At 36.7% G+C, this 72,089-nt stretch overlaps 3 protein-coding genes and 1 non-coding gene across 15 annotated transcripts; all 4 read right to left on the bottom strand.

Moving 5' to 3' along the window:
* Nucleotides 1-816: 816 nt before the first annotated feature.
* On the bottom strand, nt 817-923 carry LOC111895094 (small nucleolar RNA R71). The gene has a single exon (XR_002851419.1). It is a non-coding gene; the product is annotated as a small nucleolar RNA R71 (small nucleolar RNA).
* Nucleotides 924-14,654: 13,731 nt separating this feature from the next.
* LOC111895040 (disease resistance protein RUN1) lies at nt 14,655-21,089 on the bottom strand. Of its 7 annotated transcripts, none has more exons than XM_042902717.2 (8): nt 20,890-21,089; nt 19,394-20,156; nt 17,565-18,693; nt 17,153-17,476; nt 16,174-17,076; nt 15,472-16,090; nt 15,299-15,355; nt 14,655-14,936 (listed from the first exon to the last, which is right to left on the bottom strand). In XM_042902717.2, exons 2-8 carry the CDS (start codon nt 19,966-19,968, stop codon nt 14,911-14,913), a joined length of 3,633 nt encoding a protein of 1,210 aa, XP_042758651.1. In that variant the 5' UTR covers nt 19,969-20,156; nt 20,890-21,089; the 3' UTR covers nt 14,655-14,910. The 7 variants fall into 7 exon arrangements, with proteins under 7 accessions (XP_042758651.1, XP_023746909.1, XP_042758652.1 ...); XM_023891141.3 differs by having other exon boundaries at nt 14,655-15,072; nt 20,890-21,088; XM_042902718.2 differs by having other exon boundaries at nt 14,655-15,355; nt 19,394-19,742; nt 20,104-20,156; nt 20,890-21,088.
* A 15,457-nt stretch (nt 21,090-36,546) lies between these two features.
* Nucleotides 36,547-43,576, bottom strand: LOC111895039 (disease resistance protein RPV1). 4 transcript variants are annotated; one of them, XM_042902705.1, is made up of 9 exons: nt 43,278-43,576; nt 42,583-42,654; nt 41,611-42,320; nt 39,724-40,852; nt 39,319-39,636; nt 38,338-39,237; nt 37,629-38,256; nt 37,186-37,247; nt 36,547-36,963 (listed from the first exon to the last, which is right to left on the bottom strand). In XM_042902705.1, the coding sequence occupies exons 3-9, from the start codon at nt 42,165-42,167 to the stop codon at nt 36,748-36,750; spliced, it is 3,810 nt and encodes a 1,269-aa protein (XP_042758639.1). In that variant the 5' UTR covers nt 42,168-42,320; nt 42,583-42,654; nt 43,278-43,576; the 3' UTR covers nt 36,547-36,747. The 4 variants fall into 4 exon arrangements, with proteins under 4 accessions (XP_042758639.1, XP_042758644.1, XP_052620075.1 ...); XM_042902710.1 differs by having other exon boundaries at nt 41,611-42,306; XM_052764115.1 differs by lacking the exon at nt 42,583-42,654.
* Nucleotides 43,577-55,219: 11,643 nt separating this feature from the next.
* Nucleotides 55,220-63,068, bottom strand: LOC111895057 (disease resistance protein RUN1). 3 transcript variants are annotated; one of them, XM_023891177.3, is made up of 8 exons: nt 62,793-63,068; nt 60,975-61,626; nt 59,143-60,271; nt 58,730-59,053; nt 57,750-58,652; nt 57,063-57,663; nt 56,090-56,160; nt 55,220-55,551 (listed from the first exon to the last, which is right to left on the bottom strand). In XM_023891177.3, exons 2-8 carry the CDS (start codon nt 61,550-61,552, stop codon nt 55,510-55,512), a joined length of 3,648 nt encoding a protein of 1,215 aa, XP_023746945.2. In that variant the 5' UTR covers nt 61,553-61,626; nt 62,793-63,068; the 3' UTR covers nt 55,220-55,509. The 3 variants fall into 3 exon arrangements, with proteins under 3 accessions (XP_023746945.2, XP_023746944.2, XP_042758633.2); XM_023891176.3 differs by having other exon boundaries at nt 62,879-63,068; XM_042902699.2 differs by having other exon boundaries at nt 62,976-63,065.
* Between the last annotated feature and the right edge of the window lie 9,021 nt (nt 63,069-72,089).

Raw genomic sequence — 72,089 nt, 5'->3', positions numbered from 1 at the left:
TCATATTGTAATTGATTTTGAAACATGTAAACATATACTTTGATGTAACTTTTTCAATTATATTTATGATGGTTGTATTTACTTTGAGCACTATTATACACGTTGTTGTGATACTGTACATGAAGTCCTCCACCCCTGGACGTTTCCGCCATCCTCGGTTTGGGGGTGTGACATGATACACCTCTGGTCCTTCCTCTTGAAGACCCAGAATCCGCACTAAGGAGGAGCAAAGGCAAAACCGTTGGAGAAACCGCTTCTTCAAAGAACTCACCACTCAAAAACCTAAAGTTCGTTTTCAGCAAGAAGAGGAGCAGCAAATCCGGAGCATCCAGTGCCTCTTTGACAATCGAAGACCCAATTCAAGAAGATATCGAGTACGAGACCAAGGAAGAAGAAGAGCCCACATACGAGCATGACTCCGAGTTTGAAGACGACTTAGCTATCACTATGGCTAATATCGATGAAGTCCCCATAGGGGAATGGAAGAAGAGGATGCGCGATGACACCGGCTGCGCAATTCCCGCGACCGCTACTTTCAAACTAAAAGGCCATATTCTCTCCCAACTCAAGGAGATCCCTTTTTATGGGAAGGATCACGAAGATGCCTACAAGCACTTGGACGAAGTGAATGATGTGGCTGACTACTTCAATGTACCTAATGTCCCCCGCAAGACCCAGCTTCTTCACATGCTTCCAGTTACGTTCAAAGAAGCTGCAAAGGATTGGCTAAAGTCACTTCCTCCCGGATCGGTCACCACATGGGCCAAGATGAAAGAAGAGTTCATAGACCACTTTTGCCCGCCCTCCAAAATAGCCAAGCTAAAGAAAGCTATTGCCAACTTCGAGCAACAACCTGGAGAATCTCTTTATGAAGCTTGGGAAATGTACAAGAGCTTGCTTAGAAATTGCCCACACCATGACCTTAATAGCCAACAAGAGTTCTCCATTTTCTATGATGGGGTTAATGTTACCACAAGGCAATTGCTCGATTCTCAAGGCCCGCTCACGAAGAAGGCGCCCCCGGTAATCAAAGAGTTAATTGAAGAATTCTATAAGCACTCTAGAGAATACCACAATCCAAGAAATGAAGTAAGTCGGGGCGTAGTGAACTCGGCAAGTGATAGCATGGCGACGGTGATAGCTAAGCTTGATAATCTAGATAGGAGGATGACAAAAGTGGATCAAACAATCCATGCTATTCGGGTTGGATGTGAGAATTGTAGAGGGCCCCATCTCACAAAGGATTGTGATTTGGATGAGAATGGAAACAAAAAGGCTCAAGTATTCTATTCAAGTGGTGATCGATACGACGAAAATTGGCAGAAACCAAAGAAAGAATGGCTCCCATACGAAGAATATAAGAAGGCTAAGGAAAAGAAGTACAAGCAGAAAGAGAGGGGGTATTATCGAAAGGAAGAACCGGTGATAGAAAAGAAAGCCGATTTGGAAGAATTGTTCACTAGATTCGTAGCCGCGTTCCAAAAAAGAGACAATGATCACGATGCTGCAATACACGAGACCAGAAACATTCTAAGGAATTAGCAGGCATCCATTCTCAACACTGAGAAGCAGCTGGGATAGCTTGCACACCAAGTGAACGAAAGAAGACCGGGTCAACTTCCAAGTAATACCGAAACCAATCCGAGAATGGAGAATGTGAGTGCAGTGACCTCCAGCAATGAAGAAATTGTCACAAATGCACAGAGGATCTCCAAGAGGAAGACAGAAAAGGCAGAAGAGTCGGCTCCAGCTAAACCCGACCTGACTCGCTGAGTCTCTCTAATGGACTCGAAGAGTCCATGCGTAAATGACAAAACTGTCATTCCCTTAAAGTCATATAATCCTCCTTTTCCATTCCCAATCAAAGCCATGCCTGTGGAAAATGTTGAAGCCTATAGAGCCTTTATGAAGCATGTTAAAGCCCTCCAAGTCAATGTGTCATTTGTAGAGACGATGCTCACAACACCCAAGTACTTCAACTTACTAAAAAGTCTCTTTGCTGCTAAGAAAGACTTGGCTGAAGAAGCGGAAATATTATTGAGTGAGCTACCCGAAAAGAAGGGCGATTCAGGGAGTATTATAATTCTGTGCCAGGTTGGAAATACATTTTTCACTCAAGCGTTGACCGACTCAGCTGCAAGCATCAATCGGATGCCTTTCTCTTTCTTTAAGAAGTTGAATTTACCGGAGCCAATACCGGTAAACATGAAGATCCATTTGGCGGACAAGACAATAATTCATCCACGAGGCGTTTGTGAGGATCTTCTCATTAAAGTCGACAAGTTCATTTTTCCAGTAGACTTTGTGGTGGTTGACATGGAAGAAGACCCCAAAATTCCAATTATTTTGGGGAGATCATTTTTAAACACTACATGTGCTTTAATTGATGTATGTGAGTCTACAGTAACATTGAGGGTAGGTGACGAGTCCGCAATGTTTAGAGCCGTACCAGAAGCCAAGCAAGAAGTGGAAAGAAAAAAAGTGATCTCATTTATCCATTTGGATGATGAGATACTACAAAAAGAACTTGAACTCTTGCAAGAAGAAGATCCAAGCAAGTTTTTCCTACATTCTGGAGAGGATGGAGATGTTAACAAGGACTTGGAGGAGATAGAAAAGCTACTGGGAGGAGCTTACTCGGAAAACACTAAGGAAATAGTGGAAAACGATCCGACTCGCCGAGTCACTCTCCTGGACTCGACGAGTCCGGTCGAAATCACCAACAACTTGGACGACTTTGATCTGCTTGTTACTAGTTCTATGCATATTCTGGACTTAGATATTTTTCATGATTTTTCAGAAGAGCATACAGCAGAAGGAGAAATGGACACGGAAGTTCAATACGCCCATATAGCATGTCTTGATGCAATTCCGCTTGAAGATGGGGTAAGCACAGAGAAAGAGGAGAAGGAAAAAGATAGGAGAGTGGAGGCTGATCAACCATTCATTACCAAACCTAGAGCACAAACCTTCACAAAATATGAAGTAATTAAGTTTGAGAAAAAGGAGGTGCAAGAGAAGGTGAAAAAGAATGGGGTGAAGAAGAAAAAGAGGAGAAGGGAAGCCCAAGCAGTTGAGGATGATGTTGTGAAAAAGAAGAGAGAGGAATCAAAACGGGCTTACAAAAAGAAGATTCACGCTTACAAAACAAAGCACAAACCACAAAAGACTAGGCGTGCATTCCCGATGCTGGAAGATGACGAGACGTAGACGGGAAGGAGTCCAGCTAATGACTCCTTAAAAAGAAGCGTTTGGCGGGAGGCAACCCGTTATTTAGAGTTTGTTTTCTTTTACTTTTTAGTTTTGTTTGAATTTTTTTTCGTTTCTTAGAATTTTAATTCTCCAAATCATCGGACATGTGTGCTTGAGAGTGCGTATGGATTAAGTATGGTGTGGAATAAATTTTCTTTTCAAAATAAATGACAAAAACTTTATAATATTTGAATTGTTTGCAAGAGACTCGCCGAGTCGGACCATGACTCGACGAGTCCATTTAGATTTCAAAAAAAAAAATAAGATCGCGACCAGACTCGCCGAGTCTGACCCTAACTCGCCGAGTCGGTATTATTTATAGAAAAAAAATAATAATGAAATTACTTTTACAACTGGTAACTAGGGTTTTAACCCTAAAGAAATCAGTTTCTTTTTCACAACACACTCGCCGTCGCCTCCCTCCAACATTTTCTCTCAAGCATTCATCTTCTTCAATTCTTCTTCCATTCTTCTTCCATTGTTCTTCAAGTTTTTCAAGTTCTATCACTAAAGGTAACTAATTTCTTCCTATTTTCTGTTAGAAGCATGATTTTAGGATGATCTAGGGTAGTAATTTCATAGAAAACCCGCTTTTGAAGATTAGTGAATTTCTAGGGTTTCGATTTTTCATGAATTATGTTGTTTTGCATGACTATTCTTGCTCTAATACCTTATAGACATGCCCCTGGACAAAACCCTTGAAGTAATTTTGAGATTTCATGGTTCAATTCAGACCGACTCGCCGACTGACTCGCGCAGTTCTTGCAACTCGCCGAGTCGAGTCGGGGACACAGGAGTGACTTATTTTAATGATTTTCTATGTTTGCTTGGTTTTATGTTCTGTGTTGTGCAGGGAAAATGTTTCACAGGGGGCAAGGTTCAAGTGGACGCCAAGGAGATTTTCCTTGGTTAAATTTCCCTCAAATTGAATCCGCTTCTAGTATGACGAGGTGGAGGAAGAAATTGGCTGAAGTAAAGAAGAAAGAAATTTATGTGCCCAACAGAATTGATTGGGGTTGGTTGCAAAGCATGCACCATGAAGAGGAGTTGGCTCCTTATCTTTTAAAGGAGTTTGTTTATAAGGGAGAGACGATGGTATGCGATGGGTGGAGTCGGGTCTTCCGTATTCAAGAGCCGGTGTACCGGGAGCTTTTCCTGGAATTCTTCTCCACGGTATCTTTTCGTGGGGGGATGACTACTATCACCCGACAAATGTCAGTTTTTGTCTTGGGGGCGAGTTTCATCAGTGCTCCGTTGTTGACTTGGATTGTCAGATGGGTATTTATGATCGGTCATTGGTGTCGACCGCTATTTTCCGTGCATTTATGGAACACTCTCACAAAGTGTTCCCCGATGGAGTGACGAGCACGGGTTGGTGGAATACGATTGCCAACAAAGTGTACATTCCGAAATCAGCCCAGGAAGGAAGCATTCGGTCGCCTACACACCGCCTTATTTCCACCACCATTAACCAAAGAAAGGATGATGACAAGGTTTCTAACCTTGATGTCTTCTACTTATGGAGCATTATCACACCCGAAACTTTCTGCAATATTCCTTGGTGTTTAGCTTCATACTTGGTTGAGGGTGCGGTCAAAGACCGCAAGACATTAAAGATTAATGGTGGAATGTTTGTCACACGGCTCGCTAATTCATTTGGGTTGATGACACGTGGCGCGTGGAACTTGATGACTATGATTCCTACCCCTCCATTCAATCCTATTCTTTTTAGGAGGGCTAGGATCATTGAAGACTATGGTGGAGGTCATTATGCTATCCCGCATGATGATCCTGTTGTTGGTCCCGAGGCGCTAGGAAGGAGGGTCCGGTCGAGGCGAGAGCGTGATGTAGAGGACGAACCGCCGGTGATTCCGGTAGACAATGATGAGGTACCAATGGATTGGTACAATGTTGAGATGAGCCGGTTACAAGATCAAATGGCGCGGGGTATCAACTTTAGCAATCAATCACATATTCGAATTTTTAACCACTTCAACATTCCGCATATTGATGGTGGTAATTTCCCGTATATTCCGTCGTGGGAAGAGGTGATCAATGCGAGAAGGAGCGGTGCGAGTGGAAGTGGAGCGGTGCCGGATCATGACGATGATGAGGAGGATTAGTTTCTTTGTGTTTTTATTGAACAAATTTTATCTTTGTTTTTTTTTCTTATTTGGTGTGTTTGGAATTTGTTTAAAACTTTTTACTGTTTGGTTTGATGTTTGATTGCCTTGATTATTTTTCAGAATTGAATTAGGAGTGCTTGCATAGAAGGGTTAGAGTTATAGAGTCAAGAGGGTTATAAAGAGTGAAAGAGAGTCAAGAAAAGGAAGCGTTAGAGTCAAAGTGTCGAGTCCGGTCCTTAGGGACATGAACGAGTGAGTCCAGAAGTGAGGAGAAACTTTGACGATTAATTAGAGGCTGGAACAAATACAGAATATCATTTTTTTCGTCCAGCGGTCTACTCGTCGAGTGCACTAAACAGACACGACGAGTCGCCTTGTAATCTCACATATTCGAAGATGTCCGCGCTTATACTCGACGAGTCGCCTATATGACTCGACGAGTCATTCATTTTTATACCGTGAGGACTACTGATTTGATGCTGATGAGTGTACCACTTGACTACTTATTCTTCCATACCGATTCTTGAAGATCTTACACTGTTTCCCCTGCATATTTGGAGCCTGCCACATGAGATTTTGATACCCAAGGCATGGATGAGTTGTTCCCATGGCTAAAGTCAATTGAAGAAGGAGCTGAAGAGAAGAGTATCAACCTATCGACTGCTACCCCAGGGGAGTTTGTTCCAATTCCCTCTATATATTTGCATTTTTATTTTTTGCATAATATGCAATGAGAGCATTGCATAAATTAAGTGTGGGGTAGGGGGTTGGTTACATTAGTTAAAATTTTAGTTAAATTCTGAAATTTTTGAAAATTTTGCATTAAAATTGTAGGGCTAATTTAGAAAATTTTGGTAAAAGCAAATTAGGATTCCATGTTAGAATTGTGTTGATGATTGCATGAAAACCCAAATGTTTAGTTGAGCCTATATACGTTCTAGTGCATTTGTGGCTTCCTGATTCCAGTGAAATCATGGGACAAAAAGACGACCCCGCTCAGCCTGAGGGATGCAATATGTTTACCAGCCTAAACCTGAAATGTATCCAGGAAAATTATTATCGTTAGCCAATAAAGGTTGAGGTTGAACGCCCCTGCTTAAGCATGTAGGTTTTTGAGTGAAAAAAGAGAGGTACATGTAAAAAAAAAGAGAAAAAAAAAAGAATTACAAGAAAAGTTGAAGAATTTTTGGAGCAAATAAAGTGAAGATCAAAAGATCAAAATTCCAAGAAATTCAAAGAGTTGAAGATACCAAAAATCAAACTATAAAGGTGGTGAATTCAAAGAGATCAAAGATCAAATTATCAAGGAAGTGAAGAATTCAAAAGAGCTCCATAGTGGTATCGAAAAGTTGTAATTCTAGATTATGTATGCTTGGGTTGCTCAATTAAAAATGCCTTGAGGGTAAGAGGTTTTCTGCGGATGGATTCAGAGGGTTGCATAAAATGAGCATAGTTCGGGGTGAGTGGGCGAATGTTTATGAGGATTCTGAGTATTTGGAGTATGGGGGGTACTTAGGACAAATTTAGACACAAATGCATACGTTGCGGTCTTGGCATAATGGCTGGGTTAGATTGGAATTGTCATATGTGATTTTAATGTTTAAAATTCAGTTTTGCTTGGGGGCAAGCAAAAGTCAGGTGTGGGGTATTTTGATATGTGCATATTTAGTTCATATTAAGTATAGATTTTTATTCATTTATTAGCTAAATTATTGCATTTTATGGACAAAAGGTACTTAAAAGTGTTTGAATTATATTTTCAGTCCAAAAATGAAGCTCGAAAGCATAAGGAAGCAGGAGAAGCGGTTAAGAGAGCGAGAATGGAACAAAGAAGAAAAACACCAAAAATAGCACCTACTCGACGAGTCCAAGCGAAGATTCGAGAAGATAAAGACTCGGGATCCCAGAGACTTATCACAATACGGGGACTAATAGATAGACTCGACGAGTCGATTCGTATATATAAAGATACCTCCTCAGAACGATGGGGGAGAATTTTGGAACGATTCAAAAGAGTTTAGCTACGATAAAGAGGTCAGAAAAACCCTAGAAGACGACGAGAGAAGCTATAATTCAATCCCGAAGGATAATTGAGGCAAAATTTCATCATCTGACTTAATCTTTTGTTTTGACATTATGGTTAAACAATTAGACTTTGCTTGTTTGCTGTTATTTACTTCAATTATGAGCTAAAACCTTTAGACTTCTGTTTGGGGATACAAAATTGATACTATGGTTTGATTGATTGGTAGGATTAATTCTAAGTTGGTGATTTTTGTTATTTTAGCTTGCTAAAGAACCTTCTGTTAATAGAAAGATAATTGATTAGCATGAACATCTATTGATTATCAATCTCATATGTTATGTGATCACTTTGCCATATGTCTAGGATTAATGAACATGAAACTAGAGTTAATAAGAAAATTGAGTAAATTCATGTGCAAGCTTGTGTGATGACCATCAACAAGAAGTTAATTAAAAGATTAAATTAGTTAACTATTGCAAGTCTAAATTAACCCGAATAATTAATCTAGTAAATCTAATTAAATTAGACAACTGACCACTGTTTAAGTTAGTTTGTTTGCTAAGGATTAGTGTAGTGAATGAGAATCTAATCACTTGAATCGGTAACCAACAAAAGAATTAATCCATTGCACCATTACCTTGAAATCAACCATAGGATCAATTGAGTTGAACTAAACAAAAGTTTCTTCCCAATTATTGAATCTAGTTAATTCTTAGTTTTCTAGTTTTTAAATTAGTAATAGTTAGCAAGTTTCTAGTCTTGTAAAACTAGAGAAAACCCCCTACTTATTAATTAATTTAGATAGAATTAGTTTTTAGTTTTAATTTGCCGTTCCATGTGTTCGATACCCTACTTATTCAACTATACCACAATTGATAGGTTCACTGCCTTTGTGTGTTATTTTATAATTAAAAGTAGGTTTTAAACTAAGTGAGTTTGCACACATCATAGACCTATTCGATATGTGCTTGTTGTCTTTGTAACTCTTGTTGATACGCTTGTATGATATATGTATATAGGGTGAAATATACCCATTCGGTTGAAAAACCCCGATTAAGTTGAAATAGACTCAGAGATGAAATAGACCCTAAGGTGAAATAAACATTTTAGGTTGAAAAATACTGATTGAGTTGAAATAGATTCGGGGTGAAATAGACCCGTTACAACTTTGAGCTGATATGTATGTATGAGCTCGGGTATTTTGGGCACCTCACTATGCTTTATGCTTACGGTTTATGTTTAAATTATTTCAGGTACTTCTGGTTTCAAAAGGAAGGTCCCTACTTGATCGCACTAGATCCCCTGTAGATTTATTCCATACTAAATGATTATGAATTACTCTGATGTTTTGAGAATACTTTGACTCTGATCGTCTTTTGGAACAATGAATGCATAGTTTTGACTTATTTAAAAAATGAAATTTTTACTTAGTATTTTTGGGATGTTACATTTTCCCCCAACCCTGCTCACTTATTGGAAATTATATCTCACTCATCCCCTCTCACCTCTTTTTTTTGTACCTTTTTCTTTTAATTAAATATATTAAAACGTAATTTAAAATTCTATAAAATTAATGCAAAGAAAAATATTTCATCAATTAAAAAAATCAAGGTTGTAAAAATCGTTTGACGGTAGCTCAACGGTCGACTGGTGTTAAGGGATTAATCGGTCTAGGCGGGGATTAATCGGGGACCATAGATTATTAATAAAATATTAAAATTATATAAATAATAATATATCTTAAGAAAAAACAAGTACTTCAAAATTAGAAGATAAGAAAAATTGTAATTTGCAAATTTGGAAATATGAAAATATGAGCATTTTGATATAATATTTGAAATTTTGAAAATTTGAAATTTTTGGTGTAAAAAAAGAAAGTTGGTTTTTAGAAATTTTTAAAAATTTTTGACCTTTTTTTGACTTTTTTTTTGACTTTTTTGACTTTTTTGACTTTAGTTGACTTTTCTTTACCGATTAATCTCATCAAGCCTGATTAATCCCGCCAAACGCGATTAATCCTAAATTTCCGATTAATACCCTAATCCTCGACGGTTGGAGAACGCCAAACGATTAATCCTGATTTCTGCAACCATGAAAAAAATACATAATCAAAATAAAAATTATATAATCTAAATAAAAAATACATTATTTAATTTCAAACGAAAATAAAACATAGTATGCCATGCTTCATCGTCAGTCATATTATAATCTAAACTCTCGCCATGATCACCTTTAAACATGTTCGAATCTTCATCTTTATCGTCGAATAAATCGCCGTACTAATTATCAGGAGATTTAGATGAGTATTGAAGATATTTTCCATAAAATCAATGTAAAGCTTGTGGTGTCCAACATAGTGTATTGAAGATATGTTCCACCAAATCAATTTAATATATAAAGTATATAGATTTTTTTGTAACGTCCCAAAAATTAAGACCAAAAAAGTTTAAAATTTTAAAATAATATAACCATCATTCAGAACATGTTCATAAAACCATGATAAAATCAGATTACGATCGAAACATCCAAATACATCATAGACATATAAAAAGCGGAGCAATATGTTGTGTGCGATGCGATCACCCCAAGCTCTTCCCTTTGGATCAAGAAGTACTTGAAACATAAACTGAAAACCGTAAACATGAAGCCTAGTGAGTTCCCCCAAAACACCACATACCATACATATCAAACATATAATGGGCTCTGCCTTGCATCGGGCTCCGCTCGAAAAAAATCTGTCAGTAATATGATATTGGCTCATCCTCAACACATTCATCAGGCATCACCTGCCATCGGGCCCTGCCTGGTATACATACAAAAACATAAACACATGAAAGAATCACTAAGATAAATAACATACAATATAGTCATCAGGCCCCGCTCGGTATACATATTAGATATCATACATGCAAGAGTCACACAAACAACTAGCATCCTAATAATAATAAACCATGTGCCAGTATTGGTGCCTTCAACCCACTAAACACAGTGAGGAAAATCACCTCAAGTTGTTGAATCTCTCTGATAAAATCTCGGGTTGCTGATCCGTAAAAATCCATGCGCTAACACCATCAAATAATATCCAATTAATAGTTGGTCCACAATCAATAACTAGAATCCTAGTCCGATGTCAAACCCTCAGGGTAAAAGTCCATTTTACCCTTTCCTTATTTGGCCCAAAATCTGAGGCCTAATCCAATTGCACTAGAAGCCCAATATGGCCCAACTTCATAATTAGATCCAAAAGCCATTATAGGCCTAATTCCAAGAAGGCCCAAGGCCTAACAATGGCCCAAAAATCAGAAGGCTAATGGCCTAATAGGGCCTAAAAATCTTTTAGCCCAAAAGTGGCCCAAACCGAGAAAGTCAAACGAAGTCAAGGCTACTGAGTACATTTGGTGTAATAAGGCTTACGCCCCGCATTCTACCCCTGTGGCCAGTACGCACAACGTACGAGCTGGGTATGCCCCGCGTAAAACGTAGTTGACCACCTTCACCATTAAGTGCTTAAATGATTAACTCATCACGTCCAAGTCTTAGATCTAGTCCCTAATGATGTCCTAACACGTAAAGTTGGCCACTTTACTCCCATGCATGACTTAATGAGACCCAAAACTCAAAGAGAACCATAATAAGGATCCTAAAACATGCATGGACCAATACAACTCATAAAGATTTCATTTTTATGGATAAGGGACCTCAAAGGTGCTAAGATCTACCATCCATGGCTTTTGGAGTAGACCATACTCTCAAATATGGCTTAAAGGACCCAAAAATTCTAAAATAAAACCAAAAATTAGATCTAGCATAAGGAACCATCAAGTTGAGAGCTTTATACCTCAAATATCTTACAAAGTTGATGATGATTCTAGATCTACAAGCTCAAGCCACACCAAACCAACCTCCAAGTGTTCTTCTTCCTTCAAGTCACCAAAAACACCACCAAAACTCACTTCCAAGTTCAAATCCCACAAATGGCAACTAGGCTTTTGTTCTTAGGGTTTAGAGAGGTGGAGGTTGGTCATAAGGAAGTCCAAAGGTGTCATAAGTTATTTAAATAGGGCACAAACCCTAAAAATTAGGGTTTTCCCATGGATAGTGTACGTCCGGCGTACTCCTATGTACGCAGCGTACGTAGGTGCTTCTGCATCCCACCCTCGAGCCAGTATGCTCAACGTACTCCTATAGTGCGCCCAGCGTACTCGGCTGGGGACTAAAATGAAAGGAATTCTCAATAAGGGTTAAAAAGGACATACCACTAAATCTTGAATGCTACATTGTGTGTTTGTGTTGTCGTTTAAAATAGAAAACTTGTTTATTTATGATATAGAAAAAAGGTTCAAAATTCAAATGTTCCAATGGTCAAAAAGAAGGATGCAAGTGCAGGAAATGACATGTTGTGGGGGCATCACCGCACACTAGGCGGTGTGGTGTTCACCGCACCACCATAGTTACATATCACCATCTCTAGGTGTGCGGGATATTTATATCTTCTCTTCTAAGTTGTTTCAAAAAGTCACATCATTATACCTTTTTAAAAGTTTTTTTTATTTTGTCAAAAAAAAAAATTTAAGTTATTGGTTTATTAAAAATTCAATAAATCAATAAATATTTTTGGAAACAAAACCAAACACGCCAGAGTACATAAGGAATATTTATGTAATATTGTATTGTTTATGTAATTTTGTCGGGAATCATTTCTATAAATTATTAAATTTACCTATTCTGTCATTTTTATCTATTTAAAGAAAACAGGGGGGGGGGGGGACCAAATATGAAATTCACTCTTTTCCAGTAAATTAAAAGTAAGATATTATTTGGGCAGACTTTAAAATCTATAATTTCATATCGCCTGAGCCCTGAGGCGACTTAAAACGAAAAATTGAAGCAAATTAATAAGCCGAGGAAAATTTTGAGATTAGAATGATATCGTTGATAGCCTCTAATTACGTCTTACAAGATGGATGACATATGCTGATATGCATACTCTTCACTCTGTAATTCCAATCAATTTTAATGAATCGACCATAGTCGTACTCTATAGCGAATTTAGAAATTTCAACAGTTTCTTGTTACCTTCGTTTACATCTGATATTTTGCAATTTTGCAATATGTCAAGAGAAATTATAGTGCCAAAAGAAAAAAGATTGTGCCAATCTTGTTGTAGTTCAGTCTTATTGGGTATCTGTTTTGGTTTTGTCAGGAAAGCTGGTGATGTTCGTCCTGTTGGAGTAACGAATTTCAGGCCTCTGTATTTTTCTTTCGTGGTTTTTTTTCCTATTCTATGGGCGATTCTACAAAACCATAACGAAATCAGTAGACACTCTACATCTTATATGGAATTGGCAAATGGATGACCTGTTAACTTGGCTGATATGTCTTTCTTGGTAAATTCTCGCAACTGCTTACATAATTGTGCATTTCTTCTTCTAAATTGAATAAAAAAAGAAACCCAGTTAGTTTTATTACAACATAGTGTCTTTGAGGACTTGTTAATTGATAAGGTATAAACAGTTAAACACATATGACATTGTTCTTTAATGCGCGTTATGTCCATTATAGAATGTAGTAAGTTTATTGTGTATCTTGTTGATCTTGTTTATATCATAACCGGTTCATGTTGTTAACTTTATTATTTAGGGTTAATTGCATGAAATAACGACATACTTTTGTTGATTTTTTTATCATAGCATTTTATTTCTCCTATTATAGTAATGTACTTTCAAATTCCATCAATTATAGCAATTTCATCCCAATACACAAAAAATTTCATGCTATTACAGGATAGATTTTTCGAGGTACCGTTTCCCAATAACAAAAAAAAAAATTGAAAGTACAACGGTATTATTGGGTAGATTTTTCAATGTATAATGCCGTAATAAGGAAAAAAAATGGAAGTGCAATTTTTCATTAGAAAGAAATTGAAGTATAATGATAAATACACAAATAATGAAGTACATTGCTATTTTCTGGAAGTGGGTGTCTTGTAGAATGGGCTTGAGAGGGCAAACGTCTCCCAATTTTAAGGGGATTTACAGAAGTCATGAAGTAGACCAATTTTATAAAATCTCTTTTGGGATAGCTTTAATTGCTATAACTCATGCCTTATGGACCATGGTGGAAATCCGTCCTCAGGTGGTAGTTTCTCTTCACTTGTGCAAATATTTCATTTTTACTAAATTACAAAAAGTGTCCATGCGCTTTATCTTTTTATAGATTTTGTCCAATAGTTTTACACATAGCTTTTTTCCATCCCTAAAATAGTATTGGGTCACTGTTTTAATCCCTGAGTCCCCTAACTAGACGGCCCAACTGTAAATAATTCTATAACTAATTATATGCTGACAAAATAGACCATATGGTTTATGTTTTTATGGATATGGTCCAATAGTTTCATCATTTACGTTTTCCCTCCCTTAAACGTATACTCACACTTTTCGTCCCTGGGGGCCCAACCATTAAATCCATAAGAAAGTATGAAACTATCAGACCATTTTCATAAAAAGTAATAAACGTAGGATGGATTTTGTAATTTAGTCTTCTTTAATTCTTTGTTTTAGTAACTTTGAAGGACAATATCACTTTTCTTTCACAGATTCTACACAATGGCCCTGGGACTTGTGTACCTATATTTGGGATTTCACCGATTTCATTCACATTGAACGACTATATTTTGGGATTCCATAACCCGATGCCAAATAGGATAATATTTTTAACTATTCATACTCGATGATCTCTCTTGCGTTTTTTTGTCACCAAAAAGAATGGGACATGAAAGAAGATGACATCTTGTATTTTGTTTGGAATAACGTATTGATGTTTTTTTTATATATCCAAGAACATACGACTGGAGAAAAAAAGAACAGCCTTGTATTATTTTTGCTTTGCATCATACCAGGACCTAGAGGACCTGGACACAGACATATGCAAAGGGGTAAACATTGCAAGTTTTAGTTCCACCCAAAAGGATAAGACATGACAACAAACACATGCATTGGATTATGACTCAAATAGATGATAATGGGACAAAAAAGTTCTCACCTAAAATGTGGGAACATTGACAACTTTGTAGGTGCCTTGTTCTTAGGACCGGATGCATAGTAACCATTTTTAATACTCAATCTTTGCAAAAAAGATGTAAATGTCCCTCTCATTTTCATTCTCCCAGTAGATTTGTTGATTATTATGATGTGAAAGAAGGCGGAGACCTGTTATAGAATTGAATGCCATTTTTTTTCCCTATTTCCATATACATAAACTCATTTTCATTTTAAAAAGAAAAACCTCATCCACAACTTCACTTCCATTTCTTGTATGAGATTCATCTAAACATTAGAAGCACAACCCCAAATAGCCAACACAGTAGCGATCACCATTCATCTTATCCCAAAATATAAAAACCACTATAATCACCATAATCGGCATACCAAAAGTACTCAAAAATCAACTCAACTTCACCAATGTGCACAAGTTGCAAATCATAATAATCAGGTATGCCATCTTCCCCTATTGAAAAATCTCACCACTTATCCCTGCAAATCGTTCCATTGACCACTAATGAAAAGTGTTATATTAGTAACAATCGACACCACTAACAAGTGATAGACTATCATATTCAACACCACAGTGAACAAGAGATTCCTATTCAGTTTGCGCTTGAGGTTGTTGCTGTTGCAATCAATATACAAATTTCAGAAGTTGCATAAATAAGCAGAGATCATATGCTCCCACTCAGCTATAATAAAATTGCCATTTTCAAGCATTCATTGCAATGTTATAATTCCATTATTTTGTTACATCTTAGACCAAAAAAAAGATTTTATTAGAATACATTTGGTTGTGTATGGCTTTTATTCATGTAATGAGAGAAATTTTTTGGCATCAAAAAACAAACCTGAGATTATGTCGGGCTTCCTTGGGGATAAAGCTCTAAACCACGGTTTGTATCTTTCTGAAAACAGATAAAAGGTTGTGCAATAATCATTATTCACACACATCCACTTGTGTCACGTCATTTTATACATAAAACACAACAATAATTTTTTTTTTAAGAAAAATGACATCTACCTTGATAGTCAGGGCCGTCTGTAATGAATTTACGATGATAGGGAAACAAGTAAGTGACAGTCATAAAAAATTGGAAGTTATATAGGATGTATTGTCCTGTAGTTGTCTGAAAAGGAGAGAGATCTCCACCAATTATGTGATTCCATGACTTGTAATAACCCAACACATCTTCTTCCTCATCCTTCTTCTCTCCATCATCATACACAAGACTCACCCCACACTCCTTTACACATTCATTATATGGCAGTGTAACAAAAATAGTAACATGATCACCAGCCTCCATCTCATTCATCCCAAACATCCAATGACTTAACAACACCCAACACTTTCCACCTACACAAGATTTGTCCCGGAAACGTTGGTATATCCACATGCGGTTTTTTGTTATATTACTAACTGTGATCATAGGTGTAAGGGGGAAATGACCATATGGAATTTCATCCAGATATTCATCCAGAACTTGCAACATGTGCACAGAGAAGAAGTTGAGTCCTGCAAGATTGTTTGGAGATGATGGGATGGTAAATGATATTGATGGCCCCGCACTTCTATGCCTAAACCAACTCGGTATTTCTTCTTGTTCATACATTGTGCTGAATATTCCAAATTCATAAATCATCTGCCAATACAACCACCTTAATTTATCACCATACTAATAAAATTATACATATTCAAATAAGGATATAGTTAACTAGACAAAACCTGGATTTCAGATTGCGAAGAGGTAGTTCCCACACGCCTCTCCTTAAGGAAGTCTATATTAGTCCAGCCCAAGATACGTAATAGCTTTTCCTCAACATCCACCATTGATTGGATTTTGATCATGCCTTCAAATTCATACGGCCCAGGTGCAGAACTTCTAGAAAATGAGTGTAAGTGGAGTGGGGACATTTCTGGATTAAATACAACTTTTTTTGTAAAAGCATCACGATCAGAATAGAGTGACAGATGTTTTAGTGTATTTGGAGGATGCTCCACTGACTTCAATTTATCACAGTTCGTCATACTAAGTAACTCAAGCCTAGGAAGGGTTCTCACACAATGTGGCATGGATTCGATAGGATTTCCATCTAAATATAATTTCTCTAACATGGATAGGCAACTGAAGTCCATGGGAAAGGATTCAGCCGACAAATTATTATTTGCAAGTGACAACCTTACTAGAGAACTCGGTAAAGAACTTGCGAAAAACTTCAAATCCCTTGGTATAGCACCCACAAAGGCAACGGAAGAGATTCTTGTCTTTATACCACTGTTTTTGTTAGCTTTCCACATTTCCAGTGAATCCATATCCCTAATCTTGATTTGAGACTCACCGATATTACAACCATCTAGCCACATCATTTTAACCTTCTTTAACATGCCTATATTTCTTGGAAGTTTTTCAAGCTTGTTGCAATAGCTCAGATCAATGAGGACAAGTTCAAGACATTGTTCAATTGATTCACAAACCTCAACTAGACCAATGCAATTTCTAACTATTAACCTCTCAAGTATAGGGAGTTGGTCAAAGTCACCAAGACTACGAAGTTGTTCGCAGAAACTTAAATTAAGAATCTTCAATGATCCAAGCAACCTTTTTTCTTTTAAGCATGATTCGTCCAACTGCAAAATTGGAAATTTGAATCCTAGTGAATTTCATCAAATCAACATTAATGAATGAAGGATGAAGATAAGTTACCTTTTGCTTCTTCTCAGATCGTTGTGGATCAATATAACAACCGAGAAAAGATTCAATATTACTATATGACATGTCAAGAGCAACAAGATTCTCCATAGGTAAGTCTAAAGGTACATACTTTAAACAAAACCCATGCATACACAAGCCTCTTAATTCCTCTGGAAAGTTCGCATAAGACCCGTTCATGTGCACATAGTTGAGTTGTAGTAGCATTAGATTATCCATGTTACTCAATGCATCTGTTTTCAACTCAAATGATGCACCCAACTTCTCTTTCTCAAGCATGCGCATGTCAAGAGAAAGGCCTACAAGATTTCCCTTACCCTAAAAAGAAAAAGAATACAAATAAAAAATTAGACAACACAAAATATTTTGGAGATGCACACTACTAAAAGCATACATGGCCTCTTACCTTTTTTTGTTTTAACACTCTGAATGACTCTTTATCAGACCATAACCGACTTCGCTTCCATGGTTTGTCAAGTGATTCTTGACGTACTTCAAATCTTCCCATCTCTTGAACCAACTGATGCATCTTTAATTCGTTATCCCATCCAATACTAAGAAGGAACCGGTCTAGGAGATTAGTGATTCCAGATCTTGTGTTTATATCACATGCTTCTAATATTGTTTCAGTAACATGTCTATCTATTCCAACAAAATAACAAGCAATATACTTAAACAACTCCTTATCATTGTTAGATGGCAAAGAATCAAAGCTCATTCTCAAGACATTATTTATACGATCATCTGTTTCTTTCATTAACCCTTCTATGCACCCTTCCCAGTAAGCCACATCCCGATTATGCAGAGACTTGCCCAAAATTTTAAGAGCCAATGGATGTCCTTCACAATACTTCAAAATCTTATCTGATACCTCTTCATAACCTGGCTTGGGATGGTTGACCATGAATGCATGAAAACACAAAAGTTGTTGTGATTCAATCTCATCCAAGCCTTGAAGCAAAAGCCTTTCATTCTTGGGTTTAATGTTTGTTTTGAATAGTGCACAACTCTCTGTCAACCATGTGTTCTTTGTTGTTATTATAATTTTGCTTCCAGGATGAAAACCTTTGCTCCCAAGTAATGCATCCAACTGATCAATACTATCAATATCATCAAGAACAAGAAACACCCTTTTACGAGCTACTGCATTCTCTATCTTTGAGGTGTATACTGAAACATCATAAACTTGAATTGAACTTGTTTTTGAAATGTCACCACACAATTGTTTTTGTATGTCAAGCAGCCCATTAAACTTTCCAACACATCTCCTACTTATATCTTCAAGATAGCTGCTTGTGTGGAATTCACGACAATGTTGCCCATAGACATAATTAGCTAAATGTGTCTTCCCGATCCCACCCATGCCCGAAATAGTAAGTATGTCTGTTGTATGTGAGGATACATCTTTCAACCATGAAGTGACGAAGCTGATATGATGCTCTATCCCAATAAGTAGCGGTTGAGCACTCCTTAAAGGTAAATGTAATCTACGGTTGATGTCTTTCACAATTTCTTCAATAAACTTTGTCTCTAGCCTGAAACTTGATTCAATAAGAACTACAAAACAAAATCCACAAAACTAACAAACCAAATTTCGCTGTTTAATCTATCCAAAGAATAAAACCAAATTTATATTATAGCTATTAATTTTATTTATGTTCTTCACATCAAAACCATATTGTGTTTGCACTTCTAATCATTACAAGTTATCCAACGTGTAAGGTCATCAATGTATGTTTGATAATTTATAAGACCAAAGCTACCAATGCAATATAAGAATTCACTAATGGGCCACCTAACTTTACTATGTTTATACAAGCCCATCAAACTTAATTATCAATGTGGTGACCATCTGAAAAATGTGCCAGTTATATATTATTTTTACCACTTGTAAGTAACAGGGGTTATTTATAAAAAAACATGCTATGTTTGAAGGTGTTATGGTAAAATTAATAGTAGACGCATAGTGAATTGTCAGAAAGTTGGTTTTTAATAGAAGCAAATGTTTAAAATCTATCAAAATGGTTAATCTATCTATATCTATATGAACTGATAATTGAAAACATAGATTCAACTTTCAGTATCATCTTTATCCTAATACATAAAATATATGTATGTTCATTTGATGATATTAAAGAAAGTTATTGAAATACATGAGGAGAAGATGATATTGACATTTCATGCATTAATAAAACAAAATTAAAGGTGTGAAAAAATGGGTATGAAAGTGGTTACCTTCCTTTTACGTCATTTCCTTTTAAATTAGCAACTTCTGTAAGGGCTTTATTCCATCGTTCCATCTTTTGAGCCCATTGACTTCTTTTATATGCATTTGTCTCTGTCTCCATCGTATGTTTATGCTTAGCCATTGCATCACCAAAGCTACTTTGTTGCTTCCTGACATGGGTGGGCTCCACATGATAAAAGATGGGGATGACAATATGGTTGGATGTCATACGCTGCTCAAGGATCAACACCAATTCATCAAGACACCATGTTGAAGAAGCGTAATTCTTGGACAACACGATAATAGAAGCCTGAGATGCCTTAATTGCAGTCTCCAATTCTGGCTTCAGATCTTCCCCTGTTTCAATCTCTTCATCATCCAAGAAGGTATTGATATTGGCGTCTATAAGTGCCTCATAAAGGTAATTGGTGAAACTAAGACGAGTGTCTAGACCTCTAAAACTTAAAAATACGTCATATCTATGATCATGAGTTGATGAAGTATGACTAAAAGTTGGTGAAGTATGGGCATCAGAGGATGAAGAAGATGAAGATCCTTCTGGAAGTTCAGATAGAACAACCATTATGAGTTATGGGTTGATGACTCTTCGCCCTTCCCACGACTCCGTGTATTTATTTAAAGTTCCTCCTTATATGTGGGTATCTTTCAGTAAGCTCTGAAACTCCTCCACAGTATTGGTTATGAAAGTTAGTTTCACCTGCTTTCCTCACTTTTCCTTCAATGTCAGGATCTGGTACATACTGCGTCTACCTAAAATCAAAATTATTAATATCTACTATATGAAACTAAAATCTCATTAAACAATTTGAAACTCAATGATAATGATATCCTCGACTTCTTTGAAAAAAACTTTGAAGTAATTAGAATACAACACATATGAACTCTAATTGTGCTTATATGACACTTTTAATTCCCAAACTGTAACTTTTGGGTTGATTTTGGAGTTATATAGTGTGGAGCGTGTATATGTTGTTTTTAACCCTTGATTGGATTTGATTTACCTACAGAAATATCCCTAATATTGTCTAGATAAAATCCATTTGAAATAAGTAACCCTCAAGCAAATCAACTCCAAATACCATTCTATAAACAATTACAAGGTTCACTATTAACTCCCACAAGAGAAATTGCAATACATCTAGGAAATTCAAAGTTTGTACTGGATATCAACAAACAACTAAAATATCTAAAGAAAAAAAAGTAAGTTTCTTGACATGGTTGTTTAAAAATCCCCGAAATTAGCAAAAAAAAATTCTTTTCAACTTTGAAATTCTCTATAGTATCACGATAAATCTAAAGGATTTTGACTTTCATTCATGCTTTTTCTAAGGTTTCAATTTCAAACTTTAAGAATTAATTGAGCAGCAGTAATTGAAATAGACAAAATTCAATTACCTGTTAACAAAATAAACAAATTATGATTAATAAGATGAAATTGTCTAACATGTGAAACTAAATTGTAAAAATGTCCCTTCATAGTTACCTGTCAATAGGAAGAAAAGGAGACCTGAAGCAGCGTTGATAGAGGATGAACCAGCAGCGACGAGGCTGAGAAAGATGACGACTGAAAATTAGAGAGGTTTGTCGGCAGGGAAACGGCGAGTCAACGAGGAAGGAAGGGAAAAGATGTTGTGGTTCTCATTTGCTTTACGAATTGACGGTGTTCTTTTTTATTTTCTAGACATAAGGACAATTCCAAGAAAATTAATGGTAAATCGGGGCAAATTCTAATGGATGTTGTTAATGGACCTCAAAACCATTATTTTTTAAGGTCAAAATCACTTTTCTTAAAAGCCAATTTGCGATGACATATTAAGTGATGTAAGTATATTATATTTGATATGATATATAAATTCTTTATTGTTATCTTTTATACTTTTTCCACTCCTCTATTTGAATAAGATTTTTTATTTCGTTTTCTTTTTTCCTTTGCATTTTTTTTCTTTCTAATATATATATATATATATATATATATATATATATATATATATATATATATATATATATATATATATATATATATATATATATATTATAAACCATACATAATCAATGTCTTAATTACAAATTGTAAAGCCTAAGGTACAACAAATTAAGCATGTTATCTTTAAAAAACAAGGAAAGCTAATCTGGACCGTTAGATCTATATTGAACAGTGAGGATTTTCCGAATGGTGATCTGTGTGAAATGTTATTAACCAATGAGAATGGAGTGTTTAAAAATTGTCTTAAAAGACAACATGTAGAGCCTTGTGTACAAATTTATAATGCTTGAGTTGGGAAGACCTACCAAACACGCGGAGCCTTACACGGATCAACTCACACAGATTGCCACAATGTCTTTCTTTTCTACATCGCTCTATTCTTCGTCGTGTATTTCATTTTCAAAATTTGAAAACCACTGCCGCTTTTCTCTCTTTCTCCATTTTCTTCTCCTCTCTAACCCTAAATAGCCTCCCTCACCACCTCGATCATCATTGCACCACGTTTCCAACAACACACCACCCTCTCCTATTTCACCCTATCTCAGGAAAATCACCACAATCGCCATGGTTGAAGCTTTGTTGGGAACAAAAACTTTGATCTTGAAAAGGAATGAAACATATTTGTTTTTCAAGTTTAGATCTATTTTCCGATTATGTACATGGATCTTGATCCAGAGACCACCATAATCGATTATATCTTATTCTAGCTTATTCTGATTTAGGGTTTCACCACCAAAATGCACCCCCTGCTTCAAACAAATCTAAGATGAAGATAGAGGTATAGATCGACTTTTTGAAAGATTGGCAACATTAGCCAACACTACTCTCCTGAAATAAACCAAAAATCTACAAGGTAAGCATTGATTTCGATCCCTAAGCCTGACTACCTATATTGATTACAATCCCTAAAACTAACTCTCGATCTTGATGTTTTGTATGTAGGAAACATCGTGATAGAAACGATTTCAAGACATAAACATCAATTGTGATATGGATTTCTAGCGTCAAACGTCACTATCAACCTCTGCCACCAGGTCCTTTTCTGCTTTCGAGGTTCATATGTGCCACCTTAGACCATTTAATTCCACCGCTTGTTTTAGCTTGTTGTATATTATAGCAAGGTATGGTCTGATTTTTTTGTTTCTGTCCACACGAATCTATCACTTACTTTGTCAATTGTTCACTACCCCTCAGCTCCTTTATATCTGAAAGACAAAATTGCAAAAATGGTCACTGTGGTATGCATTTTTTGGGGGTTTTAGTCAAAACCACGACTTTTTTGGATTGGTAGTCCTTTTGAGCTAGTTTCATTGTACATTTGGTCTCTCGGTAAATTGAAATGACTATAATACCCTTGGGGTATTTATTTTTTATTTTTCTTTCATTTTTTAAACCAAATAATTATTTATATTTATTTAATTTAAAAATAAGAGGTCTCTCTCTCTCTCTCTCTCTCTCTCTCTCTCTCTCAAAAGTCAACTCATGGAAACTGGTAAAATCATTTTCTTCCTGATCAAATGTGGTCATAGACAAAATGTGAAACTTTTGCTTCTTCCTAATGTACCCACTCACCATGTCCAGCACCACCTTGATCAGTTTGGATTACTGAACTTCCTCATTGTTCACACAAAAGTCAGCTCATACCCCTACCTTTTCCACCCTATAACTACCGTCCCGCCACTGCTCTGCCATAGAACCACCAGTAATCGTCGTGAATCACCACCGTTGGCCACCATTTGGCAACCAACAACCCTAACCTATTTCCCCTCTTTCCTGCTCAGATAATCAACCCACCACCATGAGTATCGTACCACCGTTGTGGAGCCACAGACCACCGCAACCCCACCAGAGACCATCCTCTTCAATCTTGGTCGAGCCCCGCCACCATTCCCTCTCTGTTTGTGTCAAGCAAGCTGCCAGAAACCACTTCACACCACCTCTTATTGTCACTCTCCTCCGTTTCTCACTTAACCGGAGAAACGGACCACCACAGCCACTGGTGGTAGTCCCTCCACCTTCCCCCTGTCGTGACCCGCCACCACCATATACTTCGACACCGTTCCTGTCGCCGACTATTGTTGTGCTTTAGTATGGCCACCGCCTGCCGCTGTAGTTCAACCGCCACGACACCACCAGGGCTCCTCCACCCTCCGCCATCAGCACCCACTGCCATCATCTTCACCTCCCATTGCTGCCACCGCTGTGAAATTTCGACGTTTTTGGGTTTGTTTCACCACATGAATTTGATGGGTTTTGAGCATTCTAACACTTCCTAAGTGTACATGCAACCCTAATAACCTTGGACTATGTTTGTCTAATTGTCATGCAAAGTTGATTTCCAAGGCTATGATCCTATCTAGCATACATGGGGAACAATTTTAACTTGACTAATAGATAGAACTACATACCTTGTTGTTGTAAGTGTTCCTTGAAACCTTGTGAGCCTAGCACCCCAAGTGTGATGCCTCAAATGCTTCACACAACACCAAATGCTATGGAGTAAACTTGGAGAGAATGTATAACACTCAAAAATCGGCTCTAGCCCTCTTGTTTCTTGTCTAGTGTGTTGTCTAGCCGATTTTGGGGAGAGACATGGTCCTTATATAGTGTGTTGCATTAGGTAAAACCCTAATGTAACATGACTCTTCATTTCTCAATCCATGGGTTAACTCCATGGAGCATCCTATGGGTGGAACCCAACTTGATAGTCCATGGAGCCTTTTAGCCCACTATATAAGATATGGAAGATTTACATAATCTACCCATATATTTAATTAGTTATCTTTTGATCACTTAATTAATTCTAAATTAATTCTTGATCAAACTAATTAAATAATATTATTAATATATTAGAACTTATAATATATTAATAAACCATATGTGTTATTTCTCTCATTTAGTTTATCCAATTGCATGGTGCCATGCAACCCAAATGGACCATGCCGGGTCGGGTCAAGTACATACCAGAAATAGTTATGGACTTAGACACCTTATCCAACAGTCTCCCACTTGGATAAGTCTAATAACTATAACTGCAAGTATGACTTCAGGAATCGATCGGCAATCGTAGCTCTTTTCAAGGTTTCTCGGAACTGAGAAGATGATGGTACGCCATTTCAGATAAGGGATCATATAATCCTCTGTTCTAGATATCAACCGGACAAACACATGAAACATTAGTCTTGCTTATTGTCCAGCAGTTTGTTTCCCAATTTCCGATTTGTTTGACAAAGAACTTAATTGAACACATCAACTTAGTTCTGACCGGGCCCGGTACATAGGTCAAAACAAAATCATCGATGTGACAACCGTCAAATTTCGGTCAAGTCAAAGTCAACTAAAGTCAGAAAGTCAAACCATTTGACTCAATTTGCCCATGAGTACTAAAAATTACATTATGAAATTTCTACATAACTCTCTATTCTAATGAGAGATCATAAATCAAAAGTGCGAACATCTAGATATCCTTAACCATAAATTGTGGTACGTGGCGAGCCCAAACCGATAAAACAATGTTGCATACTCATCGGGAGTCTGTAAGATCCTTAAACAAGGCTTAACAGGGTTTACGAACCATACATTGCGATGCCGGACACTCACAATTGTCACACATGGAACCTCTCTCAATCGTTTTCACTCTATCTCTCTCTATGTCAAATCTCTCCCAAATCTCTCCAAGTATGTGAAATCTCTCTCAAATATCTCTCTGTATGAGAAATCTCTCCAAGAATGTCAAATCTCTCCCAAATCCCTCCAAGTATGTGAAATCTCTCGCAAATATCTCTCTGTATGAGAAATCTCTCCAAGAATGTCAAATCTCTCCCAAATCTCTCCAAGTATGTGAAATCTCTCTCAAATATCTCTCTGTATGAGAAATCTCTCCAAGAATGTCAAATCTCTCCCAAATCTCTCCAAGTATGTGAAACCTCTCTCAAATATCTCTTTGTATGAGAAATCTCTCCAAGAATGTCAAATCTCTCCCAAATCTCTCCAAGTATGTGAAATCTCTCTCAAATATCTCTCTGTATGAGAAATCTCTCCAAGAATGTCAAATCTCTCCCAAATCTCTCCAAGTATGTGAAACCTCTCTCAAATATCTCTTTGTATGAGAAATCTCTCCAAGAATGTCAAATCTCTCCCAAATCTCTCCAAGTATGAGAAATCTCTCCCAAATCTCCCTCAAATAGTTCCCGTAACTTTTTAGAATCATTCGGGTCATTCCGGCCCTTAACCGGGTCAAAAACGACTTAAAACGGGGTAAAAACGAGAAAAATGGACCTTAGGAACCGGAACCCTTCTCAAGGAGCCGAAGCTCCTCCTTAAGGCCGAGACCTAGGACCGAAAGTACCCTGGACGAACCGAGCCTCTGTTGGCCGAACCCGGAGGACCGAATCACTGTAGCGAAGACCGAGTCTCGGTCTCTGTCTCTGTCGCTTCTCGCTCTGTCGCTTCGCCTCTCTGTCGCTTTCCTCTCTATCTCTACCCGCCTCTCGGTCTCTGTCTCTACCTGCCTCTCGGTCTCTGCTCTCTCTTCCCTCTCTGTCTCTTCGCGCCTCTCTGTTCTCTTCTCCCCTCTCGGTTCCTGCCCTCTCTCTTCTCCCCTCTCGGTTTCTACCCTCTCTCCTCTCGGTTTCAACATCAGAAGGCCGAACCTCGGCCAGATTTCGGAAATTTGTCACTTTTAGCCCATTTTTGATATTTTTAACGCTTTAAGCCTGTTTTTCGTGATTTTAAAGCGGGATTTTCTCCAGAAATTATATTTTAACATAATAAACTCTAAATATTCATAATTTAAACATATTTTGATGAAAATCATTATTTAAATAATAAAAATCAAATGGGTGAATTATTAAAGGTGGAGTGTTGACTTTGCCTTATCCAATGTCACAAGCAACCACCCCACACCCACTCTATGACCAGCCATACCTCCCCATCTTACCTAGGTCACTTCAATGTCCCTTACACTCAATTTACACTCATTCCCACGTTTTTAGAGCTGGAACAAACATCCTCTCTCCTCATTTCTCTCATTTTCTCTCATTTCACTAAGTATCAAACACCACTTTTCTCTCAAACTTTTTCTCCACCAAACTCGAGATTCAAGGCTGATTACCAAGTGTTCTTCCACATTTGCTAAGCATAATCCATTCTCCTTATGATTATCTCACTTATTTCCACTCAAATCATGGATATCTTACACAAATTCCATCATATTTGTGTTAGAGCTTCGAATCTTCAAGTGATTCTTCAAGTGTTCTTGGCTTGAACACTTCTCTTCTTCAACACTTATCTACTGAAATCACTCAAGGTGAGTTCATACCCCTACATTTTCATGTTTTCTCAAGTTTTCAGGGGGGTAATACAAGTTAAAACACTAAGAACATAACTAAAATTTTCTAACAGCCTTCATCGGAAAAGTTCAACTCCATTCACGGACTGTTTTGGGCATCTTAAACATTTTTGTTTTCAAAACTGTACAAGGTGCAAATAGTTCAAGTTTTTAGCTTTAAAATGACTACTTGCACATCTCCATACGATTTTTCTACAATTTATGGTGATTTTTACAAAACTGCCTATCATTTCAAACAACAATCCGGACCAGTCTGTGATTATGGACTCTTTCACCCAAGTTGGAGGTCATTAAAAATCGTGATAAAAATTATGAGTAAACTAGACACATTTTGTGAACTCTCAGAATTTACGGATCTAGTTTTCGACTTCGTATGATTTTTCTATGATTTTTCCAAAACAGGGCAGAATGGCTAAAATTAGCCAACAGCATGTAAATATCATAACACTTTGTATTATGTTGAGCAAAGTGTATAATCATAAGTTCTAATTATTGAATGTGTTTCCTTGTTAGTTTGTCATTATGAACTGAAACTAAGTAATTCATAATAAATATTAATCATTCATTTTAGAACACGTATATTAAACTATAAAGGTATAGTTTGACAAATTCATAATACTAATACATTTTCATAAAAGAGTTCATACATATTACATACATTTTAGATAAACTATAATAGGTATAGTTTATGATACATCACTCAACACACTCGTACAAAAAGGGTACATTCATACAAGAAAGATTTATATTCACACATTTCACGTAAACTTGTTAACCTATATTGTGAGACTCTCTCTCTCTCTCTCTCTCTCTCCCCGTACGTTCGAGTGCGGGATATAATTCCTGGTAGTTATAATCAGAATCTCCTTGAGGGAGAACGTGATACTTGTATATAGATCTATATTGGGTTTGACACCCCACACCTTGCTACGAGCTACAGTGGGACCTGCAGGTCTACGGGTGACAAATGTCATTTTAGTTTTCGCGACGCCTGAGAACGTCGTGGCAGGTTCACATAGTCATAGTATGATTATAGCGACTCACATAGGGATATAACAATCCATAAGTTTACGGGATTTTATTTTTGAAACCTAAATGAGTTTTATGTCGATTTAAAATCACTTTTATCTCTATGAGTACAGATATTACTGTACACTTTTGGGTTGAATCCAATACTCAGAACTTATGAGCACTCATGAGTGTTGAGTCCATGTCCAACATCTTAGACCTCTACAACCAACTCATGACAGTCTTACTTCATATCTACTTCCAACATATGACTGACTGTGGATAATTTGAATAATATGTAAAACAACATAAATATTCTGAAAGTCAAAACATGCAAAAGAAATAATAGTAAACGATTGACAAACGATAGCAACACTTTACTCATAAATAAACACAACTTTTATTCATCATCAAATGTCAATTACATTTTACAAATTTCAAAATTATCTAACTACTAAAACTAATATCATCCTTCAGCCCTATGCTCCTAGCATGCTGGAGATGCTTAACCCTACCCAGTCCCTTCGTGAGGGGATCTGTCGGGTTCTCATCCGATGATACTCTCTTTGCCACGAGAAGTCCTTCTTCTATACGATGTCTGATGAAATGATATTTTCTGTCGATGTGTCTGGATCTCCCATGATCCCTTGGTTCCTTTGCTAAGGCAACTGCACTTTCACTATCACATAAAATCTCTATGGGCTTCGATATAGTTGGTACAACTCCAAGGTCTCCAATGAAGTTCTTTAGCCACATAGCCTCTTATGCCGCTTCGCTTGCCACTATATACTCTGATTCGCAAGTTGAATCAGCCACTGTCTCCTACTTGGAATTTTTGCAAGAGATTGATCCTCCATTTAAGGTAAAGACCCAGCCCGACTGAGAGTGGAAATTATCCCTATCAGTCTGGAAGCTAGCATCACTATACCCTACAACTCTCAAGTCATCACTCCCACCAAGGGTAAGAACCCAGTCCTTAGTCCTCCGCAGGTACTTGAGAATGTTCTTTACTGCTGTCTAGTGAGCCTTACCAGGATTCCCCTGATACCTGCTAACCATGCTTAAAGCAAAGGCTACATTAGGACAAGTACAGGTCATAGCATACATAATCGAACCTATTGCCGAAGCATAGGGTACCCGACTCATTTCTGCTATCTCATCCTTAATACTCGGGCTCTGAGTCTTACTCAGTCTAGTGTTACTCTGGATGGGTAACTCTCCTTTCTTGGAATCTTGCATGCTAAATCTCTTCAACACCTTATCCAAGTAGGTACTTTGACTAAGTCCAATTAGTCTTTTACTCCGGTTTCTCAAGATCCTTATCCCTAGAATATAGGCAACTTCTCCTAGGTCCTTCATAGCAAAACACTTCCCAAGCCAAGACTTAACTTCCTGCAGAGTTGGGATGTCATTTCCTACGAGTAGTATGTCATCCACATACAGTACCAAAAAGCTAACTATACTCCCACTAGCCTTGACATATACACAAGATTCATCTTCACACCTAGAGAAGCCAAAATCTTTGACCTTCTCATCAAAGCAAAGATTCCTCCTGCGAGGTGCTTGCTTTAATCCATAGATGGATTTCTCAAGCTTACACACTCTATTAGGGTACTCTGTGCTGACAAAACCCTCTGGCTGATTCATGTAAACATCCTCAGCCAACATTCCATTAAGGAAAGCGGTTTTGACATCCATTTGCCATATTTCATAGTCATGAAATGCAGCTATGGCTAACAATACCCTAATGGACTTAATCTTGGCTACCAGAGAAAAGGTCTCATCATAATCCACTCCAGGAGTTTGAGAGAAGCCCTTTGCTACCGGTTGAGCCTTATAAGTGTGTACATTACCATCCATGTCGGTCTTCTTCTTGAAGATCCATTTGCACCCTACAGTCTTACGACCTGGTACATTCTCAACCAAGTTCTAGACCTCGTTGTCATACATGGATTGTATCTCGCTATCCATTGCCTCTTTCCATTTAGCAGACTCAGGGCCTGCCATGGCTTCCGCATAACTGTTAGGTTCATCCAGACCTACTAGTGTCTCATCACTAATAAGTGTGTCACCTTCCGCAGTAATATGGAAACCATAGTAATGCACAGGTATATTCCTAACCCTTGTGGAACGCCTCAGAGGTACAACTGGAGGTATAATTGGATCAAAAGGAGATTCCTCCTCAAGTTGACTGCTAGGGTTTAAGGTTCCTTCACCACTTGACTCTTGAAGTTCTTCAAGGTCAATTAGCCTCCCACTGTCTCCTTGGTTTATGAACTCTCTCTCTCTCTCTCTCTCTCTCTCTCTCTCTCAAGACAGTCCTCCTTGCTACAAAGACCACATTCTCACTAGGTCTGTAGAAGAGGTAACTAAAGGATTTTTGTGGGTAGCCGATGAAAATACACTTCTCGCTTCGAGGTTCGAGCTTGTCATGTGTCTCGCGTCTCACAAAAGCCTCGCAACCCCAAACCTTGATGTGGACTAGACTAGGAACTTTTCCAGTCCACATCTCGTGAGGTGTTTTGGCAACCTTCTTTGTAGGGACCATATTAAGGATATGGGTGGCAGTTTCTAAGGCATACCCCCAAAATGAGATTGGTAGTGTAGCTCGACTCATCATGGAACGAACCATGTCCAACACGGTTCGATTGTGCCTCTCAGCCACACCATTCAACTGCGGTGTCCTGGGAGGTGTCAATTGTGATACAATCCCACATTCCCTTAGATAGTCGAGGAACTCAGTACTAAGATACTCACCACCACGATCGGATCGAATCATCTTAATGTTCCTGCCCAATTGATTCTCGACTTCCTGTTTAAACTCTTTAAAACTTTCAAAAGTCTCTGACTTATGCTTGATTAAGTAGACATATCCATATCTACTATAATCATCTGTAAAAGTCACATAATAACGATTAGCATCCCTTGTGGCATGTTTGAAGGGTCCACACACATCCGTGTGTATAAGATCCAACAAACCTTCACCCCTCTCACAAGAACCTGTGAAGGGTGACTTTGTCATTTTTCCAAGTAAGCATGATTCACAACTATCATCTGTCTTTAGGTCAAATGACTCCAAGACTCCATCCTTTTGGAGTTGGCCTATGCATTTCTTGATTACATGTCCAAGACGACAATGCCATAATGATGCTTTAGCCAAGTTATTATCATTAGTAGAATCAATACACAATAAATTATTTCCTAAGTTATCTACAACAGACACAGCTTTATACACACCATCACAAGGTAATGCTTTAAAATAAAACACATTATTAAAGAAAGCATTTATTCCACCAGTTTCATTATCAAAAGAAAAGGTAAAACCTTGTTTATACAAAGCATGAAAGGAAATAACATTTCTTGCCATTTCTGGCGAATAACAACATTTATTCAAATCTAAAGTAAATCCACTACTAAGCAACAAAGTATAAACTCCAATCTTGGTGACAGGTGAAACTTTCCTATTCACCATGATCAAGTTTATCTTTCCATGCTCCACATTCTCACTTCTTCTTAGTCCCTGCAATTTAGAACAAATATGAATACCGCAACCGGTATGAAGGACCCAAGAGATAGAATAGAGTGGATTATTAGATGAGATAGTGTAAATACCTACATGGTTGGGTTTAACCTTCCCATCATTCAAGTCTTGCTGGTACTTTGGGCAGTTACGCTTCCAGTGCCCCTTTTCGTGGCAGTAGAAGCATTCAGCCTCTTTGGGATCAGAAGAAGGTGTAACGAAACCTTTCTTGGTTCCGCTAGAAGAGGAGCCATCAAGGGTCTTACCCTTGGTACCCTTCGAATGGTTCTTTCTCTTCTTCCTTCTACCTTTCCCGATTGCCAGGACAGGTGTTGAGTTTGGAGTAGTAGCAGGAGTGGTCACAACCGACTTACCTTTAAGACCGGATTCTGCGGTCTTTAGGAGTCCCTAAAGTTTGCTAAGTGTAACTTCCTCCTTATTCATGTGGTATGTCATGCGGAATTGATCATAACACGAAGGTAAGGAGTGCAAAATAATATCTATTGCTAACTCCTCAGGGAAGTTCACATTCAACTTCATCAATCTATCCACATACCTTTGCATTTTCTGCATGTGGCTTGTGATGGGTTCGCCATCTTTCATCCGGGTTGTGATCATAGAGGAGATGATTTCATATCGCTCTTGACGAGCACTCTGATGGTAGCGGTCTATCAAATCCTGGTGCATCTCAAAAGGATAGTAGTCCTCATAGGACTTTTGGAGCTCGGCTGTCATGGTGGCCATCATGATGCATGCCACTTTGGTTGCATCTCTTTCATGTGCCTCATATTCAGCAAACTCCTCAGGAGTAGCAGTTGGCTCAGGCACCTTGAGCTCCTTGTCAAGAACATATTCCTTGTTCTCGTAACGAGCGACCATCCCGATGTTCCTGATCCAGTTAGTAAAGTTGGATCCATCAAAGATGACTCTCCCACAAAGGTTCATGAGAGAGAAGGAGCTTGTAGGGTTTGAGCCAGGAGTAACATTGTTGGAAGACATCTGAAAAGAAGAAAGTAAGTTTAGTTTAGATATAGGGATAGTCCTTAATAAAACACCCAAATGTAATATTAAGGCTAGGATCCAATCACAATATATTATAACCTAGAAGAGGGATGCCGTAATCCAAGTTATAACATATTTGAAAGGTAGGTGAATGACGATTCACCAATTTCCACCATGAAAACGAAATATAAATTATTAGGTTTTATTTGGCTTTTAGAAATTCCTAGATTCTTTGAGATTCATGGAACTTTTCAATGGCATGTTTCAATCTCGAGTGTGCCCTTCATGTTTTGTGACTCGGATACCGAGGATCACAAAACAAGGTGTGAAGTAACCATGCAAGTTACTTGATACCCTTAATGTTTTTCACTTAATCGTTATGCCGGTAAACCACACGCGCTCCTTCCGACCTCATGAAAAACCTTATGTCACCCTTTGCCTTCCTTGTTAAGTCCAAGTTAGTGTGCCGGTAAACCACACACGCTCCACCAACGACTTAAACAAGGTGCAAAGTGTAATTTCATGGATTAGCACCTTATTCACATTTTTCCTAAAGTAAGTAAGATTGGGAATTTATAAAACATTTAGTTACTTTATAATAATCATTATACTTTTAATGAGAATTTATAAGTCCTTGTCTTACCCGTTCGGCTAATGACCCTCCACCAGTCAAGCAAGCGGTGGGTGAGAGTGGACACCCATTAAGTTGTCATTTTATAGGCAACGACCTTATACTCACCTTATAGACCGACTTCGTGAATGAGGCGTACTAGCGGTAAGACGACTTTGTTCTTAAACATATATATATATATATATATATATATATATATATATATATATATATATATATATATTATTAATTTATAATATTATAAGTATAAGGGTTGAATTTTAACTTTTAAAATTCTAAGGGTTGGAACTAAAGTTTTAATCAAGACTTTACTTGTTCCAAAAACTTGAGGGCAAGTTTTGTAAACTTTCAAAACTTTTCTTTTCTTGTAACTTATGAGTTTATTAGGGTATTAAAAATGAAGACTCTTCATTTTTATAACCCATGTGTTCTTTTAATGGTTTTAAAGCAAAGTGACTTTTGGTTTTCTATAACTTGAGGACAAGTTATGGACTCCATTAAAACACATAATAATCATGAATTAATCTACCACATAGGTTACAAATAATTCCTATGATCATCTAAACATCATAAGATCAAGAACATGAATATGAACACTTTCATGAATCAAAAATTACATTTAAAACTTGTAATCTTGATAATTGTCATTGTAAATGGATTAGCATAAACATTACTCCATCTAAAACATGTTTTCAAGTACCAAAACAATTTAGGGTAATGTTTCTAGTCCATTTCCAGCAACTAAAATCGAAATTATGAACACAGCAGCCTCTACTTGTCTAGTGCAAGAACAGACTCGACGAGTAGCTTGCATTTGTGCATGGACTCGGCGAGTTCATATGAGCAGAAAACAGAAAATCAATTTTTTCAAGCATTTTGCACAAAAAATCAACAAACAAGCCTAGGCTCTGATACCACTGATGGGTTTTGAGCATTCTAACACTTCCTAAGTGTACATGCAACCCTAATAACCTTGGATCTATGTTTGTCTAATTATCATGCAAAATTGATTTCCAAGGCTATGATCCTATCTAGCATACATGGGGAACAATTTTAACTTGACTAATAGATAGAACTACATACCTTGTTGTTGTAAATGTTTCTTGAAACCTTGTGAGCCTAGCACCCCAAGTGTGATGCCTTAAATGCTTCACACAACACCAAATACTATGGAGTAAACTTGGAGAGAATGTATAACACTCAAAAATCGGCTCTAGCCCTTTTGTTTCTTGTCTAGTGTGTTGTCTATCCAATTTTGGGGAGAGACATGGTCCTTATATAGTGTGTTGCATTAGGTAAAACCCTAATGTAACATGACTCTTCATTTCTCAATCCATGGGTTAACTCCATGGAGCATCCATGGAGCATCCTATGAGTGGAACCCAACTTGATAGTCCATGGAGCCTTTTAGCCCACTATATAAGATATGGAAGATTTACATAATCTACCCATATATTTAATTAGTTATCTTTTGATCACTTAATTAATTCTAAATTAATTCTTGATCAAACTAATTAAATAATATTATTAATATATTAGAACTTATAATATATTAATAAACCATATGTGTTATTTCTCTCATTTAGTTTATCCAATTGCATGGTGCCATGCAACCCAAATGGACCATGTTGGGTCGGGTCAAGTACATACCAGAAATAGGTATGGACTTAGACACCTTATCCAACAGAATCATCGATTTGGGTTTCCTAAAGAGCTTGTGTGTTTCATCATAGGCAAACCAAATCCTTGAACATAAGGAATCAACAATTTATTCGTAGAAGTGAATATTTGATAATTTCATGGGAGAAATTGAAAAGGTGACGTGGCATCACGAGATTTAGACACATGGCACCATGAAAATATGACATGTGGCTTGTTCTAGAAGCGGTATCGGTGGCCCATCCCGATCGCGACATGTGGCAGGCAAGCGCAGGAGCTAGCACAGCCCTGGTGCGAGGCGCACCTCTAGGTAGTGCGCACCGCAGAGCCTTGTACCCTATATATATTCTTCGAAATTGCTTTCATTTCACACAAAAAAATCAAGTCCATTTCTCTTTAGAGCATTCCTCCATTTTGAGTCCGACTTTTGTGAGATTTCTTATGATATTTTAGTAAAGTTTGAGAAGTCTAGAAGTCCGACAAATAGAGTTTTCGGTTTGGAGCTCTGTCCGCATACTTTCGTGGTTTTCACTAAAATCTCTGTAAGTTAAGCTACACACTTTTATTTTCAGTGTGACTTATATTTATGGTCATAAGTCATTATTGTGAACATATAAATAAGATTTATCAGTAATTCCATGTCATTTTAAAGGTTGATCTACTTATGGCGATGGTGTGTAGGCTGGAACTAGTAAGGTGTTTAAAGTGAGATTTCCAAACCGTATACTCTGTATACCAAACAGACCATACCTCCGATATGATCCTACCTAGTTGTCCCTTATCAACTATAGATCAATAGACAATGAAATTCTTGAGGTATCTAGACTATTAATTAGATATAAGAGGTAATAAACTAAGACTTATAGATAATTAAACCTAGGTAATATCAATGGAAAATCCAAGTGCTAAAGTGAAGCACTGTCCAACTTTCCAGTCATCCACTTTAACAAGTGAATGTATAGTTACTTTCAACTTACACACATATATATATATATATATAAAATATTTAAGATAATTACATGCTATATATGCCTGTTATCTATGTTCCTGATATCTATGTTAGACGAACAATATATACAAGTTTTATTTGATTTGAAACTATATATGTATTTTTATTACCTATAAATATATTGAATAAAGAATGGTAGATATAAGATGATATCGATGTTGAGAGATGAAATATGATATAGATAATGAGAGGCCTATTAGATAAATATTGGCAGTTGTGGACTTAGTGCCTATTAGATAGATACTGACAGCTACGGACTTAGTGTCTATTAGATAAGCGCCGGTAGCGATGAACTTCGTGCCTAAACACCGACAACGATGGACTTCATGCCTATTACTCAGGACAAATCCTTAGGAATAAAAATAGAAAGAAACTTACTAACATGTATTGTAGAGAAATCTCTGTAATAATACTTTCCGCAACGATGATTAAGATGATTCCTAAAGTAAATCCTTAAGAATAAATATATAAGAAAGCCTACTGGTTAGTATCATAGAGGAATCCTTGAACTAGTATTGTCAGCAAAGATGATCCTTAGGTTAGATCCTTAAGAATAAAGAAGATAATGAGGATGGAAAATTAGGTTAATTGTTTGATAACCAAACATATTAATTATATTATTGTGGGTTGAAAATTCTATGTACTCATCAGGTTTTCCAGCCTGACCCACTCAACTTCTTTGTATTATAGGTAGCGGTATAAAGTTGCATGTATGATGAGAGATTCAAGGACACGTAGATTATTAATATAATGAGACATTGTAAGTCTTTGTTTATGCTTATGTTTCTAGTATTGATGATGTCATCACGAGTTTTATAAATAAAATACATTTTTCTTGGAAATGTGTTGATAATATTATTATCATATATTTGGGACAAATTCTTTAAAGTAATTTTTTTTTTTATAAAAAAGATACTCTAATTTAATAAGCATAAATAATTTTTTTTTTCTTACCGTAGAAATACTAGAAATACGGATGTCACAAAGAAGGTATTGTTGTTTAAATCTTAGAAAGCTTGTGCAAATAAGGTTTGTACAATTTGCATTTAGAAAAAATACATTGGGTGAGAATTAGCAAAAAGATGCATTGTAATGATCACGTGATAAGCACATGTGGGCTGGTAATTCTTTCTTGGTAAGCGCTCGGCAGGCAAGATCAAAGTTTCCATCCCGATGATTCAAAGTGTCCGGTTCAAAAACTTCAAAATGTCTGGTCCAACTTTGGCAGATTTGACGCTTTTGGTCCCCGACATGTGAAACTTCAATACTTTTACACTTTTAGCCCTTAGACGAAAATATTTTACCTTTTGGTTCCTATCTTCAAGTAATTTTGCATTTTTGGCTCTTTGACTTTTCCTGTTAACGTTCTTTGACTTTTTGACGTTTGTGCTCACCTGGAAAATCTTATAATGTTTGTCAATAAGTTTTTAAAAGAATTTCATCTCATTTTAAGATCACATATAAAACTATTTTTCAACACAGCCCCAAGTACATTATATAACTACTTTGATTTTGGTACAATGTAGACCAATCAGAAAATTCGACGATAGCATATTTGGTTGTGTATGACTTTTACTCATGTGATGAGAGAAGGAATTCAGTGTCAAAAAGTATACCTTACGTGCGTCACCAATTATATCAGGCTTCCTTTGAGAGAATGCTCTAAACCATAGTTCTTCTGAAAACAGATAAAAAGTAATGGGTTAATCATTATATATTCACACACATCTACTTAGAGGAAGTAGTTTTAGTGTTGTTGATATGTTTATGTGATCCAACACATCAAAACTTTGATCAACTACAAAAAGAATATATATAATAAAAAATAACAAATCGGCCCTTTTAGACGGAACAATGCTCGGATTAATTCATTCAAAAATTAAAAGTAGAACTTCTTTTTTAGATATATATTTTATAATAACAAACTCTTACCTTAGAGGTCAATAAAATCAATAATAAATGGGTGGATTTGGGTCATATGATCCATTTATTTAAATTTTTTAAAATAAACGAGTCATAAGACATGACAATACAAATATTTAATAAAAACGACATTTACCACCAATTCTGCCAGGTTGAAAAAATCGCCTATGCCGTAGGACGTATTCTCCTGTCGTTTGAAAAGGGTTTTGAAAAGGGGAGAGATCTCCGCCAATTATGTGATTCCATGACTTGTAATAACCCAACACATCTTCTTCTTCTTCTTCGTCTTCTTCTTCCTTGTTCTCTCCATCATACACAAAACTCACCCCACACTCCTTTACACGTTCATTATTCCTCGAATCTGTAACAGTAATAGTAACCTGATCACCAGCCTCCATCTCATTCATCCCAAACATCCAATGACTTAACAACATGCAACACTTTGGGCCTCCAAAAGGTCTGTCTGGGTAACGTTCGTAACTCCACATGCGTTTCTTTGTTACATTACTAATTTTTATCATTGGCGAACGAGGGAACTGACAATCGTGAAATCGAGATGTCTCAACAAAATATTGAAACCCAAGAAAAGGATCATTTGGAATAGGCGTGTGCACAGAGCAGAAGTTGAGTCCTGTAAGGAGGTTGTTTGGAGATGATGATGGCATGGTAAATGTTATTGATCGCCCTGCATTTCTATGCCTAAACCATATTGGCATCTCGTCCGCCTCATACATTGTGCTGAATATTCCAAATTGATAAAACATCTGCCAAATACACCAACCTTAATTAATCGCCATAAAATATATCATACATATTTACATAAAAGCATAGTTGGCTACACAAACCTGCATTTCAGAATCCAAAGAATTAGTTCCCAAGTGCCTTTCGTTAAGGAAGTCTAATTTAGTCCAACCCAATCTACGTAGTACCTTGTTATCAACACCCACTATTGGTTGGATTTTCACCATGCCTTCAATTTCATAAGACCCACGTTCGAAACCTCTCAAGTGAAAGAGTACCCGAAGTGGTGACATTTCTGGATCAAATACAATTTTTTCTATAGAATGATTACGATGAGGATAAAGAACCAACTTTCTTAGTGTAGGTGGAGGATGCTCGATTGACTTCAATTTTTTACAATCTTCCATACTAAGTATCTCAAGCCTAGGAAGGGTTCTCACACAATTGGGGAGGGAAATGATAGGATTCCCATTTAAAAATAATTCCTTTAACATGGATAGGCAACTGAAGTCCATGGGAAAAGATTCAATGGACAAATTATTATTTGCAAGTGACAAACTTACTAACGATCTTGGTAAAGAAATTGCAAAGGCCTTCAAATCACATGGTATACCACCTGGAAAGGCGGAGGAAGAAGCTCTTGTGTTTATGCCAATGTTGTTAGCCTTGCACATTTCCCATAAATCCGTATCCCTATTCTCAACACGAGATTCACCAAGATTACATCCATCTAGAAGTATTGTTTTAACCTTCTTTAACATGCTTATGTTTCTTGGAAATTTTTCAAGCTTGTTGCAGTTGCTCATATCAATAAGGACAAGTTCAACACATTGTTTAATCGAATCACAAACCTCAAGCAAAACAATGCAATTTCTAACTATTAACCTCTCAAGTGCGGGGAGTTCGTCAAATCCACCAAGCATACGAAGTTGTTTACAAAAACTTAAATTAAGAATCTTCAATGATCCAAGCAACCTTTTGTCTTTTAAACACGATGCATCCAACTACAGAAATGGAAATAAGTTAGAACAGTAGTGAAATTCATCAAACTCAACATGGAAGAATAAGAAATGAAAATAAGTTACATTTTGCCTCTTCTCATGTCGTTGTGGATTACTATAACAATTGAAAAATGATTCAATATTGCTATATGACATGTCAAGAGCAACAAGATTTTCCATAGGTAAGTCTAAAGGTATAGAATTTAAATGAAACCCATGCATACATAACCATCTTATTTCTTCTGGAAAGTTCTCATAAGACCCATTCATTTGCACATAATTGAGTTGTAGTAGCATCAAATTATCCATGTTACTCAACGCCTCTGTTTGAAATGTTGCACACAAATTCTGTTTCTCAAGCATCGGCATATCAAGGGCAAGGCCTACAAGATTTCCCTTACCCTAAGAAGATACAGATAGCCAAAATAATTAGACAATACAAAGCAATTTGAAAATGTACACTACTAAAAAGTATAAATAAGCTCTTACTTTTTTTTGTTTCAACACTTTGAACGACTCCTCATGACACCATAATCGACTTCGCTTCCATGGGTTATCAGGTGATTCTTGATGTACTTCCCATCTTCCCATCTGTTGAAGCAACTGATGCATCTCCAATTCGTTATTCTTTCCGATACTAAGAAGAAATCTATCAATGAGATTCGTAATCCCACATCTTGTGTTTATACCACATGCCCTTAATATTGTTTCGGTGAGATCTTTATCGACTCCAACAAAAAAACAAGAAATATGCTTAAATAAGTCTTTATCATTGTTGGATGGCAAAGAATCAAAACTCATTTTCAAGACATTATTTATAGGGGAACTGATTTCTTTTTTTAGCCCTTCTATGCATCCTTCCCAGTAAGCTACATCTCGATTATGTAGAGACTTGCCTAAAACTTTGAGAGCCAATGGATGTCCTTGACAATACTTCACAAGCTTATAAGACACCTCTTCATAACCTGCCTTGGGCTGGTTGCACATAAATGCATGGAGACACAAAAGTTGTAGTGATTCAATCACATGTAAGCCTTCAAGGAAATGCATTGCATGCTTAGGTTTAATGTTTGTTTTGAAAAGTACACAACTCTCTGTCAACCATGAGTCCTTTGTTGTTATTATAACTTTGCTTCCAGGATGAAAACCTTTGCTTCCAAGTAATGCATCCAACTGATCAGAACTATCAATATCATCAACTACTAGAAAGACCCTTTTACGGGCTAATGTGTTCTCTATCATTGTGGTGTATTTAGAAACATCATAAACTTGAATTGAACTTGTCTTTGAAATGTCATGGCACAGCTGTTTTTGTATATCAAGCAGCCCATTATACTTTCCACCACATCTCCTGCCAATATCTTCAATATAGCTGCTTGTGTCAAATTCACAACAATGTAACCCGTAGACATATTTGGCTAATGATGTTTTCCCGATTCCACCCATACCCGAAATAGTGAGTATGTCAGCCGTATGTGAGGATCCATCTTTCAACCATGAATTGATGAACTTAATTGAAGACTCCATTCCAATGAGTAGGGGTTGGGCAATCCTTAAGGGTACATCTATTCTACGGTGAATGTCATTCACAATTTCTTTAATAAAGTCCTTCTCTAGCCTGATTTAATAAGAACTTTAAAACATTATAATCTACAATACTTACAAACGAGATTTGGAGGTTTTATATATCCGACAATCCAAATCAAAATTATATCATAGCTATTTTTTTATTAAATTCCTCAAATCAATACCATACTATATTTTCACTCCTACCATACAAATATCTAATGTTTAAGGGCATAAAATATTTATGTATGCTAAGATCAAAGCTAGAAATGTAATAGAAGATTTCACTAATGGGTCACCCAACTTCCGTATGTTTTTACAATAATATACAACTTAAAAAAGTGGTTTTGCATGCGTATGAAAAAACTAACAGCTATAGGTTATGCTTTATTACTTACTAGTAAGAGAACTTGTTTATCATAAAACAGATTATGATTTGAAGGTAGTATGGTATACTAATAGTACACACATAGCACTTCATTGAAAATTCGGTTTTTAACGGAAAGCATGACAAGATAATTGAAATTGTTTATCTAAATATATAACTTATGACAAACTACTAAATGCACAACAAACGTGTCAAACTTATCAGAACCGTTAATCTTTCTATATAATTCATTTATAAGATCACATAATACAACATATAGGTTTAATTTTGTTCATCTTCTTTGTCCTAGACATGATATATATACCTATTTCATACTGAGGAAAGATATTAAAATGCATAGGAAGAAGCTGATATTTGCATCTTTCATGCATTAATCACATAAAATTGAAGCCCTATGGAAATATGGGTAAGAAAGTTGTTACCTTCCATTCACATTTTTCCCCTTTAAGTGAGAAACTTGTGTAAGTGCTCTATGCCATTGCTCCATCTTTTGAGCCCACTGACTTTTTTTATCTGCATCTGTCTCTTCATCCATTTTCTGTTTATGCTTAGCCATTGCATCCCCAAAGCTACTTTGTTGGTTCCTGACATGTGTGGGCTCCACATGATAAAAGATTGGAATAACAATATGGTTGGATGTCATATGCTGCTCAAGGATCAGCACCAATTCATCGAGACACCATGTTGAAGAAGCGTAATTCTTAGACAACACTATAATAGAAGCCCGAGATGCCTTAATTGCATTCTCCAATTCCGGTTTCAGATCTTCCCCTGTTTCAATTTCTTCATCATCCAAGAAGGCTGTGATATTGGCTTCTATAAATGCCTCATAAAGGTAATCGGTGAAACTATGACGAGTGTCAAGACCTCTAAAACTTAAAAATATGTCATATCTATAGCCATGAGTTGATGAACTATGACCACAAATTAATGAAGAAGATGAAGCTCCTTCTGAGAGGCGTTGAAAGAGAAAATCCATTATGAGTTATCACCCTTCACACGATTTTGTGTATATATTTAATATTTTTACTTGCATGCTCTGAAACTCCTCCACGCGTTATCGGTTATAAAAGTTGGTTTCATGGATTTACTCAGTTCTGCTTCAATGTCAGGATCCCCTACATAATAGCCTCTACATAAAATTCAAATTACTAATATTGATAATATGTAACTCGAATCACAATAAACAATTTAAACCTCAAATAAGCATAATACCTTTAAATTATTCAAAATAAAAAATTTAAGAGATTGCAATACATATGAACTCTAATTGTGTTAATACACTAATTCATATCCCCAAACTCCGAGTTTCAAGTTGATTTTGGAGTTATATGGTGAATAATGTGGATATTTGTGTTTTAATCGTTGATTTTTATTTTGTGTTCAAAGGCTACCTTTTATCAATACAAAACTCGGTTGCTTTGTGTGCAAGGGATGTATGGGAATCAAGCTTAGGCATCTAAACACTGCAAAAGGAACATGGAACAGCAGCCTCATGGTAGTAGCAAATTAGTTCAGGTACAAGAAAATAACAAACCAATTTATTCATTTAACCAACATAAACATTCGTACTATTGTCTAAATAAAATCCATTTTAAGTTCACTTGAGTAATCTTCAAACAAATTCAACACCAAATAAATACCATTCTATAAACAACTACATGATCCACTATTACCTCCCATAAGAGAAACTGCAACACTTATAGGAAATTTCAAGCTTTCCCTAGATATTAAAAAATCAATTAAAAGATCTTGACAGAAAAAGGAATAAGTTTCTTGACATGGTTGTTTATATATCCCCAAATTACCAACAAAAATCTTTTCAACATTAAAATTCTCTATCACTGCATCAAGTATCACCATAAATCTAAAGGAATTCAACTAAAATTCATGGGGTTGATCCAAAGGAAATGTTTTTGAAACATAAAGGTCATGTCCTTTCAAAGGTTTCAGTTTCAAACTCTAAGAAGTAGCTGAAATAGACAAAATTCAATCATTTGTAAACGAAATAAATAAATGATTTATGATTAAGAAGATGAAATTGTCTAACAACTGAAACTAACTTGTAAGAATATCCCTTCATAGTTACCTGCCTGCAGGAAGACAAGGAGACCTGACGCAGTGATGATAGAGAATCAAAAAACAGTGATGTGGCTAAGATATATGTGGAGTTAAGATTACAAAGGATTGTCAGCAAGGAACCCGCGAGTCAACGAGGAAGGAAGGGAGACTGACATAAGGAGAATTCCAAGAAAAATAATGGTAAACTGGGGAAAATCTATGAAGAAAATAAATGGTAAATTGGGGAAAATCTATGAAATTGTTCAAGTCAATAGGGAAAAGGCTAGTCAACGCCAGATACTGGAGTTGTATTGTGATTTTCTTTTGCCTTACGCTCGAAGCCTGTCGAGGGTTTTGCTTCTTTTGAATATATTTTTGATTAACCATTACAAATGAGTTTTTCAAAAAATAATCATATTGTTTTTATTTTAGATATCATTTACTCTTAATTTTGGATTTTATCATTATGTTTTGCAATTATTTCGGTTTTATTTTGAATCTTTTTACAAACAATTTATGTATTTATGTCATAGAAGCTGAAATTAGAAGACATTTTCTCTGCCCACCGAGTGTTTGATAAAATGTCAAAGTGGAGTTTTCACATGTTAGAGCTAAATTTGATGAACTAGGTGCATTAAAACTCATAATATTTCATGATTCTTCATCTAAAAATGTAAACATTTGGGTTGATTTGTGAGCAACGTCAACACCTGCCTACCGGTTCTCTTTTACCATCATCGCCTTCGTCGAGTTTGGCCTTACTTCTGTTGTCGCCTATCTGGACAATCCCTAGATTTTTTTTTTGTTTTTAGAAACCACACAGATTATGTTCGACAAAAGAAAAGGAACTAAGTTTATGATATTTGGTAAATTATATGGATCATATTTGTAATTTTGTGGACAAATTAAAAAAGAAAAATCACCAAATCTATTAAAGCAATTCAATAAAAAAGTTTCATTTTTTGTAACTTTAATGTCTTTGCTAATACACTTAGTTTGTGAATCATGAACTAGATGTTGAATGATCATCACTATTAATTTCTTACTATCTCAAGTTTAACCCAATTATGTTTGCAAAAATTTAAACCCTTCAAGCTCTTTAAGGACTTAATTTTATGTAAGAGAAAATTCAGTAAATGACCAAAATTGAGGGGTTCTTTAAAAAAAATAACCATGGAAATGAGGAATTCGGAATATGACCAAAGGTTCCGCAGAGGGAGTTCTGCGGAACCATAAACACCTCTACGGACTCTTTATTGCTCTGAGGATCAGGGGCATTACAGTAAAAAATAACTCGAACGCGAAAGGAAGTTAGGGTAATCGATTCGCGAAAGGAAGCTGCGGACGTCGGACTGTGATCGGAACGGACACAAAAATGTCACAGCGAGCTTGATTCGTGGAACAACTGCACTCCGATATATTATCCGATAGATATGGAACTCAAGTAATATTTCAATTTTTTTCCTAATCTTCGTATAAACTCGGAAGTAGAAATTGACTATATGAGTTGGAAATTGATAGGTTAAATGCTATATATAAACATGTATTCTTGTTAGGGTGTAAGGACTTGAGTTTGTGAAATAAGAAATCGATTTATCCTATTCTTTTCTTCATGAACAGATCCACAGAGGTCCTCTGCTCAAGAACAAGAACAGATCCGCAGAGGAACCCTCTGCAGAACGATATATGCCTTTGTGGAGATGTATTTTTTTGTTTTTTTTTGTTTTTCGATTTTTTATAATTATTATCTCTTAAAATGGACCATTGAATATTGAGATCATTTTTATGTTGATTATATGTAAATTAATATTAAAATCGATTTCCAATTATTTCTGTAATTTAAAAAAAAACATTGAAATTTCTATAATTATTATTAGAATGGACCATTTATGTAAAAAGTTATAGAATAAAAACATTATTTTTGTTGCATAAAATTATTAAAAAACAATATATAAGTACAATGCTATAAAAACAAAAGTACAATGATATTTAAAGTTACTTTTGATGGGTTTGAACCATAAAAACTTTCCTATGTGCACATGCAAACCCTAATGCTTGGATCTAGGTTTCTCTAATTGAACATGCATTGTATCCAAGACTTACAATTCTAGATCTAATGTAAACAATTGAATCTTATCATATGAAATCAGATCTAGAACAATACCTTGAGTTACTTGCTTGATACTTCTTCTTCTTGGAGCTTAGAGTCACAATTGTTACTCCTCTAATTGCTTACAAACACCAACTAGCAAGAGGATGATCTTGAGAGAGATGGGAGGGTGAGAAATCGGCTCTAGGGTTTCTTGCCTTGCATGAATGCCGATTTCACTCACCCAAGGGATCTATTTATACTATGAGCTACTAGGGTTTCACCCTTAACCCTAATTGAATAACTTAGGCCCTAAGCAATCCAAGATCCTCCTAGATATTAGGCTTGGACGATTTTATGGTGTCCTAACCCTAAAATCCATCCACCCTTATATCCATAATGATACATAGCCCAAAACACAACTATCACACATTTGACAGTTTATGCCCCTTTATTCAATTAACTTCTTTAAGTCACCAAATTAATTCTCAATTAATATATGACTTATATTAATCAAATAACATTATTATTTCTTTAATATATTATTCTCATAATATATTAACAATAATATCTCTTCTCTCTTAACAAATCATCCTGTCAAGTTGCTATGGTGAAGGCAACCCAAAAGGACCATGCACAACCGGGTCAAGTACTTACCAAATATAGTTACAGCCTTAGACACTAATCCAACAGTCTCCCACTTGGATAAGTCTAGTAACTATATATGCAAACACAATCCGATTAACAATCGTAGCTCTCAAAGACGCTGTCAAACTCTGATCTTATTAGTATCCTGTCCTTTAGATAAGGGATCGTACAGTCCTCTGTTTAGATATTGTGTGGACAATCTCATGGAATTTATTGTCCAGCAGTTGGTTTCTCGATGTCAGATTCATTTGACATAGAACTTAATTGAACACATCAATTCAGTCCTGACCGGCCCCGGAACATAAGTCAAATCAAATCATCGAAGGGCCCTGATATCGCTTTTACTCTCTTAGGATAAAAGTAACAGATAAACTTCGACTTATATGCATTTATTATTTACTAATCAATCATATACAACAATGTGTTTTTTGACATTAATTTACTGATGCGGTTTCGCATTGTCAATGCACAACCAATTAATAAACAATAAACCATATATCTTGGTTTTAAGACCATAAGATATTATCGTCTTGCGATCACTTTTGTCATATTCCATAAAGTGATTCCAGCAAGCGCAGATTTATTCCAATGCTCAAAACTTGTTCATAAGCACTCATGAACGTTGCAGCAAACCTTTTCTATGTATAATACCTTTTAGACACTCTACACACCAATTCATGACAATCTTCATCCGTACCTACTTCCAACATATGAACGATTGTGGACCATTCGAATAATTCGATTATTCTTAATAACTCAATTATTCAGGAAGTCAAAACATGCAAAATGAAACAATAGTTAAACAATTAACATAAGACAGTAGCTTTACTCATAAATAATACTCCTTTATTTAATCATCAAATGTCAATTACATTTATCTATTACATGTTTCCAAAACTATCTAATCTAAACTAATATCGTCTTTCAGCCCAACACTCCTAGCATGCTGCAAATGCTTAACCCTACTCAGTCCCTTCGTAAGCGGATCTGTTGGGTTATCCTCTGACGATACCCTCTTTACTACGAGGTGTCCTTCTTCTACTCAATGTCTAATAAAGTGTTATTTTCTTTCGATATGCCGAGATCTACCATGGTCCCTTGGTTTCTTGCTCAAGGCAACCGCTCCTTCATTATCACCGAAAATTTCCATAGGCTCCTTTATGGTAGGCACAACTCCAAGATCACCAATGAAGTTCTTCAACCACATCGCCTCCTTTGATGCTTCACTCGCTGCAATGTACTCTGATTCGCACGTTGAATCAGCTACGGTTTCTTGTTTGGAACTTTTCCAAGTCACTACTCCTCCATTAAGGGTAAAGACCCAGCCCGACTGCGAACGGTAGTTGTCCCTGTCGGTCTGGAAGCTGGCGTCACTATACCCACGCACCTTTAAGTCATCACTCCCTCTGAGGACTAAAAACCATTCCTTGGTCCTCCGAAGGTACTTAAGTAAATTCTTGACCACAATACGATGAGCTCTGCCCGGGTTCCCTTGATATCTACTGACCATGCTCAAAGAAAAGGCCACATCAGGGCGAGTACAAGTCATAGCGTACATGATTGAGCCAACTGCGGAAGCGTAGGGTACTCGGCTCATCTCAGCTATCTCGGCTTCTGTACTCGGACTTTGAGTCTTACTCAATTTGGCATTGCTCTGTATCGGTAGTTCTCCCTTCTTCGAGTTTTCCATACTAAAACGTTTTAGTACTTTATCCAAGTAAGTGTTCTGACTAAGTCCTATTAGTCTCTTACTTCGTTGTCTCACTATCCTTATTCCCAAAATATACGAAGCCTCTCCAAGGTCCTTCATAGCGAAGCACTTCCCGAGCCAGGATTTAACCTCCTACAGAGTCGGGATGTCGTTTCCTATGAGTAGTATGTCATCGACATACAAAACGAGGAAGCTAACTATACTCCCACTGGCCTTGACATATACACATGATTCATCTTCATTGTACAACTCCAAACTCTTTGACTTTCTCATCGAAGCAAAGATTCCATCTGCGAGATGCTTGCTTAAGTCCATAAATGGACTTCTCAAGCTTCCACACTCTATTGGGATGCTTTTGATTGACAAAACCTTCTGGATGAGCCATGTAAACATCCTCAACCAACTTCTCATTAAGGAAAGCGGTCTTGACATCCATCTGCTATATCTCATAATCATGAAATGAAGCAATGGCTAGCATCACCCTAATAGACTTTATCTTAGCAACTGGTGAGAAGGTCTCATCATAGTCAACTCCGGGAGTTTGAGTAAAGCCCTTTGCCACCAATCGTGCCTTATACGTGTGCACATTCCCATCCACGTCGGTCTTCTTCTTGAAGATCCATTTGCACCCAACCGTCTTACGTCATGGCACATTGTCAACCAAATCCAAACTTGGTTGTCATACATGGAGTGAATCTCGCTGTCCATTGCCTCTTTCCATTTTGCAGAATCTAGGCCTACCATGGCTTCCTTATAACTATTAGGTTCATCTGGATTTATTAGCATACCATCACTAATATACGTTTCCCCTTAGGTAGTAATATGAAAACCATAAAACTGGGGTTGAAATCTAACTCTTTCGGAACGTCTAAGAGGTAAGGACTTGTCAATCAGCTCAACCGGAGTTTCCTCCTCGGGTTGAGCGCCAGCGTTAGAGGTTCCTTCATTGCTCGACTCTTGAATCTCTTCAAGATCGATTTGCCTCCCACTGTCTCCTTAGCTTATGAGTTATCGCTCTTGGAAAACCCCTCTCCTCGCAACGAAGACAACATTGTCACTCGGTCTATAGAAGAGATATCCAAAGGATTTCTGCAGGTAGCCGATGAAAATACATCACTCACTACGAGGTTCGAGCTTGTCGTGAGTTTCTTGTCTTACGAAAACTTCACATCCCCAAACCTTGATATGTGCTAACGAGTGAGCTTTCCCTGTCCACATCTCATGAGGTGTTTTGGCAACCTTGTTTGTAGGGACTCGGTTAAGGATATGGGCGACAGTCTCTAAGGCATACCCCCAGAATGAGATAGGTAGTGAAGCACGACTCATCATAGAACGAACCATGTCTAACAGGGTTCGATTTCGCCTTTCTGCCACACCATTCAGCTGCAGTGTCCTAGGTGGCGTCAATTGTGAAACTATTCCGCATTCCTTAAGATAGTCGTGAAATTCAAGACTTAGGTACTCTACTCCTAGATCGGATCGAAGCATCTTGATTTTCCTGCCTAATTGATTCTCCACTTCATGTTTGAGCTCTTTAAACTTTTGAAACGTTTCTAACTTGTGTTTGATTAAGTAAATATACCCATATCTACTATAATCATCGGTGAAAGTCACGTAGAAGAGGTTCCCATCCTTGGTTTCATTAAATAGGGCTTAGGACCGGGAAATTAGGGTTTCATTAAACAGTGCGGACTCGCCGAGTCCATTCCTTGGACTCGCCGAGTCCAGGCGCGAACCCGCGTCCAGAACCACGATCCTACTCGGCGAGTCTGAGCTCCAACTCGCCGAGTCCCCTCACAAAACACCAAAAATATATGAATAAAAGATACCTGGAAATCCGGGCTGTTACAATTTATATCTCAAACAATTCAAGTTTTTCACTTTACTAATTAGGGCTAAATGTAAGAAACACAACTTTGATATGTTTCTAATATCATCCTACTTTTATTCCTGCGTATTACATCAATGTACTTTGAAAACCTCTTAATTGTAGCAATATCATATCCCGATACAAAGCAATTTTCAGTGTTATAATTGGACTGATTCTTCAAAGTATTGTGTCCTAATAACAAAATAAGTTGAAAATGCAATACTATTATTGGGTTGATTTTTCAAAGTACAATGCTTTAATAAGAAAAAAAAAATGTAAAATACAGTGATGTAATAGAAAGAAATGGAAGTAGAATTCTATAGCACAAATAATGATGAAAGTACATTGCTAGTTTATGAAGCGGGTGTATTGGTGAAGAAAGAGCTTCGTGAAGTGGTACTTTCCTTTACTTATGCAAGTAATTATTTGCTGACTAAATTACAAATATCATCCCTGTGTTTCATCTTTTTATAAATTTGGTCCAACAGTTTCATACTTTGCTTTTTCAGACCCAAAAACAACATTTGGTCACACTGTTAGGTAGTGTTTGTTTTTTGTCTGCAGATGTGCATTGTAATGTCCCAAAATTCAAGACTAAAAATTTCTTTTAATAAAGTATCACTTAAAGTAAAATCATCATTTCAAAACATAAACCGAGTATTAGTTTTCAAAACACATGTTCATTATCAGAGTAAAACATTCCCAGGCTGACTAATCTATGGTGTGTGCCATGCGATTATCCCGAGCTCCATCATCCGCTACCGGAAGTACCTGAAACCAAAATTGAAAGCCGTAAGCACGAAGCTTAGTGAGTTCCCCAGATATCACAGACCATACAAACCATTCATAGCCAAGAATCATACATAACTGACTTATCCATAACCAAGTAAGGTGCTATGTGCCAAACATAATCTTGCCATTATGCCACGGGCCGCACGTGGTCTTCCTGGTCAAGCCTGGGCCGCTCTCTGGGTCTTACAGACAAGTGCCAAGGGCCACCCCCTGGTCTTACAGACGTGTGCCAAGGGCCACCCCCTTGTCTTACAGACAAATGCCAAGGGCCACCCCCTGGTCTTACAGAAAAGTGCCAAGGGCCACCCCCTGGTCTTCTATGCAAGTATCACACAGACAACCGTACCTACTACTCTACTTAGCTAAACAACATACAGTGTGCCAGAAGCCACCTCCTGGTCTTACATATCTATAGCATACAATGCGCCAGGAGCCACCTCCCGGTCTTTCATACATATTGCCTAGGGCTAATCCTCGGGTCTTCCTACCATACAAGGTAACATACTGTGTGCCAGGAGCCGCCCCCTGGTCTTTCATGCATATTCTAAATGGGCCGGCATTGGTGCCCTAGACCCATACAAACAGTGAGGAGACTCACCTGATTCTGCTGAACTGTTGCTGCTAAACCCTTTGACCGCTACCCGTCCACTGACTGAACTCCTGCTCTACTTGCTTCCCGAGCTAACAATATCAAAGCAACACTGAGTCTAACTGACCCCCGAAAGACAACCAAGTCAACTCAGGTCAAAGTCAAAGTCCTTGACAAAGTCAACCTTCCAGGTCAACCCTACTCGTCGAGTCACCCTACTGACTCGTCGAGTTCATAAGTCTAGAGTCCTTCCACTCGCGACTCTACTCGCCGAGTCAGCCCCTGACTCGCCGAGTCTACTGATTCCCGATTCCTGTCCTGTCCAACTCACTGAGTCCTTGCTCGACTCGTTGACTCGAGACTTAACTCTAAGGGTTGGGACCACGCGACCTGACTCGCCGAGTCTATGAACAGACTCGCCGAGCACACGACAATCTTCATCCAACTCGCCGAGTTGTTCATCCAACTCGCCGAGTTCATGCCTATCTTCATCCGACTCGACGAGCTGTTCATCCCACTCGTCGAGTCCCTCCTCATCTTCATGGTACTCGCTGAGTCCATTCAGATCTCCAAACATGCAGAGGACTTTTGAGTCATGCAGGGACTCCAAACCATAGATCCATACATCCAAGGCTCAATCCCTACGTAAAGTTGCAAACTTTACGTATAACTAAAGAGATCTAGGCTCAAAACATACTAGGGTTTGGTTTAAGGACAAAAGGGCTTCACCAACTACTCATCTCCTGATGCTTTATGACATATTGGACCATCCCAACAATAGATCTGAAGTGGCAACAACATATCTATGCCCCTAACTCGATTTGGGTCTCAACAACCATAAAACCCCCAAATCTCATGACAAAATAGATCTAGATGCAAAGAAGGGAAAATGGCAGCTTAATACCTCCAAGATGAACACAAACTAAAGTAGATCTCGAGCACACACCTCTCCTTTGAAGCAACCTTCTTGATCTTCAAGTTCCTTTCCAAAGTTTCCTTCCTCCAAAGCTATTTCTCTCAATGATGGAAGCTCACACGAGTTATAGGGTTTGCAGGTCCTCTGGGATGATATGGGGGCTGAGGGAGGGACATAACACCCTTTATATAGGATACAACTCCCGGAATTAGGGTTTTTTTCGCACAGACCAGACTCGCCGAGTCACCTTGGCCGACTCGCCGAGTCGGTCACTAACTCCTCGACCCGGATCCCGCTCTGACTCGCCGAGTCGTCCCTTAACATTAAGGTTTTCTTTCCTTTCTTGGCCTTCAAAACCTGGGTGTTACATGCATGGCCTCTTCTGTCTGCGCCGCGCAGACCACGCGCAGACATTAGCCTTCATAGACTGTTTGTTTTTTCAAAGACTGCAGACCTAAAAATGTATGCGCGCCCTCTTCTTGGCGCAGATGTGGACCAGAGTCTTCTAACATCTTCAGACATCTTTTAGCCTAAAAAAACATATATATCTTTACTTTTTTTAAGTTTTTTTTTTAATTTATATTTTTTCCAACTTTATTAATGATAAACAATTTGAAAAAAAAAACTTACAAAACATAAAAAAAAAAACGTTCGACAATACAAACATGATATTTTTGACAAATTTATAAATAAAGATTTATTACAATATAATAGTCGTTGAAGTTGTTTATATAAATATGAAAAAAAAATATAATATATTCTTATATTTTTTTGCCAAATTTTGTAAATCATTATTTAATACAGTATCGTCAATTTCTCGAGAAAATATTTATGGTACGTTTTTAATAGATATAATTGAAAAAATCGAAATTTATTTGCGTCTATTTATGTATCAAATTCTTCGATCACTAATTGTAATGTTTAGTTATAACTTTGCAACCAAAGTTGTTGATTTTTATCAAATATATACGTTAATTCATACCATTTTTATTTTTATTTTTTATACAATAATACATAAAAGTTGATATAGATTCGTTAATTATTTATAACAAAGTCATAAAAGTATTAAAAAATCACTTTGAAGTTTAAAAAAATCAGTTTATTTAGATTTCAGTTTATTTTAGTAGCCCGCAGATGTTAAAAAACAAACAGTCTTTTTTTTTTTCAGACTGCAGACGTTTGGTCCGCCTCTTCTTCTGTAGAGGTCTACAGATGTGGTCCGCAGACTGCAGACATTTTGCCTCAGAAAAAACAAACAACACCTTAGTCAACTAGCGTAGTGTAACTAGATTGGTCAACTGTTAAATACTCATCTAACTAATTCTATGTTGACTACAAAAATTAACCATATGGTTTATGTTGTCATGGATACGGTCTAATAGTTTCATCATTTACCTTTTCCATCCCTAAACCAACATTTGGTCACACTTTTAGCCCTTGGTTGCCCACCTATTAAATCCATCAAAATGACTATGTGCATAAAAGGTTATATACCATAGGATTTTTGTAATTTAGTCTTCTTTGTTTCAATAAATTTGAAGACCATGTTAAATTCTTTGACAAACTCTTAAGGTTTAAATGCAAGAAATAGCAACGTGTTTCATTGATTTGTTTACTCTAGCACACCATTTTCAGTGTCTTCCTATTACAACATTGTAATTTGAAAAATATACTCGGTTATAGTAATGTCATCCAAAAAGAAAATTTATATGCTATAATTGGGAAAAAAAATTAATAGTATGATGTCCAAATAAGAAAAAAAAGGTTGAAAGTAAAATGCTATAATTTGGGTAGATTTTTTCAAAGTAAAATGCCTTGATACGAAAAAATGTAAGTAGAATGTTGTAATAATAAAAAGAAATAAAAGCAAGATGCTATAATACACAAATGAACAAAAGTATGTTGCCATTTCTTGTATTAATTAGCCCGACTCTTAATTAGATTTACCGTTCCTTATATAAAGTGCATTTGAAGAAATTGCAACTTGTTAATGTCATGTACAGGTTTTAGGAATGAGAGGGTCAAGTGTTTTATATGTTGAGAGTATTGAAAGACTGAAAAAGTTATCTTTAAGTGTTCAGCATCTTCACAACTTACACATGGCTGATCAATTTTTTGTACAATAGCCACAATTAAAGCAAAAATATTCTCAGGCTCATTATGTGGGTGCTATCATGTAATTGCGTCAGTCTTTTTGTTTATTATTATTATTATTATTATTATTATTATTATTATTATTATTATTATTATTATTATTATTTTTTTATTTTTTTTTTTGGAGTTGTTTGACAGATGTCGTTTATTGGAGCTGCTTGAATTGGTGTTTCTGCTTCAGGATTTTGGTGCAAGCTATTGTACTTTTAGGTTGCTTCTTCATGTGCTCAGAGTAAGTGGTGCTCTGAATATTCTTGAGGATTGCTACTGGTGTGGATAGTATTATGTTAAAGTGGTCGTGTACTCAATCAATTCAGAGTTTTCAAATATTGTCGGTCTCCTTTCATTACTCTCCATTCTCCAATTGCTTCATGATGTTACTGTTTGGCCATGTTCAAGTGGTTTATTGTCTCCAATTATTAGTAATGGCTAATTGTTGTATTCAAATATGGATTGTTTCATGTTTCATCAGGAGGTTTACCCTCACTGGTGTTATGAGATTAATCTTTTTAAATCTCTACCGAACCAGATTGCTTCAGGGGAATTTGATAGGTGTTAGAGTGAGCTTCCTTCAATCCAACAACAAAGGAATCTTGTATCTCCATTGTGGTTACTATGGCCAATTAATTGATTTCAATAGTAATCAAGATGTTGGTAAGGAGGTGAATGGGTTTTTTAGCTCAAATGAGGAGAAATCAGGCAAGGGGTTATGTGATGTTGAAGTTGTTAATGACACTGAGGACATGGAAAAAAAAAAACTAAATGAGAGTGGTGCAAAAAGACCACTGATAACTTGATGTAGATGGTTTATTTTCAGCCTCAAATGACCAGCTTTTGGAGTCTAACTTTGTTGCAAAAACACTACTGATAACTTCATAGGATATCAAGATGAGATGCAAAATGAAAATAAATGAGAATATTATACTCGGAAAATGAAAATAAATGAGAAGATATATAAATTAATATGTGATACTATTATGTCTCGTGATGTGAAGAAAAAGGGGTGACCTAAAAGTGTTGCTTTTAAAATAGAAAAACAAATGATAAGAGAATTCTCATCTATCAAAATCGGAGTCTTAATATATTAAGGTGTAGCACGCTAATTTTACATAGTACCCAAACAAATTATAGAATCCAATCAAGGATTTGAGGTTTTGAGTCCATAGACGATGGACATTGTTGATAAGGCAATGATTGAGAGTTGAGACAAAAGTTTCAGTTCCAATTATTATAAGGAAATAGCACACAATTCGAGAAGTGTTTAATTTTGATAACTATGCTTAAAAGAATCATAGGGAAATAACATACAATTCCAAATGTGTTTAATTTTGCAGTAGAGGCTGGTATATATTATCTTAATTCTTCAGGAAAAGTAACATATATAGCTCATTGACTTGCACACGATTGACCTTGAAGATTCCCCCATTTGCCGAATGCATCTATTTTCTATTCATGCCAGCCATGTAGCCTCTCTAGCTTTCTCAACCCTTTTCATGTGAATGAAGGATGAGACCTTGAAGATTCCCCCTCACCCTACATAAGAAGGAAAAGTAAGAAAATTGTAAACGTTTATGTTACATTTTCTTGATTCAACAGTATTAATGATTCCTAGTGACACATCTCTTCCAAACTCTTGAAGCAATTTAAGCATTCTCAACATGTTGCTTGCTTCTATCCTAAGAATGAATCTATCATTAAGATTCCCTAAAATCAAGCAATATGCTTGATCAATTTCATATTGTTTTCCAAAGTGTAATAGTTTGTTATTAACATAGAATCTACCCAAAAACATCTACTGAAGATGATTAATCTATGAATTGGTCCTAATTGCATATTACACTGTGACAGGGAGTGGTGAGAATTCAATCCTAGATTTTGACCCATAGTGTTTAGACATGGTATGAAGAGATATTTGTAGTATTCAATTATTCCAAATTTTAATATTTCCACTTTAATGCATTCAATGAAACGTTATAACTCCTCTTATTTTGTTACACCCTAAACAATATTCGGTTGTGTATGCCTTTTGTTCACGCGAAGAGAGAAAAGGTTTGGGTGTCAAAAAGTATACCTCATGTGCGTGACCACTTATGTCAGGCTTCCTTTGGGATAAAGCTCTGAACCAAAAATCTTCCTTTCGTTCTGAAAACAGATAAAAAGTTATGTGTTAATCATTATTCACAAATAATCCATTCGGACAAAGTAGTCGTATTGGGCCCAGGTATATTTATGTGATCGGACATATCAAAAAAGCCTTGATCAATTGAGTGTGCTGATAAGCCCCACACAGAGTAAAGAGAATAAGCAGGAAATTCACAACCGGAAACAAGTAACTGATAATGAATGATATATATAATAGGGTTTTCCCATTCTTTCAAGAGGAAGGGCCTCTCAAATAGTTTTTGCAACTAGAATTTTCTTAGCTGACAATCTTCTAGAAAATGAAAAGTTTAAATACTCCTCAGGGTGGGGTAAAATGGATGCCACCACACCATATCAATTCACTTGATTATGACAGAATGGAAACTTCAGCTGTGTGCAGAAAAGAAACAGAGCATGAGCGAAACAGGGGGGGAAGAAATCTGGGAAAATTACTTGTTCTCCAAATTTTATTACTGAAAAGACTGAAAAAAACATAATTAAAAAGGTCACACAACCATACCCTATTTATACTAAACTAATTGGAATCCTAAACTAACTCAAAACTTTAAATTAGGAAAGTTTTCCCAAAATACCCCTGGGACCAAAACTGTCCCTGTTTCTGAATCAATGTTTGGGTCTATTCATTTTATAAATTAAAAGTACAACTTTTATTTTTTACATTTTATAAAAAAAAAAAAAAAAAAAAAAAAAAAAAAAAAAAAAAAATCCTTATCTTATAGGTCAATAAATATCAATAATATATATATGATCCGGTTGTTTAAAAGATTTAAGTTATGATCCATCTGTTAAAATAAATGGGTCATTATCCATGTATTTAAAGAAAGTGGTCATTATACATAAGACATGAGAATAAAAATATATTTAACAAAAATCACATCTACCTTGAATGTCGGGGCCGTCTGGAACGAATTTACGATGGTAGGGAGACAAATCAATGGCATGTGTAAAAAACTGCATATTGTTTAGGATGTATTGTCCTGTAGTTGTCTGAAAAGGAGAGAGATCTCCACCAATTATGTGATTCCATGACTTGTAATAACCCAATGCATCTTCTTCTCCATCATCATACACAAGACTCACCCCACACTCCTTTGTAAGTTCCTTACGCGAGTCTGTAACAGTAATAGTAACATGGTCACCAGGCTCCATCTCATTCATCCCAAACATCCAATGATTTAACACCACCCAACACTCTCCATATATACTATATCTGTCCGTGTTACATTCGTATATCCACATGCGGTTCTTTGTTATATTACTAACTGTCATCATTGGTTTAACGGGGAAATGATCATCATATGGGGAGAAATGATCAAGTAGACTTGTCAGCAGAAAGCAGAAGTTGATTCCTTTAAGGAGATTATTTGGAGATGATGATGGGATTGTAAATGATATTGATGGACCTGCGCTTCTATGAATAAACCAACTCGGCATCTCCTCTGCCTCATATGTTGTGCTGAATATTCCAAATTCATATAACATCTGCCAAATACAAACATCTTAATTAAATGATTATATTATAGTATTTTATGTAGTCAAATAAAGAAAGACAGTTAACTACACAAAACCTGCATTTGAGATTTACTAGGATTATTTCCCCCGTTCCTTTTGTTATGGAGTAAATTAATCCAGCCCAAGCTACGTAATACCTTTTCCTCAACACTCACCATTGCCTGGACTTTCATCACGCCTTCAATTTCATACAACCCATGGGTGTAACCTCTTGGAAGATAAAATAACATGAGGGGAGACATTTTGGGATCAAATACAACTTTTTCTATAGACCCGTGATCAGAATAGAGCAACATTGTTTTTAGTGTGTGTGGAGGATGTTCGACTGACTTCAATTTATTACAGTATAGCATACTAAGTATCTCAACCCTATGAAGGGTTCTCACACAATTGGGCATGGAATGGATAGGATTGTTATCTAAATATAATTCCTTTAACAAGGACAGACTACTGAAATCCATAGGAAAGGATTCAGTGGACAAATTATTATTTGCAAGCGAAAGCCTTACTAGAGATCTCAACAAAGAACTTGAAAAAAACTTCAAATGGCTTGGCATAGCACCCACAAAGGTGGTGGAAGAGGTTCTTGTGCTTATGCTAATGTTTTTGTTAGCATTGCACATGTCCAGTGAATCCATATCTAAATTTGTATCCTCAGTTTGAGATTCACCCAGATTACAACCATCTAGCAACATTGTTTTAACCTTCTTTAGCATGCCTATGATTCTTGGAAGGTTTTTAAGCTGCTTGCAGTAGCTTAGATCGATGAGGGCAAGTTCAACACACTGCTCAATTGATTCACTAACCTCAAGCAAACCAGTGCAATTTCTGACTATTAACCTCTCCAGAGCTGGAAATTGGTCAAAGTCACCAAGACTACAAAGTTGTTTACAGAAACTTAAATTAAGAACCTTCAATGATCCAAGCAACCTTTTGTTTTTTAAGCATGATCCATCCAACTATAAAAACGGAAAGAAGTTAGAATGGGAGTGAAATTCAACTAAACATGGAAAAATAATAAATGAAGATAAGTTACCTTTTGCCTCTTCTCAAGTCGTTGTGGATTACTATAACAACCGATAAATGATTCAATATTGCTATATGACATGTCAAGAGCAACAAGATTCTCCATAGGTAGTTCTGAAGGTATATACTTCAAATGAAACCCATGCATACACAAACCTCTTAGTTCCGGTGGAAAGTTCTCATAAGACCCATTCATGTGAACATAATTGAGTTGTAGTAGCATCAAATTATCCATCTTACTTAATGCATCTGTTTTTAACTTATATGATGCACCCAACATCTCTTTCTCAAGCATGCGCATGTCAAGGGCAAGGCCAACAAGATTTCCCTTACCCTAAGAAGAAACATAATGTAAATAAAAAGTTGAGACCATACACAATATTTTTAACATGCATACTTTTAAAACCACATATGACCTCTTACCTTTTTTTGTTTTAATACTCTGAATGACTCCTCATGACACCATAATAGACTTCTCTTCCATGGCTTGTCATGTGATTCTTGACGTACTTCGAACCTTCCCATCTCTTGAACCAATTGATGCATCTTCAATTCGTTTTTCCATCCAATAGAAAGAAGGAATCGGTCGAGGAGATTCGGGATTCCAGATCTTATGTTTATATTGCATGCATGTAATATTGTTTCAGCAACATCTCTATCTATTCCAACAAAAAAACAAGCAATATACTTAAACAAGTCCTTATCATTTTTGGATTGCAAAGAGTTAAAGCTCATTCTCAAGACATTATTCACATGAGAATCTGTTTCTTTCTTTAGCCCTTCTATGCAGCCTTCCCAATAAGTTACATCTCGATCATATAGAGATTTTCCCAATACTACAAGAGCCAATGGATGTCCTTGACAATACTTCACAAGCTTATAAAACACCCCTTCATAACCTGTCTTGGGATAGTTGCATTTGAATGCATGGAGACACAAAAGTTTCCATGATTCGGTCTCATGTAAGCCTTGAAGCAAGAGCTTTGTATGCTTTGGTTTAATGTCTGTTTTGAATAGTGCACACCTCTCTATCAAACGTCTTTCCTTTGTGGTTATAATTATTTTGCTTCCGGGATGAAAACCTTTGCTTCCAAGTAACGCATCCAACTGATCAAGCGTGCTAATATCATCAAGAACAAGAAACACCCTTTTACGTGCTACTGCATTCTCTATCTTTGAGGTGTATACCGAAGCATCATGAACTTTAACGGAACTTGTTTTTGAAATGTCACTGCTTAGTTTTTCTTGTAAATCAAGCAGCCCATTAAACTTTCCATCACATACCCTATTAACATCTTCAATACAGCTGCTTTTGTGGAATTCGTGAGCATATAGCCCATAGACATGTTTGGCTAAAGTTGTCTTCCCAATCCCTCCTATACCATAAATAGTGAGTATGTCTGCTGTATGTGAGGATCCATCTTTCAACCATGAAGTTATAAACTTAATATCACAGTCCATCCCAATAAGTTGTTGCCGAACACTCCTTAAGGGTACATGTAACCTACGTTGGATGTCCTTCACAATTTCTTCAATAAATTCCGTCTCTAGCCTGAAATCAGATTTTATATGAACCACAGAACTAACAAACTGGATTTGGAGATTTAATTTGTCCAAAGAACCAAAATCAAAATTATATCATAGCTATTAATTTTAATCAAGTCCTTCACATTAAAAAATGATATTGTGTTTACACTTCTATGTTCTAACCATACAAGTTCCAATGTGCAAGGTCATAAATATTTATGTATAATAAGGTAAAAGATGCCAATGTAATACCAGATTTCACTAATGGACAACCTAACTTCACTGCATTTACACAAGACCATCATAACTATCATTGTGGCGTGTTTTGAAAAAAGTGCCATGCAGTTATAGGTAATATTTTACTGCTTAAAGGTAAGAGAAGTTATTTATCATAAAAGACACTATGATTATAAGGTGGTATGGTATAAGTAATAGTAGATGCATAGCAAACCCTTCAAATCTTGTTTTCTTAATAGAAAGCATACAAAATAATTGGAACGGTTTGTCTAAATGAACTAACTTATGATGAAACACAAAATGCATAAAAAAAATGTGTGGACTTTATATCCTAATACATCAAATATATATATATATATATATATATATATATATATATATATATATATATGTATTTTTAATGATGTTAAAGAAACTTATTGAAATGCATTGGGAGAAGATGATACTAACATTCATGTGTTAATCAAACAAAATTGAAGAATATTGGTTACCTTCCATTGACGTCTTTTCCTTTTAAATTAGCTACTTCAATAAGAGCTTTATTCCATCGGTCCATCTTTTGAACCCATTGACTTTTTTTATATGCATTTTTCTCTGCCTCCATCATCTGTTTATGCTTAGCCATTGCATCTCCAAAGCTACTTTGTTGCTTCCTGATATGGGTGGGCTCAACATGATAAAATATGGGGATAACAATATGATCAGATGTCATATTCTGCTCAAGGATCAACACCAATTCATCCAGACACCATGTTGAAGAAGCGTAATTCTTAGATATCACAATGATAGAACCCCGAGATGCCTTAATTGCAGTCTCCAGTTCTGGTTTCAGATCTTCCCCTGTTTCAATCTCTTCATCATCCAAGAACGTAGTGATATTGGCATCAATGAGGGCTTTATGAAGGTGATCAGTGAAACTATGACGAGTGTCAACACCTCTAAAACTTAAAAATACATCATATCTATGATTATGAGTTGATGAAGTAGGAACACAAGCTGATGGACTATAACCATGAGTTGATGAAGAAGATGAAGATCCTTCTGAGAGGAGTTCAGAGAGAATAACCATTATGAGTTTTGGGTTGATGAGCCTTTGTGTATCTCAATTAGCTAGAAACACTTAACTTGTGGTTCAAATAAAGCCTGTACATAAAATCCAAATTATTAATATTTATAATATGCAACTTAAATCTCATCAAATAAACACTGGAAAAGGAACACAAAAGAATAAGCATTAAGCGGTTGCTGCCGTGTTTGAAATACAAAGAGAGGCTGTTAAATCACTACAACAGCAATCTCATGGCAATAATAATTATGTGACAGGTTTTTGGATCCTTTAGCCAACACATATATAGCTAACTAAGTATTTATATAGAATATTTTTTCCCACAAAAACAAAGTATGGATATAGAATAACCATTACATTGCCATGAAATTTATTTTAAATGCTGTTACCAATTAAACTAAATTGGTTAACCTGTTTTTCTGGCTAAGTTTAGATTCAAGAAAAAAAAAAAACAAACCAATTTATGCATTGAAACTACAACGCCTCTGTTTTAATTTGATTAGCCCACATGAAGATCCTTATTTGTCTAAGTAAAATCCATATGAATTTCAGTAAAGTAATCCTCAAACAAATCTACACCAAAATACCATTCTGGAAATAACTACAAGATCCACTATTACCTCCCATGAAGGAAATTGCAAAACATACAGGAAATTTCAAGCTTTTACTAGATATCAACATACAATTGAAAGATGTAAAGTTTTAAACAAAAAAAACAGCACTTGCTTGACAAGGTTGTTTAATTATGGATCTCCAAAATTAGCAACAACAATCTACACAAATTTAAAATTCATATATAACTGGATCTAGTATCAGCATAAATCTTATTTTAAGTGTTTCAACTAACAATATTGATGGGGTTGTTCCAAATGATATGTTTCTGAAGCCAACAAAACACGCCTTCCACTTTGCCCTTTCTAAGGGTTCAATTTCAAACTCAATAATAGAAGAAACTTCAAAGCTAAATGCACTCTTTAGTCTATACACAAGCAAAACACTCATTATGACAGTCAAATATTGAAGCTTGTTCATAAACATCATTCAAAAAGAATCAAATCTAAAAATCGTGTTGTGAATTAGAAAATATAGAGGAATTGAGGAAGAAATTTTAAAGGATCAAAGAATTCTCAACGTGCAGGAAATTTTGTTCATCGTACTTGACTTTAGCTAGAAGGAGTGTGGACTATCCTAATTGATATATAAAATAAAACAAAAATAATGGAAATAGACAATATTCAATCACCTTTTAGTGAAATAACCAAACGATTATGATGTGATTTATGATTCATAAGATGAAATTGTCTAACAACTTGTAATTAAGAAGCATACAGGATGACAAGGAGAACTGAAACAGCAGCGATAAAGGATGAACCAACAGTGACGAGTCTGAGAAAGATCGATGAAGAGTGAAAAGTACAGAGCGAACCGCGTTAAGTCGGCAGGGAAACAGCAAGTCAACGAGGAAGGGAGACGACCAGAGAGGAGAGTCAACGAGGGTGTTGGGTTTTCCTTCGATACCTTGATGGTGTCGCTTTTTTTTTTTTTTTCAATTCTTTTCTATAATAATAATTAGACATAATAACAAAAATATCCCTATGGTTTGCCAAAAGTCACAAAGTCAATCCCTACTAATTTTTTTTTTAATGTAAATGGTCCTTGTGGTTTGCAAAACTTGCAAAAATGACCCTTTTTACGTTAGTATTCAGCCGTTAGAAACTGAATCTTCACATAAAATAAATATATACAAAAACTTTTTTTTATGTTTTTTAGGATTATGTTTTTGTAGAATATGTTATTACGTTATTTTTTTATGTATTTAAAAGTATACGAAAACTTATTTTTTTAAATACGTAAAAAAACAAATAATTGTTTTTATTTTTTTTTACAATACGCTAAAAATATATTTTGTTTTATTTTTTTTTTTTTAAAAAATATGTTTTTTTTAATATTTTATTATTAATTTATTTACGATTTGTAGATAATATTAGTTAGTTTTCGAAAATATAAATCAAGTGCGTCTCTAGCCTAATTGGTTAAAACTTTGGTTGATTAAGGGAGAAAGGTAGGAGGTCCAAAGTTCGAATATATTCATTTATACTTGAAAAGACGAAAATACCCTCACAGGTTTAGTTCCTAACGGCTGAATACTAGCGGTGTTAGTAAAAAGAGTCATCTTTGCAAGTTTTGCAAACCACAAGGACCATTTACATCAAAAAAAAATTAACAGAGACTGACTTCGTGATTTTCGGCAAACCACAGGGACCATTTTTGTAATGTTGTCTAATAATTATTAAAGAAAACTATTTAATGATATTTATTGTGGAATTAGAAATGATAATTATTAAAGTGGTAATGATATTTATTAAGACAATGTAAACTTCACGAAAATAAAAGATATTTATCAAGGCAAGCTAAATTTAATAAAGTAATTATGCTCATAAGGAAAAGGTACATTTCAACAAAATAATGATTAGCAAGGAGAATTTTAGAGAAAATAATTGATATTCATTATGTCAACCCAAAGTCAACACAGAACTTATCATGATACTTAAAATTGGAAGATAATAATGATATTTATTAGAGTGGAGGGTCTCAGAAGTAGGCTCCGACGGGTGACGGGCGGTACCGCCGAGGAGATGGATTTGAGCGCATTGGTTACCGTTAGAAGAAGGTTAAAGGTTTGTGGAACGCGTTCTAACAGTTACATTTTCATTTTTTTTCCTTTTTTTTCTCCTTTATATCATTATAAATACTCTCTTCGTACCAATTGAAAACCACACATTTTATTCCATTTTACTCTTTAAATTTCATTCTCATTTCATTTCAATTTTTTAATAATAAATGTCATTCCTAGACTAGTTGTATGCGTAAAATTGTCCAAATTTTAAGAAGTGGGGTTGGCTTGAGAAAATTATGAGTATCGACTCTCTCTCATCTTAGACCTTGTTGTTCATATTTCTTCTTTTTTGTGGTTATAATAATGGTTTGTTAAGAAGATGGTCAAGTGATTTCTAGTATTTGAATAGTGAAAAAGGTATATTTAAGTGGTTTGCTTCTTTATAAACTAACTCGTAGTAACCGCAGTTAGTAAATTAAAATAATATTAATACTTTGTAGTTATAATCACTAATTAATGATTTTCAAACATTTATTAATTTATATAGTAATATGATTTTTCTAACTTTATAATGATTGGTTCAAATTAATGTGTAAAATGTTTTTATATGTAAATACTTTATCCCAAAGATTGCACCCACTGGAGTTATAAGCTTTTCTTGCAATGTGTATACAAATAATGATAAATAGAAAACAAAGCTTTTATTAAATTATGAAAAAAAGTGGCTAGATTTGTAGTTAAGAAAAAAAAAAGTCAACATGTGGAGGAGCTATGCATATACTTTTGAAGAAAGCATGCCTTAACTCTGAATTTAGAGCCCTAACTGTACAGTTGCTTGACATGCTCCTCTTAAGTAAAGATTTGAGGTTTGCATGTAAATAGTTAAAACAACATTAGACAAATTTCATGCCCCAACTACATTTAGATGTTGCCATTTTCAAGCATCTATTGCAAGGTTATAACTATTTTTATTTTGTTACATCCTAGACCATTTTGGAGTAATCTAGATCTGTAAGATTGAACTGATTACTCTTTACTAAATGATTAATGTACTAGAAAGAAGGATTACAATTATGACATCTGCCTTTTGAGAGGGCAGGTCTCTCGCAATGAACTAGGTTCAACTGAACAAGAAATTTCCTCCTCCAATGCTAACACTATACTAACTGACTTAAGGAAAAGACCAAATTATGCTTCCCAACTCAGACTTATTGTAATACAAGTAAACGTCAACCCTACCAGTCAAACACTTGAGACTTAGCTCGTCTGGTGTAGGTAAACCTCAAAGGGAATAACATATTTTGAGGTTAATAAAATCAATAATTAATGGGCGGACTTAGGTCATATGATCCATTTATTTAAAAGAATTAGGTTATGATCCATGTATTAAAATTTAATGGGGTCATTATCCATCTATTTAAAGAAGTTAGGTCATGGGTAAGGTGACTCAGGACATTTTATACAAAAACATAACAATAATAAAAATGACATCTACCTTGATAGTTAGGGCCGTTTGGAACAAATTTAGGATGATATGGATACATTGTAACATAAGGGGCTGAAAAACCCGCCAGTTGTATATGATGTATTGTCATGTTGTTTTTTGAAAAAGAGAGAGATCTCCACCAATTATGCGATTCCATGATTTGTAATAACCTAACGCATCTTCTTCTTCTTCATCCTAGTTATCTCCATCATCAAACACAAAACTCACCCCCATATTCCTTTAAAAGTTTATTATACCACTCTGTAACAGTAATAATCATGGCCACCACCCTCCATCCCATCCTCTTTTTACCGTCCCTCCTCAGTCTTACCCAATGGTCACTCAGTCTCATGATGACATCTCCAACCTCATTCAAAAACTCAATCTTCACATTGAATCCTCCTCCTATCATATCCCTCACAATTATTTCAAAGCTTTTTGAGATAATAACTAGCTAAACGCTATGAAAGAAGAATAGGATGCACTTATTTCTAACAGAAATTAGGTGCTTGTGCCTTGGCCTCCTAGTGCCATCATGGTTAATTGTATTTTTTTTATTCAAAAGCAACATAATGTAGATAGATCTCTATTCCGGTATGAAGCAAGACTTGTTGCCAATGGTCACAGTCAAAGGCTAGACATTGATTCTGATGAGACCTTTAACCCGATCGTCAAACTGGATACCATTCGGATGATCCTTAGTTTGGCTCTATCCCACCACTGGCATGTTCATCAGCTTGGTGTGAACAATTCATTTCTTCACATTCATTTTTAGGAAACAATGTATATGCATTAGCCTCCAAGTTTCGATGATCCGAACCTCCCAACTCATGTCAACTTGTTGCAGAGATCCCTGTATGGCCTCAAACAGGCTCCTTGAGCCTGATATCGTCAGATTCCTTATTTCACACCCCCAAACCTCGAATGGTGGAAACGTCTGGGGGTGGAGGACTTCATTCATAGTATCATGACAAATGAGTATAATTGTGATCACATTAAATGCAACCAATCATAAATATTATCAAAAGGGTTACGTGTTTTCAAATGCTACGTGTTTCAAAATCGATTACAACATAATATCAAAATAGTTTGTCAAACGTCGAAGCGTTCCTTCCACAAAAGCTTGTAGTTACCTGATTTCATTGATTTCCTGAGAATACAAGTAATTTTGAAAGAATGTCAACAATTAAGTTGGTGAGTGCATAAGCTTTTTGCATGTAGGATTGCAAACCTTTCTGTGTAAATGAATGTATATGTTTCAAGAAAAATCCAATATTTTCCTTATGAAATGAGTTGTAGTCTTAATACCCAAAGACCGAAATGTACAAGTAAATTTCCATACTTATAGTAGTAAATGTGGTTTTAAATCAACATAAAACCCTTTTTAGATGAAGAATCCCCGTAAAGTATATGTTTCGTTATCTCCCTGTGCGAGTCGTTATAACCATGTTATGACATAGATGACCTGCTACGACATTCTTCAGGCGTCGGAATGTTATGAAATTTGTCACCCCTGACTGGCCGGTCAGGCTGTTACATGCAACTAAGGTGTGAGTTGTCAATCCCAATATAGATCTATACACAACTATCACGCTCTCCCTACAAGAGACTCTGGCTATAACTACATGAAATTTACCATCACTCTAAGAGTACAATGAAGTTATGTCTCACAATTTATGATAACGAGTTTACGTGTAGTGTTAATGAAAATCCTTTTTATAATGTAAACGGAACTTTTTATAGTGAGTTTGCAGTGATAAAAATCCTTTGTATATGATGCACACCTTCTTACGAAGGTATAAGACATGAAATACAAACAACATGTATTTATACAATAATACACACTTTGCTCAACATGTTACAAAGTGTAAATGAACATGTTAACTATTTTTCTAGTTTTAGCTTTTTTAATCTGTTCCTAGAAAAATTATAGAAAAATCATTGAAAGTTGAAAGCAGAATCCGTAAATTCTGAGAGTTTAGAAATTGTGTCTAGTTTGTTCATAATTTTTATTATGATTTTTAGTGACCTTTAACTTGTGTGAAAATGTGCAACTTCACAGACTAGTCTGAAACTGTTGCTGAAATGATAGGCAGTTTTGTAAAATTCGTCATAATTTGTAGAAAAATCGTATGAACTTGTGCAATTAGTCATTAGAAAGGTGTAAACCTGAACTATTTTCAGCTTGTAAAGTTTTGAAAACTAAAAAGTTTAAGATGTTCAAAACAGTCCGTGAATAGAACTAAACTTTATTGTGGAAAGATGATGTTTGAGCAAAGTGTGTATTTATACAATAATACACACTTTGCTCAATAGGTTACAAAGTGTAAATGAACTTGTTTACTATTTTCTAGTTTTAGCTTTTCTAATCTGTTCCTAGAAAAACTATAGAAAAATCATTGAAAGTTGAAATCAGAATCCGTAAATTCTGAGAGTTTAGAAATTGTGTCTAGTTTTTTCATAATTTTTATAATGATTTTTAGTGACCTTTAACTTGTGTGAAAATGTGCAACTTAACAGACTGGTCCAAAACTGTTTGCTGAAATGATAGGCAGTTTTGTAAAATTCGTCATAATTTGTAGAAAAATCGTATGAACTTGTGCAAGTACTCATTAGAAAGGTGTAAACCTGAACTATTTTCACCTTGTAAAGTTTTGAAAAATAAAAAGTTTAAGATGTTCAAAACAATCCGTGAATGGAACTAAACTTTTGTAACGACCGAAAAATACAACCAATTTTAAATTTTTCAAAAACATCTCGATTCCATAAAATCTTTACAAAAGGTTTTCAATACATTATTTTACAGAGTATTTTCCCAGGTTCATATCATAAAACACCAACGCGAGGAACGATACGATCACGCCTTTGCCTTGCCACAGACTCCTGAGAACCTGAAAACATAAAACCACAACTGTATGCCCAGAAGCTTAGTGAGATACCCCCAATATACCAAACACATATACGCCCTTCCAGGCCACGACCTTCCGGTCCAAAACATATCGCCTTCCAGCCCATAACGCAATGCCTTCCGGCCCATAACATATTGCCTTCCGGCCCATAACATAAAAAGCATACATATCATAACAAAACATAGAACGACCCCGCATACCGGGTCACACCCCAGACCTAGCAATCATGCACATAACACATAATCATATAACGACTCACAGTCAGCAATCGATCAACAGATCACATAACATAGCATTACCCTAACCAAGATACCAGCCTAGCCGGTCACTAGCATAACATCACCCTACAAATCAGACAACATACTAAATGCACACATACGCCTTTCCAGGCCATGACCTTCCGGTCCACATCGCAAATGCCTTCCGGCCCACAACATATAACGCCTTCCGGCCCATATAATAACTGACAACTATCCGGATTTCCATCCGATAAAAAGGGTTGGCCTTGGTGCCATAAACCCTATCGATATAGTGAGGATAACTCACCTTGAAACTGCCTACAGAACAGGTAACTCAAGCTGCTCCGATCACTGATACGATCTCCACCACTGGACAGCCACCAATGCACTGAACTCAAAACCATAAACAACAATTACCAAAATACCCCTGGAAACCACTGGTTAACCCTTGGTCAAAGACAACGTCAAAGTCAACCCCTGACTGACCCTACTCGCCGAGTCAACCCGATGACTCGCCGAGTTCCCATACTCAGAGCTCACTCAATCCGCGACCTAACTCGCCGAGTCACCCCGAGACTCGCCGAGTCCCACAACTTCTGAGTCCTCTCGCACACAACTCACCGAGTCATCCCTTGACTCACCGATTCTCGACTCAACCAGAGAATATCGGAACTCTTCGACAAGACTCGCCGAGTCCAAGAACAGACTCGCCGAGTTTATGGCTATCTTCAACCTACTCGCCGAGTTGTTCATACAACTCGCCGAGTCCAAGGCCATCTTCATCCGACTCGCCGAGTTGTTCTTCCAACTCGCCGAGTCCCAGCTCATCTTCAAACAACTCGTCGAGTTCACCCATGTGACTCGCCGAGTACCACCGATCTGAATCCATACATAAGCATTCCAGACCATGCAATTGATCCAAAACATAGATCTAGCCTCCTACAACTCATCCATCACGTAAAGTGGCAAACTTTACGTGAATCCAAAGAGATCTAGGCCTTTTGCACATTGGTTTAGGGTTTGGGACATGTAAGCTTCACTAAACACTCCAACACAGGGACTTTCATGCTCTCTGATTCTTCTCCATTCCAGATCTGAGGTAGCAACCTCAAATCTAACCTCTAGACTTCCAATTACATCCATAGACAAGTTCCCACAACCCCAAAATGAATAAACAACATACAATCAGACCAAGAACGAGATATTACCTCCAATGGACGCCCCAACTGAAATGAAATTTGAATCCAAGCAAAGCCCCTTGCTCCAAGCCTTCAATCTCCCAAAATTCCTTCAATAATCATCTCCTTCAAGCTCCCGATTGAGATAGGATCACTCACACACGAAGGCTAAGGGTTTCAGGACTTGGAGATGAATAAAGAGGCTGAGAGTGGGCTGTTATGTTCTTTATATAGGGCTTAACCCCGGGAATTAGGGTTTTCTCCACCCAGCGCCTACTCGCCGAGTCCTCCTTACTGACTCGCCGAGTCGGCTACTTAACACGCGACCCAGTCGTGACTCTACTCGCCGAGTCCATCCATGGACTCGCCGAGTCACTCTTCCATAACTTACTCTTTTAGCCCTTCAACTCTACTCTTGATATTTTGGGATGTTACAATTCTCCCCCACTTAAATTAGGCTTCGCCCTCGACGCCTACAGCAACTCAACTCCAAGGATACTCCCACAACGCTCCACCTAGCCTTAACCAGACCAGATCCCTCAAGGCATACTTATCTAAACTCGCACAGTTTCCCTTCCTTCATGGTGTCCTGACCATCGTCTCGAACCGGGCACCGACTCTACCCCCTGATCATCACTCTCAACAACCGAGAATTACCCAAGATGCATCACTGCCCCAAATCTCAATAATCACTCGACCCATAAGGGTTAGAAAACCATGAACCATCGGATCCCCGATCCGAATCCCACTCTATCCATTCCGGGACGACTGAGAGACCCATTCTTAATCTCAAAGCAACTCTCATGAGTTCTCCCCTTGCAACCACACACACAAGCTGAACCAGCTCTAACACCCTCAGGTTGGGAAAACCTGATACACTGATAATATCCTCAAACATCCCCACAGGATGAACCACTAATATACACCCCATACCCTGATCAGAATCACACTGAGAGTCTAAGACTCTCTCTCTCTCTCTCTGCATCCCTTCCGAGCCTCTTGGCTCTACACTTGCGGATTTCCCTCCGCGACCTCAGCAGACATTCCAAACCGGATGAGCTTCTACTCCACTGCCGCAAACACGCTACTCAATAACCATACTCGAATTACTCTAAACATAACTCTGCTCTACCGCTTTCACTTCCGTGAACTTGCACTCCCTCTCGGAGTTACACACCTCCTACCTCTCTCTCTTCCTTTACCAAGGAATCCACTTGGCCACAATGTCACTCCGGAAAATGCCACGGTGCACGTCTAACGCTACACCACCCTTTAGCGTCTCCGCTATCCATCCTACACACTTACTCTGACTCTCCTCGCAGGGACTCTCAAGCCCATGCACTACCTCAACTAAACAAGATCACTACCCGGGGCCAGACCTTCCAATGCAATCCCACTGCAACATACACAATCCGCAATCTCAAACTGATCCGACAATACCAACAGAGTCTCCAGCATGACTGGACCGACTCACATAACACATATTAGCCACTCGAGGCTATAACTCTGTGGGTCCGTACACCCAAACTCTATGAACCCTCAAGTTCTAACTCTGTGAACCTTCCGGTTCTAACTCCAGGAACCCTCCAGTTCCAACTCTGAAAACATGCACAGCATAAATCACATAGAAATAATGCAATACAACACATAACATACATAAAGCATACAAATACTCTGATCACATAACCCCGGTTGCCTACTCAAACTTGATCCCGGCCTGCTCCCAGGCCTCCACAATCAAATGCTCTAGGTCTGTATCTCGCCCCGCATGCCCGACACTCGCTCCTATCAGCCTATACTCTGGGCTGACAGAACATTGTTGAATCCCAACAGCTAAGCACCCTCAAATACTCATCGATCTCCCGGAGAATTCTCCAATTCTCCCCCACTTTAAGCACTGACTAACAACCACCGGTCGCCATTAACAGCCTTCTAGAACAACCCCGCACAAAGAGAACACTTACACACTGATTGCTTCCCACAAGCATAAGCAACCCTCAGCAAAACACATCTCCTCACTGATCAATCCGCTCAAAAGAATCCGATCTCCAATTATCCCTTCCACGAATGTGGATGCTACCCGACATTCAACCCAATGCCGCATCTCCACT

Source organism: Lactuca sativa, chromosome 1 (assembly GCF_002870075.4).
Source record: "Lactuca sativa cultivar Salinas chromosome 1, Lsat_Salinas_v11, whole genome shotgun sequence".
NCBI classification, from domain to species: domain Eukaryota; kingdom Viridiplantae; phylum Streptophyta; class Magnoliopsida; order Asterales; family Asteraceae; genus Lactuca; species Lactuca sativa.
This window is presented reverse-complemented; position numbering and strand designations above follow the sequence as displayed.

What these genes read in the sequence shown, in the direction of transcription:
- LOC111895040 (XM_023891140.3), bottom strand. Translation starts at nt 19,968, where the DNA reads ATGGTTGTTCTATCTGAACTTCCAGAAGGATCTTCATCTTCTTCATCC. An exon ending in GAGTGTTAAAACAAAAAAAG is followed by an intron (nt 17,477 to 17,564) that starts GTAAGAGGCCAT and finishes TTTTCTTTTTAG; the next exon opens with GGTAAGGGAAATCTTGTAGG. An exon ending in GATCTGAGAAGAAGCAAAAG is followed by an intron (nt 17,077 to 17,152) that starts GTAACTTATCTT and finishes CCAATTTTGCAG; the next exon opens with TTGGACGAATCATGCTTAAA.
- LOC111895039 (XM_042902705.1), bottom strand. Translation starts at nt 42,167, where the DNA reads ATGGATTTTCTCTTTCAACGCCTCTCAGAAGGAGCTTCATCTTCTTCA. An exon ending in AAGTGTTGAAACAAAAAAAA is followed by an intron (nt 39,637 to 39,723) that starts GTAAGAGCTTAT and finishes GTATCTTCTTAG; the next exon opens with GGTAAGGGAAATCTTGTAGG. An exon ending in CTTTGGATTCTGAAATGCAG is followed by an intron (nt 38,257 to 38,337) that starts GTTTGTGTAGCC and finishes TGTATTTGGCAG; the next exon opens with ATGTTTTATCAATTTGGAAT.
- LOC111895057 (XM_023891177.3), bottom strand. Translation starts at nt 61,552, where the DNA reads ATGGTTATTCTCTCTGAACTCCTCTCAGAAGGATCTTCATCTTCTTCA. An exon ending in GACTTGAGAAGAGGCAAAAG is followed by an intron (nt 58,653 to 58,729) that starts GTAACTTATCTT and finishes CCGTTTTTATAG; the next exon opens with TTGGATGGATCATGCTTAAA. An exon ending in CTAGTAAATCTCAAATGCAG is followed by an intron (nt 57,664 to 57,749) that starts GTTTTGTGTAGT and finishes TGTATTTGGCAG; the next exon opens with ATGTTATATGAATTTGGAAT.